Source organism: Chaetodon auriga, chromosome 11 (assembly GCF_051107435.1).
Source record: "Chaetodon auriga isolate fChaAug3 chromosome 11, fChaAug3.hap1, whole genome shotgun sequence".
Lineage (NCBI taxonomy): Eukaryota > Metazoa > Chordata > Actinopteri > Chaetodontiformes > Chaetodontidae > Chaetodon > Chaetodon auriga.
Genome location: NC_135084.1, coordinates 27,278,049 through 27,347,500, shown reverse-complemented (window position 1 = coordinate 27,347,500; position 69,452 = coordinate 27,278,049). Strand labels below are relative to the sequence as shown.

At 41.5% G+C, this 69,452-nt stretch overlaps 1 protein-coding gene across 1 annotated transcript; it reads right to left on the bottom strand.

Moving 5' to 3' along the window:
* Positions 1-14,705: 14,705 nt before the first annotated feature.
* On the bottom strand, positions 14,706-66,733 carry LOC143327999 (multidrug resistance-associated protein 1-like). The gene is made up of 30 exons (XM_076742800.1): positions 66,692-66,733; positions 66,162-66,341; positions 65,765-65,890; positions 65,469-65,606; positions 63,199-63,324; positions 62,974-63,035; positions 59,511-59,639; positions 58,858-59,097; positions 57,966-58,143; positions 57,222-57,383; positions 55,138-55,230; positions 54,805-55,008; positions 53,219-53,365; positions 51,852-51,939; positions 51,091-51,287; positions 49,957-50,133; positions 49,492-49,659; positions 48,913-49,108; positions 48,445-48,517; positions 45,692-45,797; positions 43,920-44,127; positions 43,097-43,407; positions 42,806-43,005; positions 42,368-42,494; positions 41,719-41,820; positions 38,695-38,841; positions 38,282-38,440; positions 33,465-33,631; positions 32,933-33,127; positions 14,706-14,814 (listed from the first exon to the last, which is right to left on the bottom strand). The coding sequence occupies exons 1-30, from the start codon at positions 66,731-66,733 to the stop codon at positions 14,706-14,708; spliced, it is 4,557 nt and encodes a 1,518-aa protein (XP_076598915.1).
* Positions 66,734-69,452: the final 2,719 nt, after the last annotated feature.

Sequence of the window (69,452 nt, the reverse complement as noted above, 5' to 3'; positions counted from 1 at the left end):
ATCCTAATGGAGCATTATGAAGCAGGCCTGGAGGATCTTCTGGAGGAGATTTCAGCCCTTCTCACCCCAGAATGGAAGAAGGCCTTTGAGGTGGCGGTTCGTTGGGCCAAACGAAACCTCCCTCGCATCACACAGGACGTCATCGATCATGCGGAGGCATTAATCACAGCCAGGGCAGACACTGCAGACCAGGCACAGGTGCAGGTTCCGCAACAAGTACAGGTCGCACAGCAGACTGGTGTCTCAGTCCAGACCCAGCGTCCGCGGAAATCTAAAACTAAGACTTCCGTGGCCACCATGACTGATGGACCTGACTTGGAGGAGGAGTGGTATCAGGATTTACCACAGGCAGAACCTCCTCGAGAGCGCAGGGAAGCGCGCAGACCAGGAAGGAGAGTTAGAGGACGCGTTCTCACGGAGGATGATTCTCTTTCTGACCTTGACTCTGAACAGTTTGAGGAGTCGAGAGTTTTGGAAACTCCTACTCTTAGCTCCACACGTCGGGAGCTGGAGGCTCTTTTTGATGAGGCAGATTCTGAAGACGAGTTGGGGGAGCAGGAACCTGAAGCTCAGAGTTCGCAGCAGGTTCCCGCTCAGGTCCATTCCTCCCATGAGGAGGAGGTTTTTGAAGAGTCTTCGGACCACTTCACCTCCCCGCCGCCACCAAAGTTCAAGGTGCAGAGGCACCCTAATACTCAGAGGAAGTTAACAGACTGGAACTTGGTGGTTCAGAGGAAGTGGCTGATTATTGGAGATTCTAACCTCCGCAACATTCCTGACTACTTTAACCCTGATCTGCAGATTGACTGCTTTCCAGGGGGCCATTTTCGCCATGCACAGGCCCTCATGGAGAAAACTGTCCCACCACCAGATTTAGTGGTTGAGAAGGTAGTGTTGTCATTCGGTATGAACAGCAGGGGGAACAAGTGTAAGGAAACAACAGTCAAGAATGTCCAGGGTGCGATTAGGTCCACTAAACGGAAATTTCCGTATGCCGAGATCTGGATTCCCCTGGTGAACTTTTCCCCTACTCTTCCTGCAGAAGAACGGGAGAATCTCCAGACTCTGAATGAACACATTGAGAGGAATATGCCTTTTATTCCTCTTCTACCTGAGAGCAGGTTCCATGTAGACAGTGACGAGGTGCACTGGACTGCTGAGACAGGTGCTGCAATGTTTGAGCATTGGAAGACATTTTTAAACTCCAGGACCCCCTGAGTCCTTCACAGGAGGGGGTTGATGGAGTACAGTCCTTTCAGGCTCGGGATGTGGTCATTTTAGCAAAAAATTTTGCTCTTTCTAGACCACAATATGATCTCTTGAGCAAAGGATTGTCGTTTGTTCCAACTTTAACAATAGGCAGGGATCAGAAAACACAATTTCAATTGGATATGCAGAACTATCACAGAAAAATTAAATTAGCTACTTATTTTAAGAACTCTAATAATAAAAAAGAATACTTACCTTTTATTGGTCCTTCGTCTTGGACACCGCCGTTGCAGGATTTGCCGCCTGAAGTAGGAGAGCTAATTCATCATGATCTGGAACAGTTTAAAAAACATTATAGATTAGTTCATGAAAAATGCAATATTTCATTGGAAGAAGCACAGGCTCTACGTGAGTTAAAAAATGCTAAACATATTGTGATTAAACCTGCCGATAAAGGATCGGCTGTTGTTATTTTGAGCAGAGAACAATACATATTAGAGGTGGAGCGGCAACTAAATGACACTGTTTACTATAAAAAACTAGACAAACCTATTTACATGGATACTATTCCTTTAGTAGCCAATATCTTGGAGACCTTAAAAAAGAAGAAATTCATTAATGCAAAACAGAGACAGTACCTGATGGGGACTTTACAGCCCAGAGAAAGAAGATTTTATATCTTACCTAAAATTCATAAAAGTCCAGAGACATGGACGGTTCCATTCGAAGTCCCCCCAGGGAGACCAATAGTCTCGGATTGTGGAAGTGAGACCTATTTCACAGCAGAATATTTGGATTATTATTTGAATCCACTGTCCACAAAACACCCTGCCTATGTTAGAGATACTTACCATTTTTTGGACATTGTCAAAAGTATTAGGATCCCGTCGGAGTTTTATTTCTTTTCTATGGATGTGGACAGTCTCTATACGAATATTCCCATCCAAGCTGGCATTGATTGTGTGAAAAAGATCTTCCAGAAATATCCTGATCCCAAAAGGCCAGATGAGGAGCTTTTAAAATTATTGGAAATCAATTTGACTAGGAATGATTTCATGTTTGATGGGGCATTTTATTTACAGATTAAAGGAACAGCCATGGGCAAGAGGTTCGCCCCAGCCTATGCTAACATTTTTATGGCTAATTGGGAGGAGGAAGTATTTTTGAAATGCAAACAGAAGCCAGCATATTATTTACGTTATTTGGATGACATTTGGGGGATTTGGACGGGATCTCAGCAGGAATTTCAAGAGTTTGTGAATACTCTTAACTCTCATGATGCATCTATTAAACTCAAGACAGAATTTAATGACCAATCAATAGATTTTCTGGATACCACAGTTTTTAAGGGACCAGATTTTCAAACAACTCTCAAATTAGATGTCAAGGTGTACTTTAAGAGTACAGATACCCATGCACTGCTTTATAAGACTAGTTTTCATCCAAAACATACCTTTAAAGGTATTGTTAAGTCACAGTTGCTGAGGTTTAAACGTATTTGTACTAGAGAGGAAGATTTTAGAGAAGCAGTACTTACCTTGTTTCAGGCCCTCCGGAAGAGAGGTTATTCCAGGCCCTTCCTGAGACGTATCCTCAAGACGTTTCTGGAAAGGAAAGAGAGAGAGCATGGGAATTTGATTCCTCTCATTTCCACATTTTCTTCTATGACTCAGTTTCTGCATGGGAAATTTAAGACTAATTTTGAGACTGTATTAGGCCAGACAGAAATACTTCCGAGTTCCAGAGTGATTTCAGCATACAAGAGGAATCACAATTTGAAGGACATATTGGTTCATGCTAAGCTACCAGCTTTGAGTTTGCTTAAGCCAGTGATGCTGGACAAACAATTCTCTAGATTGACCTTTATTAAAAATGATAAGGACAGAACAGTTCTTAGGATTCAACAGGGGTTTTCCCCTAGGTCAAGGAACTGTATTTATGTTATTTATTGTGTTCAGTGTAAAGTGAAGTATGTTGGAGAAACCAAAAATACTTTATCTACACGAATGGTTCAGCACAGATATAATATTAGGAACAAGAAAGAGGTGGATACACCTTTAGTTAAGCATTTTTTGGACCATGGCTTGGCTTCCATGAGGATGGCTGGATTACAGAGGGATATTACTTGGACGGATTGGGAAAGGAAGAAGAGGGAAAGGTATTGGATATTTGCTTTGGGTACAAGGGAACCATTTGGCTTGAATGTTAAAACTAATTAGAGTTTTTTTTGGGCCAAAAATGACCTTTGAGGTGACCTTTCCCCACTTTTCTAACCTAACCCCTCCTCTTACCCTAACCTTAACCCCTCCCCTTTTCCCTAAACCTAACCCCTAACCTGCCCTAACCCTAACCATAACCCCTCCCCCCTCTTTTAAGCCCAACCCTGTTCTTGCCCTAACCTTAACCACAACCCTAGTGTGGCATTTCGTTTTTTATTAATTATTTCAATTTGGTTACATTTAAATTCATTTTAACATTTAATTTCATCACTGGGCATGTCACAAACCCTAACCAGATGTATTTTATTACAATTTAGTCACAATTGAGGGGGCGGAGTTACGCGATCTTACGCGAAGGGGGCGGAGTTAACGCGAGGCGTAACCCCGCCTTTTTTCCTAAAAACCTAACCCCTGACCTGCCCTAACCCTAACCATAACCCCTCCCCCCCTCTGTTTTAAGCCTAACCCTCTCTTTTCCCTAACCTTAACCTCAGCCCTTATTTGGTGTTTTTAATTAATTTAATTCATTTGGTTAAGTTAAAATTCATTTAAAATCTTCATTTCATGATTGGGTTTGATTAAAATTCATTTTGTCATTTATTACGTTAAATCGAGGGGGCGGGGTCACGCGGAAGTGACGCGCGAGGGGGCGGAGCTCACGGGGTCACACTATATGACCAGCCATCTTAGAGAGAGAGCTCATTTTCTCCCTGGCAGCCGATGAGTCAACATCTCTCCAGCTATTGGGGTAAGACTAATTCAGCCTCTTTAGACTCGCCAGCCATTTTGACTTTTGTCAGCCATCTTAGGCCTTTTAGTTAGTTGTGTGCCAGCCTGAAGAAGACCTAGATCGGGTCGAAACGTCGACTTTGGCACGCTCTTTTCCTTTTTTTTGGTTTTATTGGACAATCAGTTCATTTCTTTCCCTTTTTGGAAAGCACTTTTAGTTCATTTATACTCAATTCATTTTGTTTTTTGGTAAAGACAATTTTGTTTTGTTAAGTTAAATAGAATTATTCTTTCCCTTTTGGAAAGCACCCTAAGTTAGGTTTTGTTCAGAAAAATATAAAAAAAACATAAAAAAATAGAAAAAATAGAAAAATACTAAAAAACATATTGTTCTTTCCCTTTTGGAAAGCACGTTAAGTTTCCTTTTTTATTTAAACAAAGGTAAGTTTCCTTTTTTTATCAAAACAAATTTAAAACTAATTTAGTTTATATTATTCCTTTCCTCTTTTTTGGAAAGCGCTTTCATTTCATTGTTTATTTTGTTTAAACCAATATGGTTTATTTTGAGGATGATGGGGGTTGGACTGAGGTGCGCTACGGCAGACGCCGTGAGCGTACCCAGCAACCCCGGTATCCACGGGACCGTGGAGACGGGCGTGCTTATGGGTGGAAGGACCGTGCACCTCCCACCTCCTATTGGAGACGGGATTTTATCCCATATCCTAGCCGGCCAGTGCCTCCCCCAGGGGCCGCTCGGTACACTGGTCCCCAATCCCGCTCGTATGCAGCGGTGGTTCGCCAAGGCCAGCCAAGACCAGCCCGGAGATGGGTGTCTGCATCAGCAGAGGGGTCAGAGGTCAGGCGACAACCAGCTGACCCCCAGTTTGGGAAGCTGGTTCGAAAACTGCATGCTGTCATCAAGACAGTACATCATTTGCAAAATGTGGCACCGAAGCCGGGTAAACCAGAGCCCCGCATGATCTCGAGGATGGTGACGATCCTTTCTGAGATGATAAAACCAGCAGTTCCAACTCAACGGACGCTGGACTTGATCGCTGGTAATGCTAAAAATTGGGGTCATACCACTTACCTGATCCTAATGGAGCATTATGAAGCAGGCCTGGAGGATCTTCTGGAGGAGATTTCAGCCCTTCTCACCCCAGAATGGAAGAAGGCCTTTGAGGTGGCGGTTCGTTGGGCCAAACGAAACCTCCCTCGCATCACACAGGACGTCATCGATCATGCGGAGGCATTAATCACAGCCAGGGCAGACACTGCAGACCAGGCACAGGTGCAGGTTCCGCAACAAGTACAGGTCGCACAGCAGACTGGTGTCTCAGTCCAGACCCAGCGTCCGCGGAAATCTAAAACTAAGACTTCCGTGGCCACCATGACTGATGGACCTGACTTGGAGGAGGAGTGGTATCAGGATTTACCACAGGCAGAACCTCCTCGAGAGCGCAGGGAAGCGCGCAGACCAGGAAGGAGAGTTAGAGGACGCGTTCTCACGGAGGATGATTCTCTTTCTGACCTTGACTCTGAACAGTTTGAGGAGTCGAGAGTTTTGGAAACTCCTACTCTTAGCTCCACACGTCGGGAGCTGGAGGCTCTTTTTGATGAGGCAGATTCTGAAGACGAGTTGGGGGAGCAGGAACCTGAAGCTCAGAGTTCGCAGCAGGTTCCCGCTCAGGTCCATTCCTCCCATGAGGAGGAGGTTTTTGAAGAGTCTTCGGACCACTTCACCTCCCCGCCGCCACCAAAGTTCAAGGTGCAGAGGCACCCTAATACTCAGAGGAAGTTAACAGACTGGAACTTGGTGGTTCAGAGGAAGTGGCTGATTATTGGAGATTCTAACCTCCGCAACATTCCTGACTACTTTAACCCTGATCTGCAGATTGACTGCTTTCCAGGGGGCCATTTTCGCCATGCACAGGCCCTCATGGAGAAAACTGTCCCACCACCAGATTTAGTGGTTGAGAAGGTAGTGTTGTCATTCGGTATGAACAGCAGGGGGAACAAGTGTAAGGAAACAACAGTCAAGAATGTCCAGGGTGCGATTAGGTCCACTAAACGGAAATTTCCGTATGCCGAGATCTGGATTCCCCTGGTGAACTTTTCCCCTACTCTTCCTGCAGAAGAACGGGAGAATCTCCAGACTCTGAATGAACACATTGAGAGGAATATGCCTTTTATTCCTCTTCTACCTGAGAGCAGGTTCCATGTAGACAGTGACGAGGTGCACTGGACTGCTGAGACAGGTGCTGCAATGTTTGAGCATTGGAAGACATTTTTAAACTCCAGGACCCCCTGAGTCCTTCACAGGAGGGGGTTGATGGAGTACAGTCCTTTCAGGCTCGGGATGTGGTCATTTTAGCAAAAAATTTTGCTCTTTCTAGACCACAATATGATCTCTTGAGCAAAGGATTGTCGTTTGTTCCAACTTTAACAATAGGCAGGGATCAGAAAACACAATTTCAATTGGATATGCAGAACTATCACAGAAAAATTAAATTAGCTACTTATTTTAAGAACTCTAATAATAAAAAAGAATACTTACCTTTTATTGGTCCTTCGTCTTGGACACCGCCGTTGCAGGATTTGCCGCCTGAAGTAGGAGAGCTAATTCATCATGATCTGGAACAGTTTAAAAAACATTATAGATTAGTTCATGAAAAATGCAATATTTCATTGGAAGAAGCACAGGCTCTACGTGAGTTAAAAAATGCTAAACATATTGTGATTAAACCTGCCGATAAAGGATCGGCTGTTGTTATTTTGAGCAGAGAACAATACATATTAGAGGTGGAGCGGCAACTAAATGACACTGTTTACTATAAAAAACTAGACAAACCTATTTACATGGATACTATTCCTTTAGTAGCCAATATCTTGGAGACCTTAAAAAAGAAGAAATTCATTAATGCAAAACAGAGACAGTACCTGATGGGGACTTTACAGCCCAGAGAAAGAAGATTTTATATCTTACCTAAAATTCATAAAAGTCCAGAGACATGGACGGTTCCATTCGAAGTCCCCCCAGGGAGACCAATAGTCTCGGATTGTGGAAGTGAGACCTATTTCACAGCAGAATATTTGGATTATTATTTGAATCCACTGTCCACAAAACACCCTGCCTATGTTAGAGATACTTACCATTTTTTGGACATTGTCAAAAGTATTAGGATCCCGTCGGAGTTTTATTTCTTTTCTATGGATGTGGACAGTCTCTATACGAATATTCCCATCCAAGCTGGCATTGATTGTGTGAAAAAGATCTTCCAGAAATATCCTGATCCCAAAAGGCCAGATGAGGAGCTTTTAAAATTATTGGAAATCAATTTGACTAGGAATGATTTCATGTTTGATGGGGCATTTTATTTACAGATTAAAGGAACAGCCATGGGCAAGAGGTTCGCCCCAGCCTATGCTAACATTTTTATGGCTAATTGGGAGGAGGAAGTATTTTTGAAATGCAAACAGAAGCCAGCATATTATTTACGTTATTTGGATGACATTTGGGGGATTTGGACGGGATCTCAGCAGGAATTTCAAGAGTTTGTGAATACTCTTAACTCTCATGATGCATCTATTAAACTCAAGACAGAATTTAATGACCAATCAATAGATTTTCTGGATACCACAGTTTTTAAGGGACCAGATTTTCAAACAACTCTCAAATTAGATGTCAAGGTGTACTTTAAGAGTACAGATACCCATGCACTGCTTTATAAGACTAGTTTTCATCCAAAACATACCTTTAAAGGTATTGTTAAGTCACAGTTGCTGAGGTTTAAACGTATTTGTACTAGAGAGGAAGATTTTAGAGAAGCAGTACTTACCTTGTTTCAGGCCCTCCGGAAGAGAGGTTATTCCAGGCCCTTCCTGAGACGTATCCTCAAGACGTTTCTGGAAAGGAAAGAGAGAGAGCATGGGAATTTGATTCCTCTCATTTCCACATTTTCTTCTATGACTCAGTTTCTGCATGGGAAATTTAAGACTAATTTTGAGACTGTATTAGGCCAGACAGAAATACTTCCGAGTTCCAGAGTGATTTCAGCATACAAGAGGAATCACAATTTGAAGGACATATTGGTTCATGCTAAGCTACCAGCTTTGAGTTTGCTTAAGCCAGTGATGCTGGACAAACAATTCTCTAGATTGACCTTTATTAAAAATGATAAGGACAGAACAGTTCTTAGGATTCAACAGGGGTTTTCCCCTAGGTCAAGGAACTGTATTTATGTTATTTATTGTGTTCAGTGTAAAGTGAAGTATGTTGGAGAAACCAAAAATACTTTATCTACACGAATGGTTCAGCACAGATATAATATTAGGAACAAGAAAGAGGTGGATACACCTTTAGTTAAGCATTTTTTGGACCATGGCTTGGCTTCCATGAGGATGGCTGGATTACAGAGGGATATTACTTGGACGGATTGGGAAAGGAAGAAGAGGGAAAGGTATTGGATATTTGCTTTGGGTACAAGGGAACCATTTGGCTTGAATGTTAAAACTAATTAGAGTTTTTTTTGGGCCAAAAATGACCTTTGAGGTGACCTTTCCCCACTTTTCTAACCTAACCCCTCCTCTTACCCTAACCTTAACCCCTCCCCTTTTCCCTAAACCTAACCCCTAACCTGCCCTAACCCTAACCATAACCCCTCCCCCCTCTTTTAAGCCCAACCCTGTTCTTGCCCTAACCTTAACCACAACCCTAGTGTGGCATTTCGTTTTTTATTAATTATTTCAATTTGGTTACATTTAAATTCATTTTAACATTTAATTTCATCACTGGGCATGTCACAAACCCTAACCAGATGTATTTTATTACAATTTAGTCACAATTGAGGGGGCGGAGTTACGCGATCTTACGCGAAGGGGGCGGAGTTAACGCGAGGCGTAACCCCGCCTTTTTTCCTAAAAACCTAACCCCTGACCTGCCCTAACCCTAACCATAACCCCTCCCCCCCTCTGTTTTAAGCCTAACCCTCTCTTTTCCCTAACCTTAACCTCAGCCCTTATTTGGTGTTTTTAATTAATTTAATTCATTTGGTTAAGTTAAAATTCATTTAAAATCTTCATTTCATGATTGGGTTTGATTAAAATTCATTTTGTCATTTATTACGTTAAATCGAGGGGGCGGGGTCACGCGGAAGTGACGCGCGAGGGGGCGGAGCTCACGGGGTCACACTATATGACCAGCCATCTTAGAGAGAGAGCTCATTTTCTCCCTGGCAGCCGATGAGTCAACATCTCTCCAGCTATTGGGGTAAGACTAATTCAGCCTCTTTAGACTCGCCAGCCATTTTGACTTTTGTCAGCCATCTTAGGCCTTTTAGTTAGTTGTGTGCCAGCCTGAAGAAGACCTAGATCGGGTCGAAACGTCGACTTTGGCACGCTCTTTTCCTTTTTTTTGGTTTTATTGGACAATCAGTTCATTTCTTTCCCTTTTTGGAAAGCACTTTTAGTTCATTTATACTCAATTCATTTTGTTTTTTGGTAAAGACAATTTTGTTTTGTTAAGTTAAATAGAATTATTCTTTCCCTTTTGGAAAGCACCCTAAGTTAGGTTTTGTTCAGAAAAATATAAAAAAAACATAAAAAAATAGAAAAAATAGAAAAATACTAAAAAACATATTGTTCTTTCCCTTTTGGAAAGCACGTTAAGTTTCCTTTTTTATTTAAACAAAGGTAAGTTTCCTTTTTTTATCAAAACAAATTTAAAACTAATTTAGTTTATATTATTCCTTTCCTCTTTTTTGGAAAGCGCTTTCATTTCATTGTTTATTTTGTTTAAACCAATATGGTTTATTTTGAGGATGATGGGGGTTGGACTGAGGTGCGCTACGGCAGACGCCGTGAGCGTACCCAGCAACCCCGGTATCCACGGGACCGTGGAGACGGGCGTGCTTATGGGTGGAAGGACCGTGCACCTCCCACCTCCTATTGGAGACGGGATTTTATCCCATATCCTAACCCTAACCCCTAACCCTACCACCCCAACCCTATTACACTTATTCAACCCTATTCTAATATTTTCCCTAACCACAACCCCTCAATTTGACCCTAACCTCAACCTCTAGCACCCCTTTAATTTAATTAATTAATATAATTTTTTTTTTTTTTTTTTTTTAAAAATATCCCAATTATCCCCAGCGGAGTGGATTGAGGCATGAAGGACAGCCTTTCCCTATATATAAATACACACACATATATATACATATATCATATACAATTTCATTCATTAATAAATAAATAAATAATTATTTACAAATTAATTCATACTTACCTTATTTACTTACCTGTTTACCTGTGGAAGAAAGACATAAATAAATAATTAAAAACATGTATATTATGCTATTATTGAAGATATGTGTGACTCTTTGTGTGTATGTAAAAAAAATATATATATATATATATTGAAAAAAATAAAAAAATATACTTACCTGTGGTGATGGGGCTGGCCCATCTCTGGGAGAGCTGGATGGAGTGTGCATCGATCGGGCCATCCCCTACGGGGATGGCCCGATCTAATATTGATCTCTCCCAACCAATTGTAACCCTTACTTACCTCCTTTATACTCACCTGGGATCCTGTGGGAAAGAACAAAACCTGTGGAAGAGAGAAAAGAGAAAAATTAATAACAACAAAAGAACAGAATTATTATGGACATGCCCAACCCCCACCCCTGTAACCCTACTCACCTTTTCCTTTTTTTTTTTTTTTTTTTTTTTTTTTTTTTTTTTTTTTTTCCTTTTACTTACCTGAGACCGGCTGGGAGATGGAACCTAGAAAAAGAAGAAAAGAAATGTTAATAAAACAATTATTACTATATATATCTCTGTTAGCATCATTGTATGAATATTATAACCTATGCATACTCTATATAATCCCATACTCACCTATATATTGATATATATCTTGTAATAATAAATAAACAAACAATGGAATGTATTTTCATGTATATAATATGTGTATGTATATGTATATATATATATATATATATATCACCTTAATGTATTTTTACACTTACCGTTTTTGTGTGGGGGGGGATGGGGCTGGCCCATCCTTTGGGGGACTGAGATGGAGTGTGCATGATCCCGCCGGCCCCTGCGGGGCCGACGGGATCTAAAAATCTTTTGTCCTTACCTTTGCCTACCTTTACTACCCACAAGCTTTACCATTTTCAGACATCGGAAGGGGGGTCCAAACCACTCGGGGGACCATGAAACATGCTCCTACACACTTTTTGGGGGACACTTTTGGCCTATGCCACTTTGTCATATTATCACACTTTTCCATATTCCCATACACATACATGGGAATATTAATATGGCCATAACTCTTCAACCAAATGTCACAGAGCTTCAGGACCACCACCGTTGGACTCAGGGTACATCAAATAGGGGGGGTAGACAAACTTTCAACCTTCTAGCTCCAAAAAAAATCTTCAGCATTTTTGCTGACATCAGCCTTTTCACCCTTAATCCTTTTCACCCTTAATCTTAAAAAAAACAGCCTGCTTTGCATTGAATTTTGTAATATTTTTTTATTTTCCACATATTCCTCAAAATATTTGGCCATTCAGACATGTTTTTTTCCAAAATGAAAGGGAAATGCTCACACTATGAAGCCCTGTAAGTACTCTCACAAAACCAGTGTCAGTATTAGTTGTCACTGACAGAAACTTACCACTGTTTTATGAAACCAAACTTACTTTAAACTTAGCAGAAACTGCACGTTATTCAGTGACTGTGACTCAATCCAAAACATTCTTTAAGTAACTACAGAATTTTCACTCATGAGTGCTACTTTTCCTAACAAGCTAACTATTTACAAAATAATAATAACAATAATAATAATGTTTTGGATTTTTGAAACATAATTTCTAGCATCCTCCACTGAACTCACACAACTGTGAACCACACTTTAAAATGAAAACAATGGTAACAACCAGGGCCGGGTTCTTGTTCTCTTTTTATCAATTTTGTTCATTGTTTTGGTCATTCTGCCAAATCTAACCGCTTTTTACAAGGACGACAGCAATCACAGGAATTGCTGACAGCTGAGTCTACGTCCACCATTAATATCAAATACATTAAGTAGTAAAATTACCAGCATGGACACTAAACATAACAATAAGCAAATCAGTATAATCAGTATGTGAATGGGGTACGTTAAAACATTTTGATGCTGTGTCACAATTAATTTAATTTTGCTGAGTTTCATCATCATGACATAAAATTAATGTCACAATTACACATTTCTTAATACAGTCCAAGTTACATGATCAGTTGATTTTACTGTCCATTCATTACTAGGAGCATGGAGCGCATTCTTGCTTTCTTTCTTTTTTTTTTTGTCTTTTCCCCTTTTTGTAACAACCAATTACAGCTTTTAGAAGACTGCGTCATACCTAGCAACCACACCTCCTCACTAAGATAAAAGTTTCCATACTCTCCTTACTCAGAGTTGCTCTCAGAATCAGAATCAGAATCAGAATGGCTTTATTAGTCCCCCGCAGGAGAAATTCCATTTCAGTTACATCCCGTCCAAGAAACACAAAAAAGACAGTGACACATAACAGGGGAGGACAGGAGCGGGAGAACTGTGGATCGCACACATGGAGAGCGCCCCATTTACTTAGATGTGAAAGAGGAAAAACAAGAGGGAAGAAGAGGGTAAAAAAAAAAGCAACTCCCAAACTAGGCTCCTGTGGGGGGGGGGGGGGGGGGGGGGGGGGGGGCACAGTGTGGGATTAGGAAAAAAAACACCTCGGCACATAAACAACATAGTAAGACATTACAACAAAATCTCAAGGACTTGCACATGTGGGAAGGGTGGGGGGAGTTGGGGAGGGTAGGTGTCGCAGTACAGACACTGGGGGCGCGTGCACGCAGCCACATTTGAGTGCCTCGCAACTGCGACAAGGGAGGGAGGGGGGTGGGAGCCACGAAGGCGTTGAGTTGGAGGTTGTGTGTGTGTGTCATATGTGTCTTCGTGTGTGTGTATGTGTAAGCCTGTGTACTTCATCTCCACTCAGTCCAACCCGTTGTCTCTGCCGTCTGATAACTGATGACGGAAACACAGCCGTAGCCGTGGAGACGACCTCGGAGAGTCCTGATCCAGAAACAAAGTTCACAGGAGTAGGGGGGTGATGGGGGAGGAGATAGGGCCGGAGCATCTTGTCTGCAAAACATCCAGGAGAGTGGAGAGACACCGGCCTTGGGAAGGCCAGCTATCACAGGGAGCCAATGAAGATAACAATTGTTTTGGGGCAGGCCAACACTGCAAATTTTCCGTCTGCCTTTGAGTCTCTCTGCGTCTCCCAGTGTCTTTGTTCAGATATATCCAAATTCGGTGGCCAATTTCATTCAGCCGAGCTGAAAACTTCTCCAAGTTGGCATCCGTCCTGCGAAAGAGTTCAGGGGTCGCATCCAGCCTGTGACCTTGATCAAGAATCACATCCAGCTTGCGATTTTGATCAAGAATCGCATCCAGCTTGCACCGAGCTCACACATCACTTGAGTCTGAGTGTTTACAGCCCTGCTCATTCCCTCAATCAAGACTGGCAGCTTCTCGATTGCCAAAAGTGCTACCAACATCTTCCGAACTTTGCGATAGATCAGGAAACTGCCAACTCCAGACAGCAGAAAGCCTGTTATCATAAATCCAATTATGAAGACGTCTTCAACATCCTCAAAGGAAAGGATCGACAGGCACACGATCCTCCACTTCTCCCAGGAGTCCATCGTGTATCCGGCTGCAAACGTTCCGTCAGGGCAGGCGGGCTCTCCTTTACCCAGTCTCTTAGTCGAGAAAATTTGGTCAATTGCGTTGAGAGACCAGCTGACCAAATCCATGATTTTAGGCTTCGGAAAGAAATGCAGAGAGAGGCTCCAATAGATCAGACAAAGACAGCACAAGACAAAGAGCAGCAGCAGGGCAGATAAGGGCAGGGAGGGAGCTACAGAAAAAGTGTCCGCCTTCGTTGAGAGCCAGAAGAAAAACAGACACTTCCTGAATCACTCTTAAGCTAACATTCCTTGCTAGGAATTTTAAGGCGAAGTTAGGAGCTCCCTTAGAGGACTCTAAAAAGCTTTGTGAATACAGGCCAAGGCTCTAAGTTTGCACACATATTGAATTATCAAAATAGTGAGTTAGGGATGAAACAGAGTTTGTCCAATATGAGTCCTATTCAGAAATCTGGATGCAGAGCCTGTCCTGAATATTAGTGACCTTCAAACCAAGCATTGACAGACGTTCACATACGAAATGTGTGTCAATACTATAAAGGTCCAACAAAAACTACAAAAAACAAAAACAAAAAAACAACTCGGCTTATCTTACATTAGAAAAGACTGATCGCACATTGATTTTACATGACCACATGACTACACCTGTAGAGTAAATCCATATACATAGGAATGGGGTTTTCTGTACATATTCAGGTTTTGACTCCAAAGTGCAGAAGAGGAGGTTGAAAGGTCATTAAACACAGATGATCTGTACATCTGTCCGACATCTAAATGGTGTCACACCATAACTCAGACCAAACCAGCCTCTAGACACATCTGATAGAAGTGACCCTGCAGACAGATGAGCTGAGACGGGGAGTCGATCTCTGCAATGGAACCTCGGTCCATCACTATGATCCTGAGGAGAGACAAGACAAGCCAAAAACCACAAGATGAGTCAGACAGATGATCACTACAGGATGTCAGGAAAACAAGACTGTGGATTCTGACACAAAATGAAGATGAGTTAGTCTATGAAGCACTGTTTTAAGTACTTTTTAAGATTTCTATGTCTTATTTTAAACCACTCTTTGCACGCACCACTTTAGTCATCACCTCATAATACGCAGCAAACCACTGTGATCCTAATGGGGGACAACAACATCAGGAACACTCTGAGGACCCAGGCACATCACCCATCCTTACCCAGGATCCTACTGACCAACATCCAGTCTGCAGGGAACAAGCTGGATGACCTCAGGGCAAGAATAAACTATCAAAGACATGTAAGGGACTGTAAAACCCTCTGCCTTGTGGAAACACTACTGACAAAATCACACCATTCAGCCAGAAGAGTCTTTCTCTGCACTGAATGAACAGCACACTCCAGAAAAGCAAGAGGTGGCTAGGTGTGTCTCATGGTGAAAAGCCACAGGCAAAACAGCAGGAACCACATATTGCTCAGAAACTTCTGTTTGCCATGAAATGCCACTGGTTCAATCTTTCCTGGGCGTTCACCTCACTTTATCTTCAGTATGGTCTACATTTCACCACAGGCAGACATGGAGATCACTACCAAACTAACCACAAAGACACAACCCTGTTTGTGGCCATTAATTTCAACAGCACTACCCTCTGACAGATGTTGCCCAAGTTTTGACATGCCCTACCATGAACTCTGCACCACTGCTGACAACTTCAGATACCTCACTGTCTGTATCATAGAGGATTTATCATGGTCCTCTTACCTTGGTGAAGAAAGTCTGTCAGGGTATCTACGACCTCAAATAGCTAAGGGACTTCAGGCTGCCCATCAACGTGCTAAGCACTTTCTGTCCCTGCACAAAACAGAGAGTCTTGACAGATAGCATGACCATCTTTTTTGGGAACAACACCAAGTGGGACCGCCTGGCTCTGCAGAGGGTAGTGCAGTCAGCAGGATGTAATATTAGATGTCAGCTCTCGGTCATACAGGACATTCACAGTGAGAGGTGCAGGACAAGGACTGAGAGGATTATTAAAGAATTCAATCACCCAAGAACAGACTCTTCTCTGTGCTGTTACCAAGAAGGCAAGAACAGAAAGGATAGAGAGGAGTTTCTTCCCTCAGGCCATTCGGTTCCTGAACTAGTGACTGTACTTATAACTTATAATACTGTCATACATCACTTTCACACTGACGTCACCTTAAATTACATATCTTATCCTCTGCTTATATTGTTTCATTATTCTGAAATGCACACTGAAGTTTGAAAATCATTACTGATTACATATTTAATTGTTCTGCCATTAATTTTAACTCTATGTATTTCTTTATTTTATTTAATTTTATGTATTTCCTTGATTCTTTTACATTTTAGTGTTAGATTAATTTTTATTTTGGTTATCAATTTGTTTTACTTGTTTGTCAGCTAGGTCCTTAAAAATTTCATTATACATTGTTCTGTGCATGCTTGTATATGGTGTAGTATAATTTTTCTCAATAAGACATGTGAAGATATGTGAGAATTGAGTCAAACACTGTAACCAATGGTAGTTTGTAGCAGAAGTGTGATGGTAGTTTGTAGCAGAAGTGTGATAGTAGAGAAGTAGAAAAGGCACACAGAGGAGTCAGGAGGGTGATACTATGCAAGGCTGACATTGCGCAGCTAACACTGCGCAGCAGAAGTCAGATATCAAGAGATCATATGAGCCTATATCTGCATCATGAGCCTTTGGTACTTTCCGGTACTTTCCATGATTCTGCAGGTGTCTCTGCAGCCGGTGTTGGCCGGTTCTAACCGGTTTTGACCAGTACTAACTGTGACCTGTATAACCCTGTGTGTCCTCATATAACCTTACTGTATTCAAACTATACTACGTATTTACCATGAGAAACAATAATGATTACCAATCATACTGTGATGATGATTATCAAGCATACTGTGATCAATGAATGCTGATATTTGATGATTATTGTGATTATACATATTTTTAAAAAAGAGAATGCACGACAAGCAAAAGCTAATGGTGTAATTGTAAGAAGTAAATACTTTTTAAAAAATAGAACCCAAGACGACCAGTAGCTAATGGTGTAATTTGGAAGAATAGAGAAGAAAAGAAAAGGAAAGCATCCTCAAGATGCACTGTTGATGTATCAATACAAGTTTTGATAAGATAGGGAAAATCCGGGCAGGAAAACTGCCAAATGATAACGTAATGGTGTATAACAAATAGAAGAATCAGAAAAAGAGAAGATACCCCAAGGGCGGGGGTGACCTTGAACAAACTGTATAAAAGACAGACACAGACCCTTGTAAGTTGGAGAGACTTGGAGAGCTTCATTGGAGCTACACCTTGTGTTTCCCCTTTGTTGTCGACAATAAAGTTGCTTCTCGGACTTCGACTCCTGCAGCCTTTTTGAGCATTTTTCTTGGACAGCTGAATCTGATTTACAACATATCAGTGGCGAGCCAGCCCCAGGAGAGGATACGGACAAGGAGGTCTCCAACACCAGAGGCACCTACGCTCTATCACCAGACACTTGGGCCCACCAAATTTAAGGTAAGCAGAGCTTTTATTTCTGCTAATTAGGAAAGAGTGTCTGAGTGATGAGAGTAGTCCGCCCAGGTGATTGGTATGATTCTCTGATGATCCACCTCTGCCGAATCTAACATATTCTGAAATCACTAAATTGTTTAATAATTGCGGGAGGCAGCCGAGAGGCATTGTCTGTCTATGTCTGCTTAGGCTTTGTGTTTGTGTATATGTCTGTGTCTGTCTTAGTGCTTCAGCAACAACCATGGTGCGGACATGAATGAACGGGGAGAATGTGAAAAAATCATATTTAATATATGCATTGCATGCTGGTTGATTGCAACATTGGTGTTTGCTGGAGGGCTAATTTGGCTGGTATTGAATAAGGACGATTAGAGATAACGGAGTAGGCGTCCTAGTAGAGATAAGTCTGAATATTCAGAAAGTGAAAGTGACGCGGACCCCGTAGTGAGGCCTTATCAATGTTGAGGAAGTGAATTTGGGAGGTAAAAGTTGTACCACCAACACAGATCTGGACAGGAGTAAATGAAGCTTTACGAGGTCTTAAAGCACCTTAGATGTTGATTTAAGGTTGGAAGTAGGCCGTTCATGTTGAGGAAGTGTATTGAGCGTGCAAAGATAAGAAGATAGATGAGACTGAGGATCGTGTGTAACGGGGAGATCTGTGTGATAATAGTATATCAAGCCAAAGCAGGCACAGTTGTCTGTTTTATGTGTGTAATAGTCAGACGCCCATGGATACCGCCGCCTAAAAAGAATTAGTCGGGTCTGAACGGGTGGGTTGTCTGGCCGTCGACGTAGTCAACATTTATGGATACCGCTTTTCTGAACTAGAAGAGGTCTGAACGGGTAAATGCTTGACAACACCGGTGGGTCGTCAACATGGATACCGCTGTCTAGAAATAGATAGGTCTGCACGGGTGATTGATTGACCAGCGCGCCGCTGCCCAAAATGAGGCAGCAGCCACCTGCTTGAGTGGCTACCTCGCTTAGTTAAGCGAGAGTAAAGAAGTGCACAAAATCACTAGGTAGTGATTTCAAGAGAAAACCGCAAAAAGAACTAAAAAAGGAGATACAGAAAATAAGAGCAGAAGAGCGCTGAAACGGTTACGGGAGAAAAAGGGTTAAGAAAGAAGGAGAAAAGTAAGCAGAGGCGAAGGGAGGGGTGAGCTGGCCTCTTCCCCTCTCACACGCGACCTTGACACACACACAAGGGAGTGCAGGTGCAGAAGCTACATACACACACATACGAGTAGGAGAAGACTAGTCGAGACACACACACACACACAGGAAAGAAAGTTGTGAGGTGACACACACACACCAGAGGCCTCGGTGTTGGGTTACTTCAAGAAAAAGGGGAGGAGCAGATAAAGCTTCTCTGCTTCTGATACTCTGATTCAAGATTGAGAATCTGCAGCAAATAGCTCATCAGTCATCAACTGGGCATATTATTTTAGGGATTTTGACGCTGCTAGGATTTTTGATATTTCTCAGCGGCATTATATGGAGAATAATGGAAGATTTGAATACTGCATAGACAATAAGAGAAATAGCATGAAATAATAAGATCAATATTGGATAACCGCTTAATAGTAATACTAATAAATAAGTCATTGAGATAAAAGAAAATTTAAGTAAATAATAAGAAAGGTGAATGGATGAAGAAAGAGAAAGTAGTGATAGTGAAGACGAGATATTGACTCCTGAGCACATAAGCAGCACAGGAAATATTAAAGAAACCAGTGGCATAAGAACACACTTTTGGTTGGAACGAACTTACATTGATGAAGACGGAGTAGAAAATTGGCAAACTGAACAAGAAATTAATCTGAAATTGTGGATGATTACACGGATTGTTAATTTGGCTCAAGCTAAAGAGGAGTTTCCTGAGGTACCGTGGGAAAAAGTGATACGAGATTTGTGGGTGCCAGGCACTTTGGCATTAATATTGGAGGCATTGTGTAAAAACCCACTTGCTTCGGCGACTCTCCCTTTGCGTCCTTTTTTAGGGATTCCTGAAAATTTAACTATTAGAGGGGTACACAGAGCTGCAGTAGATCCGCGACTGGAGATACGTATCGTCCCCAGGAAGGTAGAGTGGGAAACAGGGAAATTTGGATATATTACAAAAACCCCTGCCGCGAACGGATCTGAAAATTTGAGATACGACCCCACTAGGACACCTATGCTCAAACGAGGCATAACTGCGGGAAAAATATTAGTATTAATAAGAACAAGGGAAGAAGGCGTGCCTGAACTCACTAGACAAGAGTCAGGAGCAAAACAAGGATTTATGGGAATCAAAATGTCAAAAGGGGAAGGGCTGTTAACCCCAGTAGAACTGGTGATAAGACAGCATCCAGATTATGCAAAACAAATTAAGCAATGCATGACAAAGTGGCACAAGCGAACATCAGGAAGACTACAGTGGCCTGAAAAGGGAACCTTTGAAGCATCCTGCTGCAGAGAAGTGGAAGCTAATATTAAACATTACAAGGCTAAAGACACAAGCAACAGCAGAGAAGGAAAAAGGGCCAGGGAAAGAGAAGTGCTCAGCTGGTTCAGAGAAACAGCAAAACAACACCTGATGGACGTGAGACAAATGCCTGCCATGGCGAAAGAAAAGGAGAAGACAGCAGAGCCACAAGTGAAGCCCTCTGCTCCAATGGAAACATTACTGCCTCCTCCATACACACCTGAAGCAGCTTACACGACAGTAAAACAGTGTCCAATACTGGGAGCAGAAAGAAAAACCGAAGGCGAAATAGTGGGCAGATTTACCATTAATTGGAACCAACCACCTGCTGAAGAAGAAAGAGAAAACAGCGAGGCAGGTGAAAGCTCATCTTCCATCAGATCAGTATGTGACAGCATGGAAGAATGTTCCAGCAAAAGACATGAAGAAATGGCCACCCCTCAGACTGAAGATGAGAGAGATAGAGCTGATTATGCAAAATTATCAAAAAATCATGCTGCAGAAGACACAAGAGAACAACAACAGCGACATCCTTGCCCGAAAAAGTGCTCATTTGAGCAAGAAGAGGAACGAAGTCCAGAAGAATGCAGAGATTCCTGCAGAGGGCAGCAAAGCCACCCTCCTCCAAGAGGCAGCAACAATCCTTTCATACAGTCTCCCTTGCCAAGGTCGAGTCCTACACCCTCTGAAATGTCCAGAGACCGGGAAAGAGAAGAAATACGACGGGAGCTGGAAGAAGTATTTGTCCTCAGTGAACAACAGAGAAAGTTGAGAGGACAAATGAAAGAGTTACAGAAGACCAATCAAGAGTTAATGCAACTCCGAAGAGAAAACCAACGCCTTTCAATGATGGAATCGCCATCCACCTCCCAAACCGTGAATTTGGAGTTGAGAGGAACACTGAGAACTGAAGAAAGAGAAATGGATGACTATCCAAGACGCTCCTTCAATGAGCCAGAGGACGATCTGATGACCTTTGCCGAACCACTGGCAGATCCAGAAGATAGAAGGATGTATCAAGTTGGTGGCATGACTCTCAGAAATAAAAAACAACTGAAAGGCCCATACAACGAACCAGCCTATCACCAGATGCCACTAGTGACAAAAGGCCCGAACAACATCCGACAATATGTGCCTTGGTCATTCTGTGACATGATTGGGCTGGCAGGAAGATTGCCAGACATACATGAAGGGGCTAACAAATGGATCACTGCCCTGGAAGAGAACACAGCAGGAGTCACCCTTGCTTTGGGAGACATTAAAGCACTGCTCATGTATGTAGCAGGCAAATCGACCACAGAAGAAGTTTTTCATGGAGCACAGCTACGTGCAGCTGTGACGGGACACACGGTTGATGGTGTCGGCTTCAATGGACATCGAGGGGCAATATGGACAGAGGTGAGGAAACAGTTCCCAGAGAAAATGGATCCCTCAAAGCTGGAAGGAGAAAAATTGAAGGATGACGAATGTCCCGCCAAGTTCCTGAGAACCTTTCAAAACCGATGGAGAGAGGAGACAGGAGGTGCATGGAATGCCAATGACACCACCAAAAGCTTGTTTAAAGTGATGGTAAAGAAAGCCATGCCTCAAGAAGTGCAGAAACGCCTGGACAATGTGGTGGGCCTGATGAAGATGGAATGGCCTTTATTCTCTGAACATCTTATACATCATGTAGAGAACACAAGAAAAGAGAAACAAAAAGAAGAAGAGGTGACTAAACATCTGGCTAGCAAGCTCACTCAGCTGCAACTAAATGAGCTGAGCACCAAGCAGAAGAAAGAGAAAAGCAAAGTGCAAGCTCCGGTGTTCACCATAGACCCACCTCCAGCGCCTTCAGCAGTGGTAACTATGCATCAACAGCCAATGGCACCTCAGCCAACAGCCCTGCCACAAACACAACAGGCGTCTGTGCCCCTGTCTCCACCTGTCATTCAACAGCCACCTCAGCAGACTCCTCCTCCGCCTCCTGTTCATGTGTATGTGAATCAGCCGCCACCAAATAGAGCGCCACCTTTCAGAGGTCAGCCAGGACAAAGAGGAGGCCTGTATCGCCAAGGGAGAGGAAGAGGATTTTCCTCCCAAATGATGAGGCAAGCTCAATCGCAGACTCAGTTAAATGCTGCATCAGATGAAGAGGTAATGTGCTGGGGCTGTGGGCAGAAAGGTCACCGTCGAAGTGACTGTCCTATCAATCCTTGGATAGGACCAGCCAAAGAGTGGCAACAATAGGGGAGCCCAGAGGAGTCAGAGAGGAAATATATGACACCGGTTGTATCCACCCAACCTCAAGATGAACCAACTGTCGACGTTGTCATACAAAATCAAAGATATGATTTTATGGTGGATACAGGAGCCACTTATTCTTGTATCGGCAGTGAAGGCTCCTCTCTTCCTCTCTCAGGCCTATCCATCAAGACCGTAGGCTTCTCTGGGACAACTCAAGTAACTCCTCTAACACAACCGGTGCACATGGTAATCTGCGACAGAACAATAACAGCGCCTTTGTTGTATTCTGAAAATACACCCATCAATCTTTTGGGACGAGACATCCTATGCCCACTAAAAGCTACTATCGTCTGCACTCACAAAGGACTCAAGCTGGAATTCATGAAAGAACACACCCCCCATATGATGGCTGCTTTGGAACTGCCAGAAATACTGGACAATGACAAACCTCAAGCTTATGTGCAGCCCATGGTGTATTGGATCCAATGGCCAGCTGAATCAGAGCTAGCGCGCCAGTGGAACACATGGAAAGCTCTGGTGCAAAGTGAATTTCCCTCTGCACAGGAACCACAGCTGCCATTACATTGCACTCTGATGTTTGATGAGAGACAGCAGCATACTGACTACAAAGAGTGCTGGACAGAACTGATTACTGGTAGAATATTCCCCATGACGTGTCAGGATCTGTATGTTGGCCCCCAAGGAGCAGCAGCAGCGGTATTACTACCTCCAGAACTGCACCACTGGTTTCAAGTACTAAACTCTGTTCCACATGTCACTCTCATGATAGCTGAAGGACGTGAATCACATCACCTAGGACCAATGATGAAAGACGTTCTACAGGTGACGAATTGGAGACCCACCCATAATCCACAAATACATTCCTCCTTCAATGGACAGTATTTGAAAATCTCCATACAGACGTATGATGAAGGAACAGCAGTCCAAGTATTACTGAGCCAGAGAATCCCAACACTAATGCCACTTTCAGAAGAACACAAAGTACTGCTCAGTAAAGTACCCCCCAGATTGTGGTCACAAAGTAAAACAGATATAGGGCTAGTTAAGTCAGCACAACCAGTCCAAATCAAAGTCAAAGAAGGAATCGTATTTCCATACAAAAAACAATATCCGCTAAAAGAACATCAAGTCGAGGGAATACAACCTATTATCAAGGGCCTGATAGCAGCAGGAGTGTTAAAACCTACTAAAAGTCCGTGTAATACGCCGATCTTTCCTCTTAAAAAGCCAAATTCCGACGATTATCGATTAGTACACGATCTGCGCCCCATCAATGCCATCGTTGAGGCAGAAATACCTGTGGTACCGGACCCACATACCATTCTTTCTAATATTCCACATGACGCCTGCTGGTATACGGCCATTGATCTGTGTTCAGCGTTCTTTAGTGTACCTTTACACCCAGACTCACAGTACCTTTTTGCTTTCACCTTTAAAGGGCAGCAATATACTTACACACGTCTTGCACAAGGCTACGTTGAGAGCCCATCAATATTCAACAGAGTATTGGCAAATGATCTTCAACACTTAGAACTCACGAGTACTGTGTTACAATATATGGATGATCTGTTGATTTGCAGTACTTCCAAAGAACAGTGTCTCGAGGATTCAGTCTCCGTTCTGATGGCACTGGAAAAAGGGGGACATAAAGTAAGCAAAGACAAACTACAATTCTGCCAACCACGAGTCGAATATCTGGGCAGACAACTTTGTGGTAATAAACGAACCATTGCGCCCTCACAAATTGAGGCAGTGACAAAAGCTCCCAAACCACAAACGGTGGGACAAATGCTCTCCTTCTTGGGGATGGCCGGTTTCAGTCGACCATGGATCTGTGATTATGCTATTAAAACAGCTCCACTGCGTGGTTTAGTTCGAGCTGCAGGACAAACGAATGGCTCAGCCGAACTGCAGTGGACTCCAGAAGCTGAAGGAGCCTTTCAGTCCCTTAAACAAGACATGCAACAGGCCCCAGCACTTGGCAACCCTAATTATGCTAATGTATTTCATTTATATGTTGCAGAAAAATCAGGATACGCGTGCGCGGTACTGATGCAGGAAACTCCCACTGGTAAGCAACCATTGGCTTATTACAGCACTAAGCTAGATAATATTGAGACAGGTCTGCCTCCCTGTTATCAGGGGCTAGCAGCAGCTGCTTTTGCCTTCCAGAAAGCATCAGCCATTACAATGGGACATCCAACCATTTTGTATACGTCACATCAATTGCATGCATTGATCACAAGTCCCAGATTTGTTTTAACACAAGCTCGTAGGACAGGATATGAGGTAATCCTCTCAGCCCCAGAGCTCACTATTCAACGATGTAACACAATTAATCCTGCCACAAGAATGGTGACACCTGTAGATGGGACACCACATGATTGTGTCGAACACACAGATAAGTTCTTAAAGCCACGACAAGACTTATACAATCAACCCATACCAGCACAGCTTACCTACTTTGTGGATGGTTCCTGTTTTAAGGATGCTGCAGGAAATCATGCTGGTTATGCTATTATACAACTGCATCCTGATGATACATTTACTGAAGTAAAGACTATGAAATGTGCTCAACCTTGTTCTGCCCAACTTGCAGAAATCAAAGCTTTGACTGAAGCATGCCGCCTGGCGGCTGGAAAAACTTTAAATGTCTACACAGACTCGCAATATGCATATGCAGTCTGCCATATTCATGGCATAATTTGGAAACAAAGAGGCTTCCTCAGAGCAGATGGAACCCCAGTAACTCATGGACAAGCCATCTCAGATCTTCTACAAGCAATTCATTATCCTAAAGCACTTGCCATTATAAAATGCGCAGCTCACCAAACTACAAACACTCTGATAGCTAAAGGCAATAATCTAGCAGATGAAGCTGCAAAACGTATAGCCACATCCACCTGTATGGGACCTATAGTGCTAGCTGAAGATTGTGAGCCTCTCACAACCTTAACATCTCTTATAGCAGCACAAGCCGCAGCAGGCCCCTACGAACATTCTGTATGGCGTAAAAGGGGAGCATTTAAAAACAATGATACAGGCCCCACACCAGGTCTCTGGCGAGGCCCACGTGGCCATTTTGTTCTTCCTTCTTCCCTCACTAAGATTGCTATTCTTGATGCGCATGGTCAAGACCATTGCGCAAGGGGGGAGGTACTGAGACGACTTCAGCCTGTATGGTGGTCACCATTTTTGGCCGCTATGGTTGACAGAACATTACAAGAATGTGAGGTATGTGCACAATACAACATACGAAAATCGTTCACAGCGCCACTCGCACATATTCCACCACCAGAGGGACCTTTTCGGCATTTAATGATGGACTATGTTGACATGACACAACGAGTAAAAGGATTCAGATACATTCTAGTAATCGTGGACAGGTTCAGTAGGTGGGTGGAAGCCGTTCCAACTAAGGGTCCAGATGCTAGGGCAGCAGCAAAATTCCTGTGTAAAGAGGTTTTTCCGAGATTTGGTTTTCCTGACACCATCAGTTCAGATAATGGGTCTGCATTTGTAGCAGAAACAATGAAAGTGGCCTTGAAAATGTTGGGCATAAAACAGAAGTTTGGATGTGTGTATCATCCACAGTCACAGGGAGCTGTGGAAAGAGCGAATGGAACACTGAAAGCTAAGCTTGCAAAGATTATAGCAGACAGCCAATATAAGCTGAACTGGGTGGATGCATTGCCCCTAACCTTGATGTCTATGCGTACGCAAGCTAACCGACTAACACATCTAACACCACATGAGGCACTAACAGGGAGACCGATGCCGGTTCCCTTCTACAGAGGTCCCTACGAGGGACCACCGCTTGAGCAATGTGAAAGAGAACTAACCTGTTACCTGCGACACTTAACACAAATACATAAAGCTGTGTTTCAACAGATAAAAGCTGTCTCAGAGGAAAGGAACGCTGACATCCCAGAGCCACTGAGAACGATTGTGCCTGGTGACTGGGTCTACGTGAAGGTGTTCAAACGAAAGTGGAACGAAGCCAGACGAGAGGGGCCCTACAAGGTTATTCTATCTACCCCAACTGCCCTGAAAGTCGAGGGTAAGAGAGTTTGGTTTCATTTAAATCACTGCTGCAGAGCTAGAGATCCAAATCAAGCACCAAGGGAAGGCACAGCCGCCCTGCAGGGACAGGAAGACAGGGACGGCGACGCCGCCCTAAGACAACCAGAAAGGGACAGCCACACCTCCCCTCAGGAGGAAAGACAAACACCTGAGCCACAAGGAGAGAGAAGATCACAGAGACTTGCAGAAAGGAGAAGGCGTGAGAGTAGAGACTCAGAAAGTAGTACAGCAAGTAGTGGCTCACTACAACCCCGACAACATGACAGTGACTCTGAGCCCACACCCACTGCAGGAGAAGCAGCAGGAGAAGGGGGTGGGGGCGCTCCATGGTCTCCACTCAGCACAGGAGAAGGGACATCAGCCCAAACATGTCCACCAGAAATTGATCCACTTAGCTCTCTCCATTGGCTACAGAGAGAGCCGGATTGGTCCCCAGATAACTAAACTAAAAAATCTGGCTATAATGGTTGTGGGGATGAGCCTGGTGTTTCTCAGTACAAAGCATCTGCTGATAAAAAATGAGACAAAGGAAGAGCGAATCACGCAGTGCATTCTGGCAGCAAGTTCAGCGGCGGCTTTGACTGGGAAAATACCACTAACCACGACAATTACACTTACATATGCTAGATTTGCGCATCGTGATCGAACATTAATATTAACCTCGGGTGGCGGACCATTTGAGGTGCAAATGTTCGGTGGCAATTGTCTTGTGGAGGGAGTGATGGCAATGAAAGTACGATGTGTAAAAGGTCTGTGCATAGAGGTACAGAAGTCTGCTGAAGAAACAACCAAATTGACCCAAAACGTGCTAAAAAGGCGCAAAACGAGAAGCCCAATAGAACTGGTGGACCAAAAAGAAATATTGGGATGGGAAAATAACATGTTTTACCAATGGATGACATATTCCACCAGACAGGTTAGCAAGCAAGCTTGTATTACGTGCTACAACTCGAAGAAATTACCAGAAGTAAAGCCGATTCCAGGGGCAAAGAGACGTAAGTGTTCAAAACGAACCACCTGTTTTGCGTATTGCCTCATGGCTATGGCAAGCAAACTAAGTAAAGTAAACGGCACATGGTTGGAAAATACCACAGTCTGTCCCAGACCGTTGAATGAGACGCAGCACCATTGGGCACCGCCTCTTACCAAAATATCCAAAGGATTGGTACATCCTCTTTGCATAGCAAGAGGATCGAATATTACGGACCAACTAGCAACGCTCGCTGACCAATTGTTTGCATCAGGCGCTACCTTCTCGGCGGGAGGGGTAAGAAAGAGCAACACTACAAAGGAGGGCCTGCAAATGCGGCGTAAAAAAGTGTCAGTAAATTCAACCCTATGGACTCAGTGGCAGAACGACCAAGCTCAAGAAAGGGGACTACTGGGAATTAACTCAACATCAGGCTATGACCACCCCATCACGGTGTCTGTAAATATTGGTATAACAAAGCGTAAGGCTAAAATAAGATGCGAACAGTTGATAATAGATGATAAGTGGTCTTTTAAGGTTATACATAACGGGACACTGTACGCCCAATATACCCTCCCTTCACTGAGGAATGGTACCCGACCGTTAGCTGATGTATTCTGGTTGTGTAATGATGACCAGCAGGTAAAAGAAACTTTGCCGGCTGATTGGACGGGTATTTGTGCTCCAGTGATGCTGACTGGACAACTTGCCGTTTTTGCAGAGTCAGACGAAAACAAGAGTGTACGATCCAGGACCCGTCGGAGTGTAAATGACCCATCCTGGAAACCAGATAATGATATATACATAGCATGGAATCAAGAACCTATAGGAATTCCAGAGGACCACCAAGCCATAAGTGAGCATTGGATAAAGTCTGGACAGGCGACAGGATGGATACCTCTTGTCGGCCCTATCCTAAACTCACAATGGTTAGCGAGAAACAGCAGATGGGTAAATTTCCTCTGGTATAATCAACAACGATTCATTAATTGGACAATTTCATCCCTTGAAGGGATTAATTTGCAATTGCATTCAACTACCAAAATGGCCCTGCAGAACAGGTTTGCTCTTGATAGACTACTGGCTGAGGAGTTCGGTGTTTGTAGCTATTTTGGAGACGATTGCTGTACTGTTATCCCAACCGCAACAGGTGAAAATGGCAACCTGACTTTGCTACTGAACAAAATGAAATCACTAAGAGATCAGCATGTGAATATGTCAAATTGGAACACAAAAAATCATGTCCTTGCAAAGATTTGGGATTGGCTGGGAACTCTTTCATGGACTAAAATCTTCCGGCTCATAGGAATGATCCTAGGGGGATTTCTGTTGCTGGTAGCGGTCATTATGTGCTGCATCTTACCATTGGTGTCTACCATGATTAAAAGAGCGACACGATTTGTGCCAGGACAATTCCTCCTTCAAATTCAAACTGACATAAATCCGCCATTCATAGACGATGCAGAATCCAATACCTATGAGGAAATGATGGATACGGCCCTTGATACACACAAAAATTAAGATGGGAAAGAAAAAACGTAGACAACGAAGGGGCAAACAGAAGCCTCGTGTTCAACGCGAATATCATGAAGATTTGCAAGACGTACTAGATATGCTACCACTGGGACCAGTATCGGTAACTCAATCAAAAACACACGTACAATATTTAAACTCCTCTGTGCATTCCAAAGACTTTCCCTTGCCATCTCCACCCCAAGACCTTCGTATACAAGCTATAGAAGTAACTGCATGGACTGAAAAGAAGTACGGTCTTCCTTTAGGCATCACAGCAAACTGTATTCAGCTCACATTGAAATACGACTATGATCTAGCAACCCCTGGTACACCTGACCGACTGCCACTTACTACAAAGAATATTGTACATGTAATTTCTCTATATTATGGCTCGCTTTTACTCTTCAGTACTCATATATTCTTTCAGAGATGTAAAAAGAAAGGAGTGAAGGCGATATCGAAGTTTTTTGCCCGCCACTACGAATGTGTAGGAGAAGGTACCTTTAAGAAAGGCCCCGACATATTTCAATGCAAAGATTTACGCTCCTTCAAAGTAGGAGACAAACACTACTTCGTGAAGAAAAAGGAGGGGGCCTTTCCAAGGGGGAGTGGGCCTGTCATAGGGCCGCTCTAAGTGAGAGATTGTGTGTCCACTAATCTCTCCATTTGCTTTGCAATGAACAGAAATGTCTGACCGACCAAGTGCTGACTGGCAGCGTGACCTGCAGACCCCAAATGGCTCCATCCGCTCCTCTCCCTCCCGAGGGCAGATACAGATGACAGCCAACAATCCGACCCAGAGTGCCAGTGCTTCACATCTGGTGGGTCCTGCCATAACAGCCATCTACGGTCTCCAGGGTGACAACTGGATAGCGTATCCTTCTGGTCCCCATGCCTCACCAGTGCCAGCGGAGGGACCTGCACCTACATTCTATAATCCAGCTGCTGAAAGACCTGGTCAACAATATCCTATGGAAACTGCTCATGCTGGCCCCTCTACTATGACAACGCTTCAAGCCCCGCCATCTTCACTGTTGTCCTTGCTCGGAGAACCTCAAGTTAACAGTGCCCCAGCTACCAACAATGCAACTACTTCTATTCAAGGGGTGGTACCTGTCCTTCCTGTGACCCCCACTCCAAACCTCCTCCTCCATCCCTCTACGCTCCTGCAACCAATGGATCAATTCAGGGTCCATTTGCAGAATAAAACTCCCCAGGAACGAGCTTTCCTTATGCAAGAACGCCGTCGTGCCATTACCTGCAGGTCAGATCGACAAAGGCGCCTGGATGCCGAACGCTACCACACAGAAAAGAAGCAGTGGGAGGAAGAAAAGAACGCCCTGCTGCAGGAAAGGGCTGTCCTCCTGCAAGAAAAATATACTGCCCTTTGTGACAGGAATGCAGCCCTGCGAGACAGAGATGCCAAACAGCTGGCTCTTGAAAACACGCAAAAGATTCTGGAGACTACCCAACGAGCCCTTCGCCAATCGCAAGATGCCTTTGACGAAGTGAAAACGTCTCTTGTACTGCGGAATGCTATAATAGTCCGCCAGGATGCCCGTCTTGATGACCTTCTTGACCAACTCCGGAAGGCTCAAGCTGCTCTGCTTCTCGCACTCCTGATCACTCCCCAACTTCCCCTTCTCCGTCCAGCCCAGACATCCACGAGTTTTCCCCAACGTCCCCTCCTCCTGAGGATCCTGCTAACCCTGAGGAACCTGCTGAGGAACCTGCCACTCCGCCAAACCCGCCTACTACTGATTAAATGACTTTCCACCACACTGCACGCTCATGTCTCAATCCTGGAAATCACTACTACTTATATTGAAATCAAAAGCTACTGAAAATTGTCTATTGCATTGATTATCAAAGGGAACACACTGAAATATTTTGAGCTACTTATTTCATGTTTCCTTTTCTGCATTCGTTATGATTAACTGTTTTAAGAGCTGCAAGTGCCTTACTACTACATATTATAACTGGAAACTTAGTACTACTGAATATATGTATTTTTGCCTCACTGTTTTGGGAATGTTTGCCATGTTTTTCCTCTGATGGATTTATTTGCCGTCTAGTTGATTAAGGATCCCTGCTAGTAATAGTTTGGTTGAACCAGCAACGCTGTGACTTTACAGTCACAAAGGGGGGAGATGTAGTATAATTTTTCTCAATAAGACATGTGAAGATATGTGAGAATTGAGTCAAACACTGTAACCAATGGTAGTTTGTAGCAGAAGTGTGATGGTAGTTTGTAGCAGAAGTGTGATAGTAGAGAAGTAGAAAAGGCACACAGAGGAGTCAGGAGGGTGATACTATGCAAGGCTGACATTGCGCAGCTAACACTGCGCAGCAGAAGTCAGATATCAAGAGATCATATGAGCCTATATCTGCATCATGAGCCTTTGGTACTTTCCGGTACTTTCCATGATTCTGCAGGTGTCTCTGCAGCCGGTGTTGGCCGGTTCTAACCGGTTTTGACCAGTACTAACTGTGACCTGTATAACCCTGTGTGTCCTCATATAACCTTACTGTATTCAAACTATACTACGTATTTACCATGAGAAACAATAATGATTACCAATCATACTGTGATGATGATTATCAAGCATACTGTGATCAATGAATGCTGATATTTGATGATTATTGTGATTATACATATTTTTAAAAAAGAGAATGCACGACAAGCAAAAGCTAATGGTGTAATTGTAAGAAGTAAATACTTTTTAAAAAATAGAACCCAAGACGACCAGTAGCTAATGGTGTAATTTGGAAGAATAGAGAAGAAAAGAAAAGGAAAGCATCCTCAAGATGCACTGTTGATGTATCAATACAAGTTTTGATAAGATAGGGAAAATCCGGGCAGGAAAACTGCCAAATGATAACGTAATGGTGTATAACAAATAGAAGAATCAGAAAAAGAGAAGATACCCCAAGGGCGGGGGTGACCTTGAACAAACTGTATAAAAGACAGACACAGACCCTTGTAAGTTGGAGAGACTTGGAGAGCTTCATTGGAGCTACACCTTGTGTTTCCCCTTTGTTGTCGACAATAAAGTTGCTTCTCGGACTTCGACTCCTGCAGCCTTTTTGAGCATTTTTCTTGGACAGCTGAATCTGATTTACAACAATGGGACAACAAAATGATTCTGACTTTTTGATTTTTACTGTGGCATCTAAAAACATGCAGTGCGTCACCACTCGAACATATATAGAAACCCAAATACTCACTACAAAACAATGTCCATATCTGAGCTGATTTTATGTTTGCGACAGTTTTGATGGAGCTCAGCGCAGACTAATTTTTTAATTAAGTTATATGCTGCTGTATGGTGAGTGCAGACCAATAACATAAAGAAGGACTTTATATTCTACAAGTCATTCTGAATAACTTAGTTAATAAGAAACATAAGTATTGCCAGTTCTTTATTGAATTGAATTAAACTCATGTGCAGGCCATCATTAACCTAATCATGCATATCCTGTCTTAAACCTGCCATGGTCCTGTTGTAGTCCTACCTGTTGCTTTTGGGTTTTCTAGATCTTTGATGTCTACCTGTACGGTTTCTCTTCTGTGCTCCTGTACTCCTTGCCCAGCCTGTTTTTTGATAAACACCTACCCTGCATCGAGTTTCATCAACCCTGCCCTGCTCTCCGAGTTTTCCCCAGCCAATCAACTCCTACTCACTCCTCCTCCACACTCACGTGTTCCCTATTCACTCATCAGCTCCTAAGTACATTTGCCAGTCTCAATCAATCATTCCCTGCCAGTTGGTCTCAGTTATAATGGTGACCTGTGGTTTCATGTTGTTGCTTTCAAACCTGTTACCTTTTTCCTGAAGTCCTGTCCCCTAAACTTGCCTGCCATGTCATGGTCCTGTAAGCCTTCAATCATATTTTTCTGAATAAATCCTTGATTTGCTTCAGCTGTGCCTCCACCAACTCAATTTGGATCATATTCTTGTTCTCCTGCTCATAGCATTTCTGACAAAACCAAAGAACATAAGAAACTGAAAAAGACAAGACTCTGTACACATGTTCCACAACTCAAAAATAGCCCTTACATTTGCAATAATAGATACTCTGTGTAGGACATTAACCAATTTGTCCAAGTGCACAATTTGACAATCAGTCCAAAATAATGAAATGATAACTGCATATGTTGTTCCTGCTGACATTAACCTCAATATATCAAAGCAGTTCAGGTGGTACCTAGTGTAGTCCATGATGGTGTTGAGGCGGTGAGCTATGGTTAGGACTGTACAGTCATCAAACTGAGTACGAATGGTGGACTGGATCAGCTGGTCTGTTTTCGGGTCCACAGCTGCTGTAGCTTCATCCAAAATCAGGATCCTTGTCTTCCTCAGGAGAGCTCTGGCCAAACACAGCAGCTGCCGCTGACCAAGACTGCAGACATAAACACAATATATCACAATATGCTTCATAGTAGATGAAAATCAAAACAGGAAAATAAACTGACATCTTCAATGTAAATACATTGATAAAACGAATCACAGAAATTTATTAATGCAGCCTACAACTGATTGGCATTTTCAAGATCACTATGTAGACTGAAAAAAACAATGCAAAGAAAAAAAAAGACACAATTGGTCCATCTCTCACTTCATCATATCACCTTCTGATCGATCCAATACATTGCTTGCTACTGTTGTGTTAGTTTTATACATCACCTCCTGGTGTTGGCCAGTTAAACCTATTCCAGGTGTGTCGTAGGTTGATCTACCTGAGGTTCTCTCCTCCTTCACAACAGTGATGGTTCAGTTTTTGTGGCAGTGCCGACACAAAGCTGCTGAGATGAGCCAGTTCAAGAGCTTTCCACAGTTCCTCATCTGAACAGGTATCAAAGGGATCCAGATTCATCCTCAGAGAACCAGAAAAAAGCACCGGATCCTAGGAATGGGAGGCCAGGGGTCATTTTGAAGCATTTTACTCTGACACAATACTAAAGTTTATGCTGTCACTCAACTGGACACCGGCACAACAGCCATGATAGTGTAATGGGAATTCTTATTATTCATCTTCTCTTTTACTCAATCATAAGTATTCACTGTCTTTAAGCATAATGAATAACCATGTCATATGATTAGGTGTGTGCGTGTCCCATAATCTGCTGACCGTGTAACCACGTACAGTATGTTATTATGCACTAATTAAGTGAACCTTGTGTCCTGATTGGACAACACATTATGACGTGCCTATTGTGCTGATATTGTTCTGATGATAGAACAAAGTCATCCTGTCGACAAAGATAATGTATTGTATATAATCTATCAACTTCTCCTGCTCCGGGCTCTTTCTTGTCATCTCACACTCGAGACAGCAAGAACGGAGTCCGTCTGCAGGCGTCACAATAACCTGACAGAAAGACAACGAATGCCAGAACAATAGCACTGAATATTATCAGTTGACTGCAAAAATGATCAACAAAGAATTTACATGTGTATCTCAACATTATGTTGAGAATAACACCATCTGATCTCTTTATCCTCTTCATCAGGAGGCCTATTTTGTCTGCCCCCTATCTGAAATGACTTACCCAAAATAAATACACTAGATCTTCACAACTACATGGGCTGTATGAAAAATCTTGGTCTCCAAAGAAAGCTACGACCTATGAGATTACTACAGAAGTGTACGAATCAAGATATGTGTTACTGTCAGAGTAAATTCATCTGGAATACAGTAGAATATTTAAATTTTCATCTCCGCCTGAACATGCCTAATCAAAAATTTACGACTATTAACAACAACCATTTACAGCAATTATTTACAGCTGCTATCTAGTCCAAGCATATGGAGAACCTCTGTCGAGAACACTTTTTCAGCCTCTTTTTCTGCTTGCCATTGTTCATATCTCACAAAATGAAGAAAAATGCAAGTAGCAGTGTTTTTTCGAGCTGGAATATAACATTTGAGCACAAAACAGCAAAGGTAAGACATACTTTATGATTTTGCAAAGTTTATTTTTGATATTCTTTGGTTGCTAGTTTGCTGAGTTTTCATGGGACAGTGAGGAGGCAGACATCTTCTTAATTCGCGGACTCTGTGCTTTCACATGATACCTTGTTTGTGTGGTTTGCTTGAAGTGGTGAAATAAGCAGAAGCCCATATAATTTCGTAGGGTTTGAATTATGTTCAGGGTTCTAAATTAACACCCGCCAACCCGCCAAATGCGGGTTAAAATTCATATTGGCGGGTGTAAATAAAAACTTACTAGCCAATTTGGCCGGTAATGCATTAGGCAATCATGTCAGTCAGAGCCGCTCTACAGTTCTTGGTCATTTGTCCCCCAGACAGTCCGTCCTACATTTCCCATGAACACTGTCGTAATGCTACGTGATGACGTACAAGACGCCCATTGGCTGTGCGCAGGCACGCTACAGTTTGTAGTGCAACCGGCGCGAGAAACCACGGAAACGCAAACACTAAGAAGAAGAAGAAGAATGAACGGCAGCGTATAAACTGTAAAAAAGGAGACTGAGCTAGCTAAAAAGTAAAAAGTAAAGTTAAACTAAATGCGTGGTTGGGACAGACGTCTGGGGGCGAGAAGAGGAAGGAGGCAGGGGATGAGAATGTCGACAAAGCGTGCGAAACGAAGAAAAGAAAGTTTAACGCTAAATGGCTGACAGGTCGTGAATGGCTTGTGTTTGATCACGAAAATGCCGTCATGTTTTGTAAGGATTGCCGCATGTACACGAAAGAAAAAAACAAGACGGATAATTTTGTGGTGGGGACTAATAATTTTAAAGTGGAGGCAGTAAAGGACCATGAGAGTGCCCGAAGTCATCAGGAGAGCCTAAGGAGTCTGCAATATTGACTGCTGCACTATTTGTGTTTTCTAGTTGTACATACATAATTCAATTTATTACCAATGCAATTTTTTGCAAGTGTTTAAGTCATGGCTGTTACTTATATGTATTTCTTATTAAAGAAGGAAAGCAGAAACACTTTAAGTTGAAAGGAAAAATACATTTTATTAGGAATGTAATGATACTAAATACTGGAAAAATGTCTTATAAAATAATAAATCTGACAGCATTTTTTGTTTGTATAAATTAAATGTTTGCACTTTCTTTGTATATTTTGTTTCATGTGTTGTACTTTCTGTGCATTTTTCATGCCAACAATGTAAATAAAATGATCAAATGCATTCAGTGGCACTCATAATCTCTCTTATTTTCACCAGGAAAAAATTTGGCTAGTGGAAATTCTGATTGGCTGGTAACTTTAGAAGGTCACCAGCCACATTGGCTGGTGATCAAAAAAGATAATTTAGAACCCTGATTATGTTTCCTTTGTGTGGCAATGCTTGGTGGAGGCTTTTAGCTGAGTTTCTCCCTGTCATTTTGGAGGATTACAGCCATTTTTTCTACTCAGTTTGTGTGTAATGACATTAACATGGGTGAATTTACATAATTTGAACATTTTGCTCTGGAGCTCAGCATGGACTTATCAGTGCTCATGATTACATTATATTGACCACCAAGACTTTCATCACTGTTTATGCAAATAGGATAATAAGGCTGAAGCACAGTTCTGTAATATTATGAGATCATTTGAGTCACACAGCTATGATTGCTCTTTAAATGACATGGTTGACCATTTCAACAATGCCATGTCATCTGCCTTATATACTGTTGCTCCACTAAAGGTTGACTGTCAGAATCTCACCATGGTTACACAACAGTAGCATTAATGAGAAGAAGAGAATTTGTTGAGCAGCTGAGAGAAAATGGAAGAAAACTGGGCTCGCAGTTCACTGTAATATACATAAAGAAGCCATTAGTGTCTATAACAAAGAAATATGTCTGTCAAGAAAGGATTACTTTCCAAGATTACTACAGAGAATGCTAGGAACTCTAGAATATTATTCTTCACTATTGACCAGCTGCTCAGCACTGTCCCCACCCATCCACAGTTCTCTGTGAAACTGTGAAGTACTTGCATCATTCATCACAAACAAAATAATCACCTCAATCAAAGGCAGCATTGATGTTGATGAAAAAGATAGTTTCAGTGCAAATTAATACCTTTCTTAAAGAAAATAACATTTTGGGGGAAAATCAGTCAGGCTTTAGAACAAACCACAGCACTGAAACTGCTCTGGGTTAGGTTACACCTTTAAATTCTCTTTGTGATATTAAAGCTGCAGTAGGTAAGATTGAGAAAACAGCAGACTTAGCCTGAAAATTTGAACCAACGCAAGTTCCACCGCACTCCCCCTCCCTTTCCGCTGCACTCATGCCCTGCCTCCAAGCCCCTCGTCCCTGCGGTGTCTGCACGGCTGCTGTGACAACCAGTAACGTTAGCCTTAGCATTGGAAACAAGCTAACTCTGCCCAGCCGCTACATCACAGTTGCTAACATACCGTACGCGCTGCAGAGTGTTACTGTAACTATCACCATAATAGCTTTATGGTTATTTTGTTGTCTTAGCTGTATATGCTGTTGTTGGCAGCGGTGGTATGGGCAGTTTCTCCTTTGCAGGTGGCTGTTGCTCCACCATAGCTTTCACTGGCCTCCTGACGCTGCTTACAGAGCTGTTTGACTGAGCGGCAGCCGGCAGCATGAACAGAGGGAGGGGGTGGTTCGCAGCACTCCCTCAGATGCTCCTCTGGCTCTGACTGGTTGTTTTGTGTTTTGGGACCAATGAAGCGTTTTTTGTTTTGTTTTTTTTTTCCACAGATTACATGTTTCATGCTCTGCTGTCTGGGCCTAGGGACAGTTTTAGCAAATATGACAAAAAATTACTTTTATACAAGTTACGTACTGCAGCTTTAACCGAAAATTTGAATTTTTGGAAAGTTTTGAATCTTTTATAAATCAGTTTTGTACCATATTGTTGGTACACATGCTACAACTAATTTGAATCAATATGAAAAGCGTGCTATTGGTCCTTGCAGTTCCTTGTGGACTCAGAAAGTTGTAAGCAAATAGTTTTATAAACCATCTTTCCACTGATGTCCCATTGGTGGAGAAAAAAACTCAGTCTGCTTGTGCAGCAGTCAGTCCTCTAACAACCAGTGGCAGCACCTCTACTGCAGCATCCAAGCACCATCCAGAAATCCACAAAAACATCCATAATCTTTCCTTTTTTAACAACAAATGTCCATAAACTCAGTTTACAGATAGTGACCATAATCACGCAAAATCTCAGTACAAAGTGTGTTTCCCACACACATTCAGTTTCTGCTCATCACAGCAAGACAGAGAGACAGCTAAATAGCAACAGTCCATGGGTGGTAACTGCATTGTCACCAACAAAGTGAAATCACCAAAATAAAACAGCTTCAAACAAGGCTCATTTTTTTCATTTTCATTTCATTTTTTTCACAACATACTGTACTGACTGTGTAAAGTTACCACTGCATACTGTACTAAGCATGAAGTAAGTTTGGAATGCTGGTGATTCTGTCATGGAGATCAAAAAGGCCAGTCTGAGCAATGTTGATCCGATCAGTGCAGTATTTGTGCTGCAGTGTTTATGTTACAGTTTTCGGAGTGTACTACATATTTGTACTCGACTATTTGTAGTACTGACCTGAGGAATTATGGTGATTCTGGAGCGGAGATCATGAAGACCAATCTGAGCAATGTCGATCCCATCAATGAAGATATGTCCCTTTGCTGCTTCCAGAATCCGGAAGATTCCCAAAGCCAGAGTTGACTTCCCTGCTCCCGTCCTTCCAACAATCCCCACCTGCAAATTCATTAATGTAATCGATAAATATTTGGATAACATGAGTTGATTTATTATACATCAATATCATAACTCAAGTCATTAAACATTACTGACAAGGGTTACTTTTTATTTTATAATGTATACTTTTTTGTTTTTAACTGTGTGTATAGTTCTTTCTAATATTTTTTGTATTTTACCCTCTGCATTTTGTCCTGACATATTTCCTCTTGCTTTGTGATGAATATAAAGGTTTTCCGAGTGTCACTGCTAACCTTTTCTCTGTCCTGGATGTCGACGGAGATGTCATTTAAAGCCCATTCCAAACCCCTACGGTACTGAAGTCCATAGTCTTCAAACTGTATGTTTCCTGTGGTCGGCCAGGCAGCTGGCAGCAAACTGCCCTCAAGGGTCCATGCTGCCTGTGCAGACACATCAGGTCAGAAGGGCTGCATGACACACATATGCAGCTCCAAAATAAAAGGTCACTGACAATAAAATCACAGTGAGGATACAAAAGAAACAACAGAACAATATAAAACACATCTATATACTTTTAGTTCAAATTAACTTGCTTTTACAAGCTTCTGGTCAACAAGACACTCTGTGTCCCTGCATAAGTCTGCCTTTGGTCTGATGTGGTTTGTTCAGACTTCTTTGCAGAGTTTGTTATCTTATTTCTGGAAATACATCCTACTTTTGTTAATTTCATGAATGGATTCCATTGTCAATGCACTGGTCTTCCCTGGGTTGTTATCAACCATGGATTCCTGCATTTGTAACACTAGCAATCAAGCTGCTGCTGAGTAGCACCAGCTTGATTTTAGCCAGAGTAGCTAGCTAGTGGTCCAAGACAGAGACTCTTGACAGATTGAATGCCCCCAACACTCTAATATTCTCTTGCCTCTATCAGTTGCTGACTACCTATTGACAGAATGATCGCAAATCTCACCCTTGCTCTTGATCCACTCCTACTGCTGCTGGCTTGGCAAGATTTGTCCTGAACCTAGGGTTAGCTATGAGTCTGACCAGGGGTGTGTGCAAGATTGTTACCCTGTCTATTCACAGGTTACCAAAGACCTCAGGCACCATCAAAATGATCTGAGGAATAAGGATGAGTTCTTCATGCACCTCTGTATGATCGCCACTATCCAGGCTGCACAGATTTCACGCTAAATGTCCACAGACTCAGTGCCGCCAGAATCTGAAACCACCCCTCCTTGTTCTGAGCTAATTCTTACTGTGGGTGAGTAGGCTTCTTCTGATGCTTCACGGCTGTGAAAGAAGATGCATGGTCGAGCCTTGAGTACACCCCGGAGCCCTAAACTATGATGAAGGGCGGAAAGCTGAGAGGCAAGCTGCTCCATTCCGGAGTCTCTCCATCTGGAGAACAATTTTCAAGCCCAGGAGCCCACAGTTGATGTGTTGTATGAACACAGTTTTCCCCACTGTGTGAACAAACCCAATCCACTGCACCATGACCAGCCTCCTCTCTGTCCATGCCCAGGCAGTCTGCCCAACATTCAAAGAGACACCACTGTTGCAGCTCGCTCACACTCGGCAGTCAAGTTTTACCCAGGTCCTCCTATCACCCGTCCATTGGTGTGCTTCCTGGAAAGTCCACTGAAGTTGCTGAGGATAATTATACCAACTATCCCCCTGTGCTTGTTGTTGGGTCATCCATGGTCCATCATGTGCATATCGACAGATGCCACCTGGATGCTTTCGTTAAGGACACTAACACCTCTGCCCCACAGCTGCTACATCAGCACTTATCTGTCTCAGTTGTGGTGCATAAAGTGTAGCAAATTAAAGCAGCTGCATATCTGGCTTAATGATGACTGCAGTACCAGTAACAACCCCTACATGGACAACATAACCACCTTTTACAATAGAACAGATCTTTTCAGAAATGATTGCCTCACCCAAATCATGAAGGATCTTGGCTGACCTCTGACCTCTCACTACATTCCTGCAAAGCTTTTACCACATTAACATACAGCAGTCAGAATACACCCTGTCCTCCAGTCTCAATCTCTGCTCCTGTGTTTGACATTCCTGCACAGATCACCAATGCTCCTCGTAAACACCACCAGCCTAACACCATCAGCCTAATTATCATTAAAAAACAAACAAATCTAAGTTGTAAGTAAGCCCTTCTATGACTGTGACAGTCTTATTTAACCTTCAGGCTTTCCGATCCAGCAATGGCATGAGGTTGCAATGTTTAAACCAGGGTCAAATTCCTTGTATGTGCACGTATACTTGGCCAGTGAAGTCGATTTCAATTCTCATTACCAATCTGACTGGACATGGATGGATGGATGGATGGATGGATAGATAGATAGATGTCTCCTTCCCTGTCCACCTCTTCATCTTGATGCAAGGTAGATGATGAAGATGCTTCTCCCAGGTTGAGTCTCAGTTTAGCAGGTCCACAGGTCAACAGCTGGCTTTGGGTAAGATGTCTCTGTGGTTGTCTTTGACAGGTGAATGTGCATCAGGGCTGAGACGAGACTGTGACAGACCAGATCAACACTTGGTTTTTACTCTGTTTAGATGTGAGAATCCCCTCTCACATGCTGCACCACTCAAAGGCAGCCGAAGAGACAGTTTCACCACCGTGTTGATGTTGCAGTAACAATCTTGAATATTCATTATTTATTTACTGATTGTACCAAGTCATATTCTGAGGATGCTGCCAAGCATTTTCCAGATGGCTTTAAGCATTTCCACTCTCTCAGCTTAGTCTCTGTCAAGCTGCGAGGTAGGTGGAGTTTTGTGGGTTGAGCAGCTCCAAAAGTCAATTGACTGCAACTTGTGCAATGCTCTGCATTATCCATGTCCCACCTTCAAGTCAACATGTAGCTCTGACAGTCACTCCTAGCCCCTTCAATAAAGCAAACTCCTCATTGTAGGACTACATATGACATGCGTGTTCAGCTTTTTGAAATACTAGGACAAAAACATTTCTGATTATGTCACATGCATACATGCATACCAGTTATGTGGTACCCTTCCTATAGGTCAATTTAAAATCCTAAATACAAGCTACTCTGCTCTTGAATGAAACTTTTTAAATGTGTTCTGTTGTTTGTTTTTTTATTTTAAATTACTTTTTGTTTGAACTGTACTTTTGACATAATTGTGTGGTATGAGGGTCCTCAATGATTTTTCAATTCTTTGATTCTTCAAGATTTAAAAATCTGAGAAAAAAGATACTGGTCTCCGAAATGTTGGACTACAGGCCAAAGATTACAGTTTTTACATAAACAAAATTCTACTGTACAGTGGCAGACCTCTTTGGGTGTGTTGTGGTACTCTTTAACTCTCTCCACTGACACAATGTTGTTCTCCACATCAGTCCAGGATCGAACAATCCAGCTCAGGATTCCCGTCACCTACAAAATCACAAACACCATGACTCATATGGCATTTCTTTGCTTGTTTGTCTGTCATATGAAACAGGAGGAAAAGCTCCTATATAACACTACAGAAACCAGAACCTATAGCAAAGGCAGCAATACCGCTGAGTCACTAGTGCATTTCAACAAACACAAATAACACCATCGTTTATCTGAAACTTTACTGATATTGCTATTTCACAGGTGTCACAGGAGTTAAAGAGATTCTGTCTTTGAGTTGTGGCATCAAAATCTGCAATCTGTCCTCCATTTAAAGCAAACAAAATTGTTGCTGTGCTGCTGGTGGGGGATCACCCTTTTTTAGATATTTTCATGGCAAACAGCATACATACTAAAGTTGTAGATTAAGAGGTCACTGGTTTCTGGCAAATTGTTTTACTTCTACTAACGTCTATATATAAGCTATTTTGGCAAAGTATTCTCTAATGGAACTATAGAAACATTCTGGATTCTGGAGTCAAAAAGAAAAAAACTTTTTTCTATGCAAAAAAAGAGAGATAACAGAGATTTAATATATTTTAACCTGAAGAGAATGTGACACTGCCAATCCCACAATTCCTGGGCTGAGTTCATCCCGACCTTGCACTGACAGAATGGCTGCAGCTAAAACCAACAAATTCCCCAAAAACTCCAGATTCACTGCAAGCCACCTTAAAGAAACAAATGTAATTAAAAAACTACATCTGTAAAAATCTGGAAGAAGTCAAATTGTAAAACATGTTAAAAAGATATTGTGACAATAATGTCAAACATGAGGGTAAATTCTAGGGACTAAACAGGAGGAACCACCTGAGAGCCTGAGATAAATATCCATTACAACAGGTACAAAACTATACAAACATATCATATAATTACAAACATCTGCACAAATGTAAAAATACGTATGCTAAATATTAAAATACTGTCCAAAATCAGAAATATCTTTAAAATAAATAATTTGTTTGAAGTAGTTTGAATGAACCTGGTGGCGACAAAGCGAGGGAAATATGCTTCCTGGTTATTGTCGATGCAACGGTTGGCCTGTAGGACAAAGCGTGGCTGTTCACAAAAGGCTCGGATGACAGTAGCACCTTGCACTGTCTCATTGAAGTGTGTGTAGATTGGTGAGCGACTGACTGCCTCCAGTCGCCTCAGCTGACATGATGATGCCACGTAGAAACTCTGGAAACCAGATCCATAAAAAGTTAGAATTAAAACGAGGCTTGAGCTGAACCTCTGAGATGTCCAGATAACATTCAGGAGAAACCTTTACCTGTATGAACATATAGACACAGGTGAGGGGTAGGAGCACCAGCCCTGTGAAGGGTGTGGCCAACAACAAAATGATGCAGACCTCCAGCAGCTTGAACAGGTAGCCCAACATCATCTTCAGACCGTCAGGAATCATGCAGTCAATGGCGTCGATCTCCTTGGAGAAACGGTTCAGGAGGTTTCCACTGGGCGTCACCTCAAAGAAGGACATAGGTGAGTGCAGGACACTTTGGAGAAGATCAGCATGAAGGTGACGCGATGCTATGATACCACCCAGAGCGATGCCAAGCATCGTACCAAATGTGGCCAACCCTGAAACACAGAAGTCAGAAGTACATAGAAGAAGTCACCAGGACATCACAGGCTGGTTTTAATGAGACAGTCTATCACACGATGGATGTAATAAAACAGAATAAAACACAGAGCTCATGGGTCGCATGGGTCAGAGCTTCCTGCATGTGACTATTTAATGAATCAACCATGTAATAACTGTTTAAACCTGACATCAGGTGATTGAAAGCAAACAACTTCAAGAGGCCAGGAAAGTCAACATCTCCACAAAATCATTCAGCCTGAGTGAACTCCGATGTCTTTGTTTCAAAGTAATAACCCTCCAAGTTCACAGGCTCTACAACCAAAAACTATACAGCTTTTAGTGAAACTGACTGAGACAAACTGATGAATATCAGCTTCAACTCTGTTCAAAACAGGGAACCCACAGTTTTGTTATTTGTAATGCACCATGTGCCGTCCTGCAGTAGTTTACTTTCTGGTCAAACTATCTGTCCGTCTGTCCGTCTGTGGTAGAATGACCATTGACCCACCCTGAGTAAAGCCGAGAGCTGCAAACACACACAATTTGAGCTCGTGTTCACTCTGCGTGCTGTTGGCAGATGGCTCATCAGCCCACAGGCTCAGCCAGTAGTTGTAAGCCAACGAGGTGGCCTGCTGGAAGGCACAGAGGAAGATGATGGTCATGATGAAGGTCAGGCCTATGGTCCTGAAGTACTCTTTATACATCTGTAGCTCCACCTGACAACAGAAGGAGAACTTTGTTAATCTCAAACATGTCCTGTAGATTAAATGTCAGAGAAAACAAACAAATGAACTGTCACTACGGACACATTGTGTGCTCTGCAGTTTTTAGTCTCTTTTCAAACTCTGAAGATCTCACTTTTGTCCATTCATTACATGAGTTTAAATGTATAATAAAAACATGCTTTTCCTTGTGTGTGAATACTACATCCTAAGTGTCATCATCATTTTGTAATCAATCATCCGATTCATTTGCCAAATCTTCACTGATCATCAGGTGGAAATCAAAAACAAAAATATATTTAGCTTCTGCGTGCAATTTACAAATTTTGTTCCTGAATTTAGTTTGTCAGTTTAGCTCCTTAATTTCTCACATTAGTTCCTGAATTTATCAATCAACCAATCAAATTTTATTTATATAGGACTTTTCATACAAAATAAAATGCAACACAAAGTGCTTTACAACAATTAAAAACATTATAAAAGAAAACAGAACAACAGAGAAAACCCATCCCTTCCACCCTCCGTATGTACGTATACACACCCACAACTACACACACACACACACACACACACACACACACACACACACACACACTCTCACCACAGACAGTAGCGAGACATGGCAAGGCACTGAGGATCAAGGAAAAGTCCCTCAGTTCAGTTTCTCATGTTAACTTGGAGGTTCCATCCTCTGTGCTGCTTCACTGTTTCAGATGCCGATCAGTTTGCCTCCCTGATTTTGCTGACTTTGTGAGATTTTAGCTGATTTGGTCCATTTTCCTTGATGTCTGTGTTAATTGTTGAGGATTACAAATACCTCAGAGTGCACCTCGACAACAGACTCAACTGGAAAACCAATATCAACGCTGTTTCCAGGAAGGGGATGAACAGACCATTTCCCGAGGAGGCTCAGATCATTCAACGTGTGCAGCAAGATGTTGGAGATCTTTTACCAGTCTGTTGTTGCCAGTGCACTCTTCTTTGCTGCAGTGTGCTGGGGGAGCAGCATTGGAGCCGGTAACACCAACAGACTGAACAAACTGATCAGGAAGGTTGGCTCCATTATTGGCTGCAAGTTAGACACCTTTGAGGAGGTGCTGGAGAGGAGGACACTGGACAGACTGTTATCCATTATGGATAACCCTGAACATCCTCTTCACCACCTCGTGACAGACAGCGGAACTCCTCTGATAGACTGATCCAGCTCCTCTGTCACAAGGACCGCTTCAGGAAATACTTTCTGAATTTATTTCCTTAGCTTTTGTTCCTTATTTTGGTTCTTTAATAACAAGAACTATTTGGCTGAATAGTAAATGAATGAATCTAAACAAAACACAGTTTCTATATTTCGGTAAATCACTCCATTCCTTTGACTGTTGGTGAAATCAAGTCATTTTTTGATTTTTGCAATGTATTTTATGTTTAGTTTTGTGTTCTTTGAACCTATGTAGGTAGTGTTGTGTTACTGTGTTTAAAGGATATTTATGTTTTAAGAATTTCATAATAATTAATACTATTGATGTAAACATTGCTCTTATTGGTGAAAAGAAGGACACACCCTCCCTGTGTGAGCTTTGTCAGCCTCTGTAAGTTTCCCAGCATCCTCAGGGTCCAAGTCCTGGTCAGCCTCCATCATCTGAACACTTGCACTACTCAAATCATAGCTGGAACACACACAAACACAAACATAAACAAACACGTGAACAGAAACACACCAATGATGTAATAATAATGGTTTCGGAAGGCTCAAGAATCAGAATCAGAAAAAGTTTTATTGCCAAGTATGATTTTACACATACAAGGAATTTGTTTTGGTGAAGTTGGTGCATGACACATCTACTAAAAATAAGCTATTCAAGGTTCAAGGTCCTCAATGCAATATTATACAAATTTACTAAGTGTTGTATTTGACATCAAAATCATTCTGCTGATCTCATAACAGACTGTGTTTCTGGAAAAACAAACAAACAAACAAACGAAAAAAAAAAAAAACAGACTTGTGTATATATATTTATATTGTTATATTTTGTACTTCTTTAATATCTTATTTTTAGTATATGTGTCATACACCAACATCACCAAAACAAATTCCTTGTATGTGTAAAATCATACTTGGCAATAAAGCTTTTTCTGATTCTGATTCTGATTCATCACTGCATAAATCAAGAGTGAATACTAAAAAACAATCCATTAAAAATATCATCACAGAGGAGCTTCATGCAGAACAGCAACAGTGGGTGTGTCAGATTTTACAATTTTAACTTTTAGTGTCAATGTTTAACTTGTAGTTGTTCATGTTTTTTAACCAAAAAGTACACCACCTAAATTACAAACAGTTTTGTGTTAATGTTTTCAGCTAACTGTGACACTGTGGAGAGGCCTGAAGGACATCACAAGCTACAGGAAACCATTCTCCTTCACTGTTGTAGCAGAACTGGTCTGTAGCTGACCCTCTTCTCCCCTCTTTGCATTGCTCAGGAGAAGTGTAGTGATAAAACAATCAGACTTTTAAGAGTTATTGACCATCTGGAAAGTTCACAGGAAGGTGTGAACCCAGGCAGAGACAGGATGTCTGGTTTAGAGACATCTTCTCACACTCTTTCAGGGAAACAAGAGTCACTGATAACACTTTTACTTCTTATTTACATCTGGTTAAGACGTTCTCATGGAGGTGCTAACTCTTTCTTGATAGCCCATGGGAGTTAAGGACAATAAAACTGCCTGGATGAACGAATGCCATGTCTCAAAGGAATCTTCAAACCAGATAATGCTGATGGGTTGTAAATTAAACATTCCTGAAGCAAACTGTTTTGTATGTCTGTGTGCCTTTTTGCTTAACCTACCAAATTAACCAAATCTCAATGTTTGATTTAACCGTAGATGTTATTACATTGCTAAGCTCGTGATCTGTACAATAACAATGCTTTCCTGGTTTTTCTAACTTACAGGATGACGAAACTGTGAATTTAACTATTTCAAAGGTTTTCTCTGAGTTTCCACCATGTAACCATACTGCCATCTAGAGGTTCATAGCAGTTAGGTTAAATGTGCTTAGCGGGAGACATTTATTAATACGTAACTATAATAGCGATAATCATTTCGGCAAATATAGTCTGCCCTTCTTTATTCCTTCATCATATTAAAGTTGTTATACCCTTAGTCATCATGTTTATTAGGATTAGTATTAGAAAATGTTACCATGTTCATTGTTTAATGTTGTCGTTATTCATAAGAATTGTCTAACGCATGTAGTGAACATGCACGTCGTGTTGAAGTGCCATTGAAAATTGATCATTTAAAATATATTCGATTGACCATAGTGAGAAGCAGATGAGCCCTCGTATGAATCATTAATTAATTCTCGCTCTGTGAAATGAAATCACGTTGCGCGTCTGCGAACCATCCCACATGCGTGACGGCCTATTGATTAGACACGCCCTGGAGCGATGATAAAGTTAGCCACGTGCAACGGACGCCAGTCCTAGTTTTGTCTTTCTTCTAGTCTCGTTTTTCTTTCGTCTTGTTTTGTCTTAGTTTGTGTTAAGTTCTGTTCTTTAGTTTTCAAGTATTTTTCCGCTCCGTCGTTTTCTCAGTCTTTTTGTTGCTGCTCACAACTACACAGAGTGGCCTGATTTAATTCTGCAGAAAACGCACTTTCCTAATCTTCGTGAAACTTTCATTTTTGCTCGCCACGCCAAGCCACCTGACAAGCATGAAACCAGCTAGTTCAGTTCTTCATTTTCAGTGCTGCCCAGCACCATGGAGGTCTCACTAGTCAGAACCCTGGCTGACAACTCTGCCATTCCCTAGTCTGAGTTGCCAACATTTCCCTTGTTCCTAACACCGGAGTGGTTCCATCTACATTGCCAGCCACCAACCTGACCTCCAGAGGGGCTCTGCCTATGTCACCAGTCTCCAGCTTGTCCTCCAGAGGGGTTCCACCTTTGACAGTGGCCACCTGCTCAACCTGTAGAGGGCATCTGCCTTCAAAACCAGCTTCCTGCCCGCCCAGCCCTCTGAGAGGTGGTGCCTTCACCACCAGTCTAGCCATTCAACAAAGTTTCTGAGTCATCCAAAGTGACCCCAGCCTTCTGGTCATCCTCCTGCCCATCCTCTGATGTATCTCTGTACATCCTCCTGCTTTCTGTCCTAACCTGTTCTGACTTTCAGTTCTGACCCCATGCCACCCACCTGAGGTCTCCTGCTCTGCCCCTGTTCAGCCTTGTATTCTTCAGCTCTCAGACCACTTGTGCTGCCTGAGTCCTTTCTCCAGAAAATGCTTAGAGTTTCACCTGAGGTTTGTGTTTATACCTGATCAGCTGCTCCTGAGAAAGATCAATGGAGAAATCAGTCATACTGGGACGAGGTATAGACTTCCTGATGCCTGCAAACACACATATATACATAATTATACAAATACACATGATTATACTCAATTATACACAGAAACATGCAAAATTATACTCACATACAGACTCAAACACATACATACAGTATACGCTATACACACAAAACAATGTATGCTCAAAATCAAACATAACTTTAAATGACCAACCTGAGTCTAATGTAAGTAGACTGCAGTTTCCTATATTCTGCCACATCTCTATCTAAAAACAAGTATGTTCTTAAAATTTCAAATATTCAGTATTGTATGAAGAAGCATTCATGATATGAAAAATCTTAATTACTGATGTTATCACTTTGTTTTACTTTGTTGCAAAGCACCTACTTCTTATTAACAAAAAAAAAAAAAAAAAAACAATTGGAAAAAAAACAAGCCCTTACTCTTGTCTCTGGGGATAGAGGTCTCTCTGCATTGGTTTACACTGAAGGTGTGCATGCACTTGGCAAAGGCTCCCCTCCTGTCCATCAGCTCTTTATAAGAGCCCATCTCAGAGATCTGACCCTCCTCCATCACAAGGACCAGGTCTGCTTTGGACAGGAAGCTGAAGCCATGAGTCACCAGCACCCTGGTCTAAAAAAAAAAACACATCAGCACATGTTAAAACAGCAATAACAACACACCCATCACAAGGTATAAATAACAATAACAACAAACATGACAAACATTTATGTCACTGAATAGCTAAGCAAGATTACCTAATTTCCAAAAAGTACAGCATTAAATATTATACATTTCTTTGGTATTTTAAGGAATACTACTTTTGGATTTCCATCTTTACACTTTCAAAATAACATAAAAGGAAAAGGACCCGAAGCAAAAGTTCTGTTGCATGCCACTCTAGGTCAACTAGCCGACAGCTGACAGCCGACAGCCATATCCATCTCAACCAATAGTTACCTTACATCTGGACTATCAAGGAACAGACTAGAGGGGCAGACTCTTAAGAATCTCACCTTGCCTTTAAGGAGTCCTCTGGGTCCAATGACTCGATCAAAGATGTGTTGTCCCACATGAGCATCAACGGCTGACAGAGGGTCATCCAGCAGGTAAATATCTGACTTCCTGTAGATGGCCCGAGCTAGACTCACCCTCTGCTTCTGACCTCCGGACAGGTTCAGACCCTGCAATCCATAAATACATCATCATTAAACAAAAATGAACAATATAAAGTCATACAGGCAACAATAAGCATTCAGAGCAGCAGTCAACAATTGTGAATAATAAAGAGTAACAACAAACAGTCCACAGTAAACAGAGCAACAAACAGTCAACAGTAGTCAACAATAGACAGTAAACAGAAAAAGTCAGTGCATCCATATTTAGTTAACTGTCAGCCCTCGTGCCGACAAACCTGACAGATGGGGGGCTAGGTTCTTGTGAACAGACCCAAACCCCTGAGGGATGGCCAGTGATACTACCTTCTCTCCGATCTCGGTGCTGTCTCCAGCAGGCAGAATGTCAAGGTCAGGCAGAAGAGCACAGGCCTCCAGCACACGATGGTACCAGCTCTCCTTCCTCTCTCCACCAAACAAAATGTTGTCCTTTAGAGAGGTATTCTGGATCCAGGCCTGCTGGGGGATGTAGGACACTGAACCCTGCACCATGACATAAAGATAACAATTAGAATTACTGAGGATTCTGTTATAAGGTACCTACAGCAAATAAACCTTTATACAAAAAAGCAGTCAATTCCATTACTTTTAAAGAGGAGACTCTTGATTTTCAACATTATGTTCATTAAATTAATTTTGTTCAAATGTGAATGTGTGATTAGCAGTTATAACACTGAACCACCTGCTGCCTCTGAAGCACAGACAAAGTGATCGACTGCTTTGGCCTGGTCTCTGCTGTGTTTACACTGTATTCATCAGAAACTATAAAATGAGTGAGTGCAGACTTATTGATTGTGAAAGTTCAAAAGTTTTCCCTTACTATGTCTGGTGCACTTTATTGCAAACATTTCACATTTTGATGTGACTAAGAGTGTAATTAGCTGTATTATATGTATGTATTTATGTTCCCATAGCCCATCTCAGTTTGAGAAAAAAAGCATTGTTACAAAACTGATAATGTTATGGTTATAGTTCTCCCATCAGTTCTCCCATAAAACCATTGTCTTTGAGTGCTCCATAATAACTGCTGTATGAGGTTTGAGAAGCTACATGTGTCATCTACACCAGAGGATTACTGGTACCCAGTAAACAAGTAAACTGTGATATACAGTCATTGTAACAGCATATCAAGTTTTGTATTCTTAATGTTTCATTTAAAGCTCCTTTCTCTGAAATAAAACAACAAAACTTAATACAATCTTGGCATGGACACAGAGGATAACAGACTCTATGGCATGAAAATCATTCAATCAGCACAAACAGCCAATAAGTTTTTGTGTTTTGTGTTGTGTGGACCACTGTACAAACTTATTGGTGTTTCTCTTCCTAGCTCCACCTCACAAAGAACAGTTATGTAGATTGGGAAAGTTTTATGAAAACTAAGCCTTTACATTCACAAAATCAATAATTCAAAGAGCAATAATACATGTTTGTTGTCACCTTGATAGATACGAAGCCACTCCTCTTCTCCATCTCTCCCAACATGGCAGATAGCAGAGATGACTTTCCTGAGCCAACATCTCCAACTACGGCCACCAGGGATCCCATCTTCACCTTCAAGTTGATCCTCTGCAGACACGGTGGCCCATCATTTGTCCAGGAGAAGGAGCCACTCTTAATCACCACACTGTCACCATCTAAAGAAAGAACATGGTCCCACTGCACATGGCTCCATACGGTTCTATGTGGTTCCAACACATGGTTGTTAGCCACACATGATTCCACATGGATCTGTACAGTTCTACACGGTCCACTGAATGGTTCCATGTGATTGTCACACAGTTCCACATGACGGTTGGTTGATATATTAAAGTCTTCCATTTGGCCACTGCTAGCCCAACAACTGGGGATTACTGATATATTCGCACAGGTGTGTGTGCAGCTCCCCTACCCATAGTTTCAGCTGGGAGATGTGTGCAACTGGCAATTTCACTAAGTTTATAGAAGAAAAATAGAACTGTAAGCCTTCTAATTCAAATTTCTCTTTTTTCATTCCTTGTCTCCAATCTCAAAAAATTATTATCATTTTTTAAAATTATTTTTATTATTTAATTACTTCTTTTTCAGCTTGGAGGTAGATCAACATTATTATCCTGTTTCCAGTCTTCATGCTAAGCTAGGCTAACAGTTTCAGTACTGGACACAAGGTTAAACTGATTTCTATCTTCATGTGTTGGACAGAGATGCACATGATGTCATACCTGTGCTATTAGGAAGTCTCTCCACATTGTCGGATTTCAGTTCATCTTGGCACAGGAATTTTCCCAGACGTCTGAGTGAGATGATGGCCTGAAGAGAAAAAAACATATCCATCATAGAACCATTAAAGAGAAATTTTTTCCAGCGTGGAATCCATAAAGTTCTATCTTATCTGAAACATATCTATCATCCCGCACTCACTGCTTTCGGGTCAATAATGTACTTTTTCACAAAGCACAACAACATCTTCTATGGGAGTACCACAAGGCCCTGCACTAGGACCACTATTAGAGCTTGGACATAGATGATCTTTACGTGTGATATTGGAGAACTCCTTACAATTCACTCAGAGACACTGGTGGCTGCTCACCTGCTGTTATTGAGGATGACAATGTAATTCACTAACAAGCACAACAAAAAGATTCCCCCAGAAATGTATAAATGGCCATTAAATAAAAGAAGGTATGTGAGGTTAAGTATTTAGCTGTGATCTTAGGTACAACTCGTAAAATCAAAAAACAAGATGATGCTATACTTCACATACAGTGAAGTATAACATTGCTGTGCTTAGACATATAAGAAACTCACTGTGGAGGCATTATTTACTTTAAAATAAATTTAGTCTTTCTGTTTATTTTGAAGTAAATGTCTCTTTTGTTGTGACAACATTTGAAAACTGCTTCCTGTGACTTCCTCTGGTTGAAGAAGCTGCACTTGGCTGTAGGAGTTTCAGTCTAATTTCACCATTCAATGGCTGAGAAGCCACCACTTCCACTTATTGACACTGTTTAACCAATCAACAGCCAGATTTATCCAGTTAAACACTTGTTGACCAATCAAAGCCTTGCATCAGGATGTTGTAACAATTCTTTCAAGTGTGTTATGTCCACCTATTTTTATTTTAAGCTTTTCAAGTTCAAATCATCTCTGTATTTGGGTAGGGAATGATTTCCACACAAGTAGACGCTAAAATGACATACAATAATAATAATAATAATAATAATAATAATAATAATAATAATAATAACAATAATTCTATAGCGCTTCAGGACACTCAAAGATGCTTCACAAAAATAAAGAAAAATAATTAATAATACTTAAAATGACATTTTAAAATATTACTTTTTAAAGGAACTGAAAACTGTCTCACTGGGTTGAGTTCATTATCCTATTTCTGGAAACAAATGTTATTGTTAACATAATTTAAAATATAAATTTTCAAACCAAGTTTTTCTCTTTTCAGCATTACTGAGATGGATGCAGAAATGACAACTATCGCTAGAGGGATGAAAGAAAATGTGTTGCTGTAATTTGGCTAAAATAACCTTGATTTGATTTAATGGAGGTTTCTGAAAAGGCTGCAACTTGCCTGCATGGTGGTGCTCATGGCAAAGGGAAGCTGACTCAGAGGAGTTTTCAGGATGTTGATGAGAGCGACAGAAACAAAGATTTTCTGTGCATCAAGAACGTTTCGCTCATCAATCAACACATAGACACCAAACACTGAAAGAGCAATCTGATCAGAGAAGACAAGAATAAGAGATTACAATTAGAAGAAGAAAAAAAATGTGGAAAAAAAAACATGTTCATCAGAGAAAACGTATGGTGGCTCTGAAGTGCAAAACACAGCAGCATTGGTAAGACTCAACAGGAATAAGTAGGTATGTATTGGACAATGATTCCTCATGCTGACTGGATGTAGTGTTGACAGTCTGCAAAAAAACGAAAGTACTTGCCTTTGCTGTGTTTTCACTCAAAAAAGTAGTCTAGTACTGAGTTTCTATGGTCTAGCTAGTTTGAAGATAGGAAAATGATGAACAGGAACAACATGTTTTGCCTTTGCTTCAGCAAGAGATTATTTACAAAGCTACAGCCAAGTTGCTACAGTGGCTGTGACGAGGGGATTTGTATTTTTTGAATTGCTTTTATGTTCTGCTCTTTCAAGGCAACCATAGGTGAGACAGTAAAACAATAAGCAAAGTTCTCATAAGAAGATCTAGGTTTCTAACACTGAATTCATTTCAGCAGGAAACATGCTGATAAAAATATCTGAAACCAGTTCAGTCAATTTTTACATGTTAACAGTCTACAATTTAATTTTATTTGTATTGTTTTTTATTCGTACTTTATTGCTATTAAAAAGTATGTGCTTTTTGTATTTATCAATTGCCTCTCAGGTCAGATCAAATGATCTTGCAGTATAAGGCCTGTAGGCCAGAGGTTACCCATCCCTGGTCCACCTGAGGCAACCTATTGGACTTGAAGATCACAAGTTGCCCTAAATCCAACTGCGACAGTGGAGCTGCTCAAGGACAGTTGGTCAAGATGGCTGTACTGGTGGCACGGTGGCATGGTGGCAACACTGTGGCCTCACAGCTAGAAGGTCTGCTGCGGGCACCGGGGGCGTGTCCTCCACCATGCCTTTGATGCTTGCTGCTCGAGGAAAAAGGGGCCTTTCTGTGTGGAGTTTGCATGTTCTCCCCGTGTTCACCTGGGGTATCCTCCATAAAAAAAACCCCACTAAAAACATGCAAGAAGATCACCACCTGACCAATGGTGACAAAGGAAACTGGGTCCCCGGGCGCCGGTTGGATGGCAGCCCAGCGCTCCTGGTCTGCCACGGAGGAACAATGACCAAGATGGGTTAAATGCGGAAGATAAATTTCACCAATTGCATGGCGTGGTCGCATGTATGTTGTGTGACAATAAAGGGGATTGTCCCTCTGATTCTTCTACTGGGCAGCTTCCAGATGTGATTGTGTGCAGCTGTGGAAGTGTGATAAGGGCCTGGCTCTGCCTAAGTCCTGCCTATGTCCACATACAGCTGCCCAATAACTGAGTAAGGAGAGCGAAAAGCCGGATTTTCTGTTCCAGAGGGATTAAAAATCACCAGACACAGGCCTTTTGAATGTTTCACCAGAAGTTAACCTGAGGTTTACCTGGTGAGAGACTCACCAGGAAGGAGGAGGAGCTGAAGGAAGCCTGAGACACAGAGTAGAGGATCTGAGATTTCTTCAGGGCATTGAGTTCTTCATCTCTCAGGATGCCAACACGTCGCAGGAAAGCTTCCTCCCAGGCATAAAACTTCAGAATCTTCACACCATTCAGGATCTCATTCATCAGTTTGATCCGACCATCCATGAACATCATCTGAACCTCCTGAGAGACAGAATTTTGTCTAGCTTTGAAGCAGTATATCCAGCACAGAAAGCATTGAAATGAAGGAAGAAAGCACAAACCACAGTTCATCCAAGTATCTGATTCAGGACAATGAAACTGTTCTCTCACCTGAAGTTTGCTTCTCAGTTTCACAATGAATCCATTCAGAGGGAAGAGCAAAAGAACAGCAGCAATACCAGCAAGAGCAGACGAACCAAGGAGCTGTCAATTGATCAATCAATCACAGAGGCTGTCAGTCAATTGTGTGTGATGCTTGTATAATGGGTTTGTATGTTTTCTTTATGTTGTGTGTATGATGTTTTTTTTAATGTGCATATGTTGTGTTTCTGTTGTGTGTATGATGTCTTTATTTATTCTACCACAAAGTCATTCTCATTGGCTTCTATTTATTTGTAACTGCACATTCTGGAGCTTTTTAATTTTAAACCTGATACAGCAGATTTAAATATTACACTCAGGAACTGCATTCAGGTCTGACACTGTCCCCTTATGAAGGATATGAGGAAATCAATTTTGTTTTTGGCCAAATCAAAGTCAAATGAATTTACTGACTGGATATTATCTGTGATAAGTAGCATATAAATTTCCTAATCAATGTTTTTTCAGCTGCAATACCAGCAGTGTAAAACAGACCTTGCAGAAAATTAGGATCAAGCATAAATCCAGAATCCAAAGTGGTTTATAGTTTCTGTGCCTTTATCATTCCTTTAATGTTTGGAAGATCTGCTGTGTCAAATGATTTTTTTTTTTTTTTTACCTTAAGTAAACAGGGGAAAAAGTATTTTCTGCTTTACCAAATGAATGTGTGTAGGTTCCTGTGCTTTAAAAAAAAAAAAAAAAAACCCACAAAAGGACACATTCAGTTTTCTACAGCTATGAGTACACAGCTTCATTCGGTGACATTAACAGTGTACAGCTCAGGTTTATGTACATGATATATTCCCTCAGCTCAGAATTTAAATTGTTCACAGAGAATATCATCAAGTTTTGCAAGGGTGGCAATTTTTTATAGCTGAACAATGAAACTCTGAACAGAACCTCCTCTGCAGCAGGTTAAGTGTGCAGTCTACATGACTGGCTATCTAGCCGGGTTAAAATAGAGCCACCTTCATGACACTCAAAACTCTGGCTTTAGGCTCAACATATCTGTTAACCCATTAATCCCACTTTTACCCCTGTGGTGTAGTTTTGACCAATGAAATGATCCCTGCCATGTTGTGGGCACATTCACTCTACTCTAGATTAGGGGTCCTCAACTATATTTATCCAAGGTCCAGCATTCTTCTAAGCAGACGCTGTGGGGGCCAGACATTCAAATAATAAAAAATATATATTTATTTAGGCCTAACTAGCTAATCATCATTTAATATTTTCACTCTCTTACAAAATTGTTATTTTATGAGTCTGTATCAGTGTGAACAGATTCACATTCTAAGACATGTAAAAATACATAATGTAAAATACATAATGATAAATTGATATTTAACTAGAAAACTCAGACCTCCACTGAGGACAGTGCTCAATGCAAAACCCATAGTTCAACTACCAAAGAATAAACCCTTATCTCAACAAAAAATCTTCAGGATCCCAGCAAGAAAATATAAATACTTATTTTGAGATCCTTTGCAACAGTATGAAATGGGCAATGAAAACTAATCCAAGTGATGCCCCTTGTGTTTAATAGGTAAACAGCGGTGCGTATCTGGCCAGCACTGCTGCCGCTCCAGGCACTGGCCTGGGAGCAAAGTGGTTTAATGGTGGCTCCAAGAGGTAAAGATGAGAATAATCTTTTTCTGCAGATGGGGTGAACAATGAATTACAAACTTTTTGGCTCATTGCCAGGGGTTGGCAAGCTAGTCAATGATCACACCCAGGATGGGAGGAGCCTCTTCCACTTGTGAGTAATGTTAGATGTGCACATTTCCTGAATTAATTAATATTCTGCTAGCTGAATGGGAAGCTTTGATAGACGGATGTGGCCAATGGACCACCAGTTGATGGTCACTGCTTTAGAGTCTGGAGGGCAAGAGTGGATGAACCTGGTTAAATATGTAATGCCCATGAGGGACGGCCCAACAAGTAAGAAGAAGTAGGAGCTACTTGAGTGCAATCAGAGTTGCAGGGCAGTGTTTTGAGAAGCAATGATTATGCTGTGTGTATGATGTGTTTATGTTGTTATTTTGATGTTTTACCTGCCACAGGAAGTAAAAGCAGAGCGCAATCTCAATTGGATTGACCCAAATACTGTTGAAATAAACCACAAAGTCCATCAGTTTCTGAGTGTCGGCTGAAACCAGATTAATGATTTCTCCTGAAGTACACCGCCGTCGAGATGCACTGCTGATCATCAGACACTGAGGATCAAACACAAAGAAACTTTGACTTCACTCCTGACCAACTGACACTGGATAAGCACAAACATTGAGTCTGAAATGTTAAAGTTGAACTCCAGTAATGGCATCACTGTGTTTTCAAGTATTTTCAGGTGTCAGGGAGTGCAACTGCAAATGTTTTAAGTCTAGTTTAGTATAAAGCCATTAGTGTCTACAAGTGAGTACAAGTGTGAAAATGAAACAAATCTGTTGGTGTGGAGTTAGAAAGAAGTGAGATTAGTACACCTTTGTAGCTGCTCCTCATCTCTGCTACAGGTTAGAGACTCCAGGCTACATCTGCTGCTACCCAACAGTCCTGTTGCTTTGTGGGTACTATTGGTACCAGGTTTTGACAAGGAATAAGAACGTATGAAATTAAAAAGATGCCTTTGCAGTCTGTGAAGATTCTCAGTCATCCTGGTCATGGTTACCCAACAAGGGTTGAATCAATATTTTGAATAAACAGTCTTAATAAACAGGACTCTCATCACCCACTGAAGCGTAAGTTAAGAGTCATCAGAACTTGATACCTAATGCCTGCCTGCCTGTTTCTCTGTCTGTTACCTTTCTGTAGACAAGACCTATGATGGCAGTCTTCAGTCTCATCCCGACAGTGAAGCAGTGAAACATGTAGTGATGATGGAGGAGAGACTGCAGACAGGAGAGCAGGAACAGCAGTGAGGCAAAAAGGAAACCTTTCCACATCTCAGCGTTTTTGTCCCGCATGAAGCCCAGCAACAAGCTGACAACAATAAAAAAAGAAAAGCAAAAACAATGTAAAAAAAAACAAACACTAGACTGTAAACAACATAAACAATAAATAACAACAAAAACAATAAATGTGAAATAAATAAATAAAACAATAAAACATTTTCAGAGTAGAGTCGTAGTTTGTCAGACTGAAGTATTTGGATTGTAGAATTCAAATAATCCAAAACATCACTGTCTGTTACTCTAGCAACAGTTCAAATGCTAACCTTAACCCTTTTTCCACCTGACTACAAAACACAAATTGATTACAACAACATATGGAAATCTCAAACTGAAGCTATGACCACTGACCTGCAAACCAGAAAACTCAAACTGAGTGAATTTGTACACCTAATGAAACTACAGACATTAACATAGTTTCAAAGCAAAGTGAGACCTCAGTAAACATATTACCTGTCTGACACTCACCTGACCTATCTGACTCTCCAGCTTGGATCTGGTAGGAACAGGGCTGTTATTAAAATCTAACTAAACTAACACCCTAAACAGTGAGCATTTTATGTACTCAATTTTATCTTTATTCCATTCCTATTATTCAGTGGTTTAATTTTTCCATCTTATGTTATGCGTTGTCATTAATTTCCATCCTTATTGCATGTCATATTTACTATAAATATAAATGCCCACCTGTCCTCCCTGACAGCCAGCTGACTTCTCTGACCTCCCAGAGCTCTCTGACACTCACCTGAGCACCTGCGGCACAGCAAACATGAAGGCATCATGCAGGATGAGACACAGCGTCCCACGCAGGAAGTGAAGCCCAAAACTCCGCCCCAGACTGTGTAGGAAGAAGATGCCATAGCCCCACTGCCCCTTCCTGGTCTTCCTCAGCAGCCGTGTTTTTTCTGTTGCCACAGCACAACCACTGGACCGGGACCAGGACAAGGATTGTGCCCAGGATGGTCCAGAAACACCAGGGTCCTCCCTGCAGAACACCCAAACCAAGGATCCGGTATGGGTGAGCTGACATTGGGTAAGAGGTGGGTACACTTTGACAGGTCACTATTCAATCAGCACAAGAGACTGACAATCATACTTGTATTCACTGTTTCATACCAGTTGTCCTGTTTCACATTAAAAACCTTCAAGTGAGTCAAAGGGCTTTAGGGTTTGGCAACATCTGCATGAAGTGATGAGTTTAATCAGCAGCAGCTTTACCAACACCAGTCAGAGTGAAGGAATCAGGATCAGCTGTGACATCACTGTGACATCCCTGTGAACATGTACTGAATTTTTTTTTTTTATTTCTTCATTTATGTGCTTAATATTGTTTTTTTAAATTTAGCATTCAGATTAAATCAAAATTAATCACAACATAATATTAATAAAATGTCATACTGCAGCTGTTTGCAAGGTTGAGACCAGAGTTTCTCCAAGTCCATCATGATCCAGCTGGATGAGTCCTGGTCCCGCAGAGGCCACAGATCTGCAGCCTGCAGGGGGCAACGGTAACCCCGAACCACCAAACTGAGAGGAAGACAGAAGATACAACTTTTTATTAATAATGATGTCACTATTATTATCATTATTAGTAGCAACAATAGCATCAACCCTATTAGCAGCAGTAGTTAGAAGTAAAAGTTGAACGAGGAGGTGATGGATGAGTCTATTAAGTTTCTGGGTACCACGATCACCAGCAACTTGAAATAGGAGACATGCTGATCTCAACAAGTGATCTTACCAGAGGATGTCCTTCCTCAGACTGATCTGGAAGATGAATACCTCCCCATAAGTTTGCATCCATTTCTTCAGAGCCACTATGGAGTCTCACCTCCACCATCACTGTGTAGTACCTGTGCCATCCATTGCTAAACTAATTATTCATTTTGGTAATTATGCTAATGATAATTTGGTAATTAAATTTGCTTTTACAAAACATTTGCTGCTCCTTCTTACAGCTACATATTCCCATAACAGAAAAAGAAAAAAAAAATCAGAATGGAAACAACATTTGAAGTATTCACTGAAAATGAAAACAACACATTTCACATGAGAATGCTAGCAGCACAACATGACCATGAGCTCAAAATGTTCTCAGTGTTCACACAGTCTCTTGAAAGGTCAAACTACTCTCCACATTCAACTTACTAACCAGCCAGCAGTCCAGCCTCCACATCTTGACAACCTAAGACAGCTTCTGTCTCAATGTTCCCTCAACAACGTTACTCTGCCTCCTCCATCCATGCAGAAAACTAAATGAATAACAGCTTGAGGAATTATATCAGAATATTGTGAAATGCATTCAGTGATACAGAAAGATAACCATTTCTGCAATGTTAGCAGTCTTAAAGGTTCATTATAGTATCACTTTTCCATGAAACTGTTCTTTCATCAATATTCCAATTTTTATTTCAATATGTAGTGTTAATATTATTGTTACTAAACCTACAGAAATCAGAATTGCACTATCAGTAAACACAATCATTTAATTTCGAACATTTGAGTCAGCCATTTTCCAGAGCAGAACTGAGAAAAAAGTAGTATAGCTTTATATAAATAAAATCCACAGTGTAGAAAATTGTTTTGTTCTATTTATAACATAGATCATACATTTTATGTTGACTACTTGTTTGCATTCACCCTGCACAATTGATAATTTCACTAAGGTTGGACTGATACAACAGAAGTCACTTTGTAGGCCACCTTTTCAATTATCGATGAAGGGGTGTGTTGAAAAAAACAGAACTGGTCTATGTCGAGTTGGTTGAGTGCCTGAAAATAAAGTTGTCTCACACTGACAACTCAATGATACTAATTATTAATGATGGCTAGCACAAGTAAGATAGCAAAAAGGAATAGAAGAGAGATCATAAAATAATCACTCTCATGAACTGCAGTCCCCTGCAGAAGAACTGATATACCATCCTTTGCAATCAAAGTAGTCAACGTGATTGTCTTCAAGCGCAATGACTTGAACATGATTCCCATCAATAAACTTCACCTCATTCTGAAATCTTGCGGAACTTCCCTGAGGCCATCTCCTTGAGGCATCTTAATGTAGTCACGCAAAAGGACAAGTTGCATGGCCTTGCAAAACTTGTGAACAATTGAGTAAATGGAGGACAGTGCAATGTCAAACACGTAAGACCATATGCAGTAACCTGCCAGGCAATATGACCCAACTCCTACCTACTTTTACAGGGAGCCGAGTCTCCTGAGAGGCACTGACAGATGTTGCTAAAAGTAGCACCCAACAGCCCCTGAAATGTTGGATTAAATCTGTTTCTGTGAAGCCATCCACATCACAATCCCATCAGTCCTGGCTCCCACTTCGTATTCACACACCTCCGTACAGAAGTAGCAGCCATTGCGCCACAAGAAGCCACAATAAAAAAAAATTACCCTGTTTGTCTTCATCAGCATCATCATCATCATCTGCTTACAAATTTGCTGGCTTCCACTTCACATCATCTTGTAATTAAAACTGTAAACAGTGACCTCCATATTTACTTGCATACAACAACATGCTTTGTGTGACTACTTTGTTCTTACTCTTTTGCACATTTGGGTCAGTTCAGGATGATGATAAGTTCAAATTGGAATCTAATATTGGCAACATTCAAAAAATATTGTGAACAGCCAAACAAAAAAATTAGATCTGAGCAATAAATCTGAAGTGAGCACTACGGCTTGCACCATGAAGTGGCACGCAAAGGTTTGGGCACTCCTGGTCAAAATGTATGTCATTGTGAATCAATGGCATTGCTAGAGTCTCTTGGGGCTCCAAGCAAGCAATCCCTGGGGCCCCCACCCCACCCATGCACGCTGCAAAAAATTGGTTTTTGCTTACATAAATGCACAATTTCCGGGACATTTGAGATGAAAACTGAAAAAATAGATTAGTGGTTCTCAATGAGAGGTCCAGGGACCAACAGAGGTCCCTGAAAGCCCAGGCCTATCAATAATCGTTGTAAATAAGTGGCTGGGGCCCCCCTAGTGGCAGGGGCCTGTCCACAAGCCTGGCCCCTGTCGTGAATAGTTAAGTAAGTAGGAATTGGACTGATCTTCAAAAGGCACTAAAGTTTGAGATTAAACGTTCTCTTCAACATTTTAAGCAAGATTAATGCGTTATTTTTGTTTTGTGGAATTTTAGAGTGAAAAAGAAATGAGCACAATATAAAAGTCTTGGCAGCCCAAGAGATTTGAGCTCTCAGGTAATTTCTACCAAAGTCTCTGACAATCAAGCATCACACCATCTAAAAAAAAACTGAAGGTGAAAGAGGATGGTTTCTACAACAGGATGCTGCTCCTAAAACACCTCAAAATCCACAATGGACTACCACAAAAGGACAAAGTTGAAGGTTTGCAGTGGCCCTCATAGTCCTACAACTAAAACATCATTGAAAATTTGTGGATGGACCTCAAAAGAGCAGTGCATGTAAGACAGCTCAAGACACTCACAGAATTAGAAGCCCTTGGAAAGGCAAAAAATGGGCAAAAATCCTGGAAACAGTAAGACTCTTAGCTGCCAACAAAAATCCTTTATAAGCTGTGATACTTGCCAAAGGGGGTGTTACTGTACTGACCATGAAGGGTGCCTAAACTTTTGCTTCAGGCCCTTTTCCATTTTTTGTTATTTCATACAGTAAAAGATGGAAATTAAAAAAAGTAATCTTGCTTGAAATATCTATTACAGAAATGTGTCATTTTTAACTTTATTCTGTTTGGAAATTAGGTCAGCATTTACTTTACTAAGAAATTTTGACCAGGGTTGCCCAAACGTTTGCATGCCACTATATATAGATGATCATCTGTTTGGTAGGTTTTGGTGTTTTCTGTGTTTTAGCTGTGATGTTCATACCTGCTAAACCAGAAGAACAAAAACTTGGATAGAAATGAGGCATCTTCTTCTGGACATTGGTTCTAAGAGGAGAAGACTTTTTTCAGTGACAGAAACTCACATTTCATAAAACTTCTATTAATAATGAGAAACTTTAATGAAGAGAATCCACAGATCAATTAAAAGGGTTTGAGATCAACCACACAGCAGGAGACTTCATGATTCTATATTCTAGTCATTCACTACCTGGATGTAGGCGTGTTTTTCAGTGAGTGGTCGGTGGTCAGAGAAGCAGCTTAGGATGAGCTCAATGAGTTGGAGGGAAAAACAGATGAAGAATGCCACAAAACGGAATCCATCTGATGGAAAACCCTGAAACAGCAGAGGTCTAAAAGTTAAGATATTTAAATATCTGAACATACTTAAATATGCCTGAAAATAAAGTTGTATGACAGTATAGCATCACTTTACATGTCTCACACTGACAACTCAATGATGCTAAATATTAATGATGGCTAGCACAAGTAAGATAGCAAAAAGGAATAGAAGAGAGATCATAAAATAATCACTCTCATGAACTGCAGTCCCCTGCAGAAGAACTGAAATACCATCCTTTGCAATCAAAGTAGTCAACGTGATTGTCTTCAAGCGCAATGACTTGAACATGATTCCCATCAATAAACTCCACCTCATTCAGAAATCTTGTAGAACTTCCCTGAGGCCATCTCCTTGAGGCAGCTTAATGTAGTCACGCAAAAGGACAAGTTGCATGGCCTTGCAAAACTTGTGAACAATTGAGTAAATGGAGGACAGTGCAATGTGAAACACGTAAGACAATATGCAGTAACATGCCAGGCAATATGACCCAGCTCCTCCCTACTTTTACATCTTGTAAAAAGATCAATTCAAGATTTGCCTTGTTAAAATAGTAACCACAGAAACACTTTTTATATATATATATATATATATATATATATATATATATATAGAGAGAGAGAGAGAGAGAGAGAGAGAGAGTTTCCTATGAAGTAGTTTGAAGATTACAGTGGTTTCAAGGATGTTTGACAACATTTTAGAAATGTCACATCAGTTTCTAAACTAAAATAAGTCACTGTGGGAAAAATGTGGAACTACACTTTAAGCTGTTAATGACTGTAGCAGCATCTTATGAACTCCACAGAATTTTTTTCATATAACTCGGCAGGGACCTATCAACTATCCAAGTGCTTTTTTAAAAACAATTTTCTCTCAAGTCTGTTGAGAAATACTCTTCCATATTAGGACTTGTTATTCTCTGGAAACCTTGTATGTAATTAGCAGCTACATACGAACTGCTTTCTAAGAAATTATTAACACACACACACACACACACACACACGCACACACATATGCACATCCAGAGGAAAGTAAATTTAGAACTGAGTCCCTGCCATAGAAACTTTAAACTTCACATAACTGTGAAATACTGCAGCTGAAAGAGAAGAACTGAGAGAAGAAAAGCAGTCAAAGATGAAAAACAAACAGATTATGTAAAGTCAGATAAGCAGGACTCAAAAACAGACAGATTCAGATCAGGTCTACATAAGAGATAAAACGTAGATTAGAGTCAACAGATAAACACAAACAGCGAGAGCAGAAGAAGAAGCATGTTGATAAAAATTGGCTGAAGACTGAAACAACAGCGTGGAGATTGTAATTTGTAAATGGACTGCATTTATATGGTACTTTCCTAGTCTTAACAACCATTCAAAGCACTTTTACAACACGGGTCAGCATTCACCCATTCACGCTCACATTCATACACTCAGTACGGGCAGTATCTGTTCACTCACGCACTCTCACCCACTGATGATGCACCGTCAGGTTCGCTTCAGCATCTAACCCTACCCTAACCCTACCACCTCAGCTGGCTCCATTTAAAATGAAGGAGCAGTGGTTCTCCTCTAAGCTTGTCATGCAATTTCAGCAATGAGTTCAGCCTCCCTGCAGAGGAAATTAATTTCAGTTTCTGGGTTTCAACCATGTCATTCTCACAGTGACTACTCAGAGATCAGAGGCCTATTTCACACAAACAATTTCCAAGCAACTCTACACACTGACCACTGATGGTTGAAGAGTCTTGCAGGCCTCTCACCTGGCAGGCCTAATGTGTTTTGTTTTGTTTTGTTTTGTTTTTCCATTCATGAGATATGTCAAAATGTGAGAGAAAGTGATCTCTTGTTGCAAAACACAACATTTGCATGGTACAAGTTTGGTGGAACGTGTAACGGACCTAACTTCCATCTGACCCTCACTTGTGTATGGGAAAAATACAGTAGCTCTCAGCCAGGGGCTCATCAGGACCTCCATGCCTCTATTCAGGACTCTTGAGACAGGCAGTGCTGTGTAGAGGTGAGTCCTACTACATGTAGTTGGTACTGCTTCATCTTTCACACCTGAGAGGTAGCATGCTTGAAACCTGCTGCAGAGATTTGACCTTAACAGAGTGTAACTTAGAAATAATAAATTATTGATACCTGATCAATAATCTGCTCAATATCAACCTTCAGAGGAACAAAGGAGCAAAGAACCAGAAAAGTCCAGAAGAGGAAGAGGAGGATGGACGAACGACTGCCTTTCATCCTCTCTACTTGGATTATAACAACAGCAAGAATCTGAGGAAGAAGAGGAGGAGGAGGAATTAGTGAATGTGCTGAACAGATGAGAAACTGTTTTGATTTGATTGTTTGCAAGTGACCATCCTGAGGAACCATTGGTGGATCTGACCCATTGCCATGGTAAACAGTACCTGTATGAAGGACCAGTGACGTACCAGAGTAAGGCTCCGAATCACTGGACCCATCAGGATCAACAAGTGGTTCTGGATCTCTTCATTCTTCATTACCAGGAAGTAAAAAAATTCCAGAAGACCAAATGAAGCCAGACTGAGACCAAGGAGCTGCAACAGAGTTCACAGAGACCAGGTTTAGATCAGAGAACAGAAAGACCAAATTTAGACCAAGGTTGCACCAGAATCCAAAGATACCATGGTTAGACCAGACAACAGGGTCAGACCAGAATAACTGGAGTTAGACCACAGAAAGTGGTTAGACCAGAGACTACAGAGACTGGAATCAAACCATTGAACAGAATGACCAGAGTTAGAGCAGCATGTTGTGAGTCCTGAGTCCTGAACCAGGACCTGGCTTTGCTTTAGCATTGTTCTTTACCATCTTGCTGCAGCAGAGCTTGGATAATGGGATGACACCTTGGTGTGGGCGGAGCTGCAGGTACAGCAGGTAAAGAGGCGAACAGATCCACAGATAAACACAGGGGAACCACACCAGTACAGTGTGCTGGAAACACTGGGTCAGGTCCGGTCTGGAGGTATACCAGGTCAAGTTCCAGTCCTGTAAAAAACAAACAAACAAAAAAAAAACAGGTCATTCCTGTATAAACAGGGTAGTGATGTGTAAACAGGTAAATAGGTGAGTTATGTGAAACAGGTGAATGATTTGTAAAGACATGACTGCTATTTAAACAGGTAAATGACGTATAAATAGGTGAGTCATCTGTCAACAAATGATATGTAAAGGGCCAAACAGATGAGTGATGTATAACCAGACTTAGACATTTCTTCTGTTGCCTCCTCTAAAATATGTGAATTTAACATGTGACTGTGACTTAAGAATCTGTTTATCTCATTAAATAAACCAGTTCATGCTCATATAATCCAACAGATGTTTAATGAGAAACTCACCCAGAGAGGATCCAAACCACTCACACTGCATAGATCCTCCATTTGTACAATTTGGTCTTCTGTTTATTCTTCTATCGCTGTCTTCTCTATCTGTTCTGAATGCGTTGTGTTGGATTTTCTGAAGAATTATGCTGCTGCTCAACGTTTCTGTCAGAAACCCTCTCTCTCTCTTTCTCTCTCTCTCTCTCTCTCTCTGCTCCGTCTTGTCAAGTTAATGAAGCAACACTAAGATGTGAAAACCACAAAAGAAATGACAATCTCTCTCTCTCTCTCTCTCTCTCTCTCTCTCTCTCTCTCTCTCTCTCTCTCTCTCCTCCCTCTTCTCCCCCACCAGTCAGTCTTGAATGGATGGCAGGCTGGCACCAATTATGTTCTGAGCAGTCCTTGTAGTCCGCTGCAGTCTAGTCTGGTCCTGTTTGGTAGCAGACCTAAACCAGATGATGGTGGATGTGCATAGAACAAACTGGATTATTCCTGTGTAGAACTGGATCAGCAGCTGTTGAAGCAGGTTGAACTTCCTGTGCCGACACAGTAACATGACAGGGATTGCAGCAAGCTCAATTTTATTCACATTCCCCATGACAATAGATGGAAGAAATGGTTTGTATTTCCTCATCCTTGCTTTCTGTTTGTCTCCGGCCCTGCATCCTCGACATCTCGTCTTAAACTTGTTGTGGATTTGGGTTCTCGTTCCAAGAGGTAGTGTGGGTTAAGAACCCAAAATGCCACTCTAAAACAGAGAGGACAGGGGGCAGATGAAAAGTTTTGATGAATATTCAAATAATGTGCAAACAGATTAATCCAAATGAAGCAGAGAATCCAGAGTAAACTGAGTCTGGCAAGTGTCAGATCCAGTTTCTTCAGTGAGAGACTGGCAGGATGCAGACGAGAATCTGGCAACTCAGCACACACCCAAAAAGGAAAGTGAGAAAGGCAGGTAGCAGAAAAGGCAAAAATCCAACAAAAAAGTACTTAGCAGTCTTTCAGAAGTCTTGGTCATTACCATGCAGGTAGACTGATTGCTTGATAGAGTGCAGCTGTGCAGGAGGAGAGGAGGCTCGGCCCAAACTGTCAGCTACACCCTGCAGTGACACAGACCCAGAAATGAGAGACAGGAGACAAAAGGAGAGGACAAAACACAGGGGCACAATGGCCACCTGTTGGCATGGTGACCTGCTACAATAAAAGTTGAAAGTGCCAGGAAAATGAGAGCTAGTCAGTTCAACTGCTAAGCATCTATTTCAGCTTGCAAAGTTCAAGTGAATGTAAAGTTCACACACAGAAAACACAACAACAATGGAAATGACAAAACCCTCAAGATGTTGACTGCAGCTACAGCAAGAAGTTACCTCTCGCACTACACCATCTTGGATCTCTGAAGAGCTTTAACTATTATGCTGACTGTTAATTTATAAAAATCAAAAAGTCAACTGCAACTGGATATCCAAAACTACCACAGGATATTAAAATCAACAACATATTTCAAAGATGTAAAGAAAAAACAACCACTGCCATTCACCCCAACAACAATCTGGACACCACCACAAAACAAATTACCAGCAGAGGTTAATCTAATTATTGAAAATGAAAAAAAGAATAAAAAAAAAAAATACATCACAGAATGAGGTGAAAGCACTCAGAGAACCAATGCATAATAAACATATCATCATCAAACCTGCAGATAAAGGGAGTGCAATGGTAATATTGGAAGTGAAGCCTGTCACCAATCAAACAATAAATAATGTACAAACTACCCCAATAATATACAAAATCACAGACACATTACAAAACAAAAAAGTTCATAAACTCTAAACATAAACAATATTTACAAGGAGACACACACTCACCCATGAGCATGCAGGTTTTACATCTTACCCAAAATTCACAAAACATCCAGAACAGTGGACTTTGCCGTTTGAGATATCTCCAGGCAGACCCATTGTTTCTGACTGTGGTAGTGAGACCTATCAAATGGCAGAATATGTAGATTATTATCTAAACCCTCTTTCCATTAAGCCCGCATCATATGTCAAGGACACTTACCATTTCATTGATATTATAAAAAGAAAAAAATCCCCTCATACGGAAGGGTAACTTGACTTATCTACATGTAAGCAATGGGCAAAACATTCATCTAAATGCCCCCCCAAAATTTTCCATTTCCATCCAATAGAGAATTTGGAGAATTTGAACTCATTAAAAGGAAGAACTTGATGAATTTATAAATATTTTCAATTCTTACAACCCTTAAAAAGGGAAATACACAACTGATCAGCAGTCAATCAATTTTGTGGAAACCACTACATATAAAGGATCATCCCATACTCTGAATCCAAAAACTGGATGTTAAAATGTACTCTAAAGATACGGATACACATGCCCTGCTATTTAAAAAAAAGTTTTCATCCCAAACATACCTTTAAAAGGTGTAGTTAAATCACAATGACTACAGTTAGCTGGATGTCTACACATGCAAATGATTTTTGGGAAGCAATAAAAACTCTATCTGTCAAAGACAGGTTAGATTCAGGATTAATTTTTAGTGCTAGCAAAAAATGTGTTGGGCTCCAATGTATCCAGGTTGTGGGGCCATACTAGCCAAAGCCACATCACCACAGCAAGACCAGGCAAAGAGTTATTACAGTTATTACCAGAAATTATTGTATTTTTTTTTTTTAATTTCTACAGATTAAGCACACAGCTATGGGCAAGAAATCTGCCCCTGTATATGCTAACATTTCATGGCGGAATGGAACCATAA

Coding starts and splice junctions, on each gene's coding strand:
- LOC143327999 (XM_076742800.1), bottom strand. CDS start 66,733: ATGGAGGATCTATGCAGTGTGAGTGGTTTGGATCCTCTCTGG. Junction 51,288..51,851: donor GAGACTTCCTAATAGCACAG/GTATGACATCAT, acceptor TTCTTTCTTTAG/ATGGTGACAGTGTGGTGATT. Junction 33,128..33,464: donor GAAGGAGGAGAGAACCTCAG/GTAGATCAACCT, acceptor TTATGTCTGCAG/TCTTGGTCAGCGGCAGCTGC.